The 72,089-nt window shown below is 39.7% G+C and overlaps 1 long non-coding RNA gene across 1 annotated transcript; it reads right to left on the bottom strand.

Annotated features, from left to right (window-relative positions):
* Nucleotides 1-26,548: 26,548 nt before the first annotated feature.
* On the bottom strand, nucleotides 26,549-60,619 carry LOC136397683 (uncharacterized). Its single transcript, XR_010749896.1, has 3 exons — nucleotides 60,537-60,619; nucleotides 56,152-56,233; nucleotides 26,549-27,721 (listed from the first exon to the last, which is right to left on the bottom strand). It is a non-coding gene; the product is annotated as an uncharacterized lncRNA (long non-coding RNA).
* Nucleotides 60,620-72,089: the final 11,470 nt, after the last annotated feature.

Here is a 72,089-nt window from a genome sequence, read left to right as displayed (position 1 = left end):
GCACATTTTAATCACCTTTCTCTTGGTGTTTTAGATCGTAATTCCTGAAATTACTTTAAACTCTGCTTCTACTTGCCCTAGATATGCTCTTTCACTGATTGCCATAATTTTACTCTTTGAAAGGTGTCCAGGATGCATATATTTCTGCTTCCTTTCCCATTGCCACTTCTTTGTTGAGGTTCACATCACCTGTCACTTGGATCACTTCCTATTCTTCTGCAGCCCTTCTAGGGCAGGAACCCAGCATCCCCACAGTGTGAAGCACATAGCAAGAGGTCAGAATGTTAACTGCCAAGGAGGCACATAAGAACATAAATAAGTGAAGTCCACAAGGGAATGATGGTGACAATGGCATATTAGAGAAGTCATGCCTCATCTAGAGGAAAGAGCTGCTATATAAGAAAGGACCTGCTCATTGCTTCCATGTGGGAATGTTGGGCCTTTTGATATTTTAGGAGAAACTGCTAATCTGTACATAAAATTTACTGTATCGAAATAATGCACTGATTGAAAATTTAAAATCCCTAGTGTTTGGGCTAAAGAAGCCTGCTGGTCAGATTTGGCATACAGGTAGAGAAGTTATGATGTTTTAGATGGTGCCTAAGAAGTGTTTATGAGAACAAATGTTTCCAGAACTCATTAATCCTCTAGGCCCTTTTCTCAGTCTTTTCCTGCCTCCTGTATTCTCCCCTTTTATTTAATCCCACCTTCAAAGTCCTGGTATTTTCCTCTTCTTTCATATCTTTCATGCCAATCACTCATACCATTGAGCACTTACTCTGTTCTAAGCACTGAGAGTGAACTAATACTAAGAAAACATTACCCCTGAACAAGTTGATAACAGACAAAACCAGTAGTTCATAGTAGTGGCAAATAGAAACAATAATAATCCAATATTTTGAAAAATCTTGTTTTCTTCTCTTTGGTACAATTACACTTGGAGAATAATTTTAAATTAAATCATACATAAATAATTAAACTAAAAGCATTCATTAGCATTTAACTAGATTGTGGGTTCATCCATGGCAAGGAACTTGCATTAAACATGATTTATATTCAGTGTTCCTATAGATTAGCAGATTGTCAGATATATAAATGACAACACACAGTTATCTACAAGCTTGTTAGGACTGGCATTTGGTTAGTTATTATATTTAGTTAAGAGAAAATCATATTAATGAAAAATTCATATAACAATCTTTCAAAGTAGAGCTCAGGCCTTTGCTTTGCCCATAGGTCCCTGATTCGAGCGCCCACGTGCCTCTCTTAAGTGGTTGTCCTCATAAACGCTACAATTTTCAGTTTCTTCAAAGAGAACCAAGATATAAAAGACATTTGAAAGAAATTTAAACCTATAGGCTCCTATAATTTTATTCTAGTCTTTTACAGTGGTCTTGCCCACTATTAATTTGGCAATACTCTTTTTTAAAAATTTTATTCATTTTAGAGACGAGAGAGAGAGAGAGAGAGAGAGAGAAGGGGGGAGGAGCAGGAAGCATCAACTCCCATATGTGCCTTGACCAGACAAGTGCAGGGCTTCAAACTGGCGACCTCAGCATTTCAAGTCGATGCTTTATCCACTGCGCCACCACAGGTCAGGCGACAATAGTCTTTTACCAAATTATCTTTAAATAGTTGTTACATAGCAATCACTTGTATATACATATAAATAACAAATCTCTTTATACAAATTCTTGTTTTATTAGTTTACATAATATTTAATTGTTTTGTATTTACTTTCAGAAATACAACTAGAACAGGAGTATGGGAACAAATATGACTGCCTTGTGATCAGCTGCCCACTGGCCTGGTGGGAGCCGAGTGCTTGGCATGCTCAAGACTGGGTCACTAGCACTGGACATCTCTGTGTCATGGGCAAACTTCATCTTCTACAAAATAAATGGAAGCAATCACTCCTATCAGGTCAGTAAGTAAAGGTAAGTCTACTCTACTATTGATTGGATTTAGGCAGAATTTATTAGGTTCTTTATAATAATAATTTCTCCCTCATTCACATTTTCAAGGGCATATCTAAGGTATATTTACTTATATGATCATACTCTTGTGGCATCCCTCTGAGTAAGCCATTTTCCCCTTTTGACAGACGAGGAATGTAATTTTCAGACAGGTTGAAGTGACTTCCTTAAGACCAGAGAGCTCGAAAATAACAAGAGCAGAGACTAGAACCCTGTTCCAGTCTGACCCAAATCTGGGGCTCTTCCTTCTGCCCTAGGTGCTACCTCTACAAATCAGGCTAAATGAATTTCAAAGACCCTTTCCACTCTAATGTGCTCTGGTTCTGTGATATATTAGCAATATCCTGTATACCTCATCCATTCTACTGCTAAGAGCTAGCCATCCCTTTCTAGCTCTGTGGCAACTGGCTTGACACGGAGGGGAGCAGGAGATTAAGTAGAGGGGCCAATTAGTTTCAGATTGGTTGGGCAAATGTTTCAAAACATCTTTGAGTTTGTCCTTCTCTCTTCTGATGAATGGCCCTTGCCTCTTTTTGACAGATTGATCTTGAGTGCTGGGTATTTTTCTCTCACCACGTTAGCTGCCAGTTTCCAGGCTATCCCCCCAGGGCCGAGATGAGGTGAGAGGTAAGTTGTTTGTAAGTATGACTTGACTGAGCTATGCAACCAGCCTGAACGTTCAGAAAGCCCTTCTGTGCTTGGAGCCTGCTTTCATGTCTTGAAAATCCTGATTTATTTTAGGACAGGGAAAATCCGAGCCAGCTTGCAGAGTGGAAATTAAAATCTTAAAACTATGTATGAAAATCGAATATTCCAAATGGCCTGGTTTAAACATCACCCCGCATCGTTGATCAAATGTAAAAGTTCTTGAAAAGAAGCAGGGGGATTTATGACTAGGTGTAGGACTGGGGAAAGGCTTGGTGAATATTTATGGGTAACTTCAAGGAATTCCACTGACTGTACTTTAGTCTGCTTTTGTACCCTCAAGTTTCTGCTTTGGAGATTTCAAGTCTGCAAATGCATATGAATTGAAAAACATTTTGGTTTGGCTGCATTCTGTTAAATTCTGAATTTTGGGGGGTGAGAGAGAGACTTTATTTGGACGCATTTATCATACTAAATGTAAGTATATATGCATATGTTTTTATTCCTTTATATTATGTCTGTGACTTCTTGATGACTTGTTTTTTTAAACTATCTCTGTGCCTCCAGACATAATATAATCTCTGGAAAACAGGAGGCACCCCATAACTGCTCTACTCATTCATATTGTTGAGTCAACTTTTGTTGAGCATGTCCTCATGCTATATCTTGTGCTAGCTGTTGAGGAAGGTACAGGGACCAATGGAGAGAGTGAAAATTTTAAAAATAAATTTTATCTTAAAACTTAATATAATTTAAAATGCAAAGCATAAAACCATCTTGCTTTAAAAATTAATTTCTTTTTTTTTCTTCACCTTTTAATAACTAGCTCTATAGGCCCTCAAATGTTGTTCATGACATATACATATCTCATGTGTATTAGGAAAAGGCAGGGAAGTCCATCTGAGTTTTACTTTCCTTTTGGCTGGTGAAGAATGAGATGTTCATTTACAACACTGACTGTCGAATGAGTTGGTGCCAGTGGTGTAAACACCATCAACTAATTCTGAGACATGGTTTTAGGGATTTCTTTCTTTTCTTTCTTTCTTTCTTTCTTTCTTTCTTTCTTTCTTTCTTTCTTTCTTTCTTTCTTTCTTTCTTTCTTTCTTTCTTTCTTTCTTTCTTTCTTTCTTTCTTTCTTTCTTTCTTTCTTACTTTCTTCCTTCCTTCCTTCCTTCCTTCCTTCCTTCCTTCCTTCCTTCCTTCCTTCCTTCCTTCCTTCCTTTCTTTCTCTTTTTCTTTTCCTTTTTTATTCAGTGAGAGGAAGGGAGACAGAGAGAGAGAGACTCCTGTCGCCTGACTGGGATCCACCCAGCAACCCCACTAGGGGGCAATAGTCTGCCCATCTGGGATGTTGCTCCATTGTTTAGCAACCAAGCTCTTCTTAGCACCTGAGGTGGAGGCCATAGAGCCATCCTCAGCACCTGGGGCCAACTTGCTTCAATTGAGCTATGGCTGCAGGAGGAAGAGGGAGAGGGAGGGGTGGAGAAGCATATGGGTTCTTCTTCTGTGTGTCCTGATCAGGAATCTAACCTGGGACATCCACACTCCTGGCTGATGCTCTCCCACTGAGCCAACTGGCCAGGGCCTAGGGATTTCTATGTAAATTATTTTCTTTATTCTTTCCAAATGTGTTGTAGGATTGGCATTATTATTTATAATTTTTAAAATGCTGTTCTTCCTTCTAGAAGTTCTTTCTTCCATTTCAATCTGTTAAAGACTCCTAATCTTTCAGGAGCCAACTCTTATGATAATCTTTCTGTGATTCCTTTTTTCTAATTCCAACCAGATATTTAGGCTCCTTCCTTTCTGCTTCTTTAAGACTTGGGGTATTCTTCAAGCATGACACTTAAGCAATTCCACTGCAAAAGTTCTTTGTGCCTGTTAGACTGTGAACTCCTCTAAACACCTTCTCCGTCATAAAAATAGAACTTTTACTTATCTAGTTGCTTAACTTAGAACTCTAGGAGCTTTTCTGGCCACCTTCTCTACCATTTCATTCCACATCCAGTGAGTCACAGACTTTCACGTTTTACCCCTAAATAGCTTGGGGCCTCGGAACTCCTTTTACTTGAATTGCTCTCATTTTAGTTCTCGTCAGCCCCGCATCTCTTCAGGCTTTGGTGATAGCCTCCCAACTAGTCTCGTTGCTTCCACTCTCATGGGTTATGTTCTCCTGCTTTAGACTGCCCAGTCAATGTCCACTGCAGCTCAAATACAAGCCACAGACCTAATGGCACATTTTGTGCCCTTGCTCACTGTTCTCCAAACAGCTTGGCCTCTTCTTTGTCAAGTGCTTTTCTACCTCATGCTGTTCCCTCTGCCTAGAAGGCTCTTCCTGTTACTCTTTGATCAGCTAGCTTCTGCTAAATCTTTAGATCTTAGCACAAATGTTACTTATTAGCACAAATGTTACTTTCACAGAGTGGGCTTTACCAAGCCCCTGGGATCTGCTTCAGAAACTTTTATTTATATATTTATTTGTAGCATTGATCTAAACTTGTATGCATGTATGTATATGTGCATGTATTTATGCATGTATGTATTTGCCTGCTGTCTGTCTCCTCCACTGGAATGCAAGACTTCTTGGGGAATAGATATGCCGTTTTGTTTTTGCACTGTTATATAACCAGTACTAAGTTAGTGCCTGAGAGTAAGTACAGTGGACATTTAATACATATTTATAAAAATTTAGATAAATTTCTGAATGATAAAACCTATATTCTTCAAATGTGACTATCACCCCACTACTATGGAATGGGCCGCTTATTTTTGTTTAGTGTGTTTCTCCCTCATAAAGATAACTTGAAATGTTTTTAATTTCCATTGGTTGTAAACTCCCTTTGATTCCCACCTTGCCCTTGCCTGACAGCATTCGGAAGGTGCTAATTGCCCCCCTTATGAGAAACACCCATGTAAATATGTCCCACCTTTTGTCATGCATCTGTAAGGGGTCAACCCTGCCCTCACCTACCTCCCTTCCCCCCAAATAAGAATGGGTCTCTTCACTTGGGTGAGGGCTGTTCAACAAGCCACATTAGCTCCATTTCATAATGAGGGAACTGAGGCAAGCAAGAAGTGAAGTGACCTGGGTGAGCTAGAGCAGGCTACCGGGCTCCGGGTCGATGAAGACGGATGAAGAGTCAGGAAAAGTGAGGAGGACTTGAACCACATGCCCGTCCAGGCTGAAGGCAAGGCTTTCTACAGGCAGCTGCTCTTCATCTGTCCTGGTTCCACGTGCCCTGGTCCTCCGAGAAGGAAGCCCAAGCAGTCAGCTGGCTGCCAGAAAAGAAATTCTCACGCAGAATATTTCCCTAACAACATTTTTACTTGAAGGGAACCTAGCCTAGTGAACACACACACACACACACACACACACACACACACACACACACACACACCACAGTATTTTCTTTTTACATGTCTCTGCCTGTATATATATTTTTTCTTTCTTTCTTTTGTATTTCTGACCACTCTGACCTTATAGTTTTTATTTTGTGAGAAGTTTAAAGTCATTTTTTTTGTAACTCACTCACCTTCCTGTTCTGGGGTAGAATGAGTTTTCACATTTCCCAGCCAGTCTCAATGTAGCAGCAACATGAGAGGTGCGGCTGGGTCGTTAGGTGCTGGAGGAGGGGGCAGAGGGGGCGCGGTGGGCGGAACCGAGGGGACGTGGCAGGGAAATGGAACTTGGGAGAGAAAGTTCCCCAGGATGCCCTAGGCTGGAGCCCAGCCATGCTCTCCTGGGAAAACTAGGCACTATCTGGTTTCCTGCCCGACTTCTTCATAGGCTTGAAATCTTGCGATGTCGCTCTCGTCTTGGACCTCTCTTGCTCCCTGTGGCGGTCCCCGGGTGCACACTGAATACCGTCTTCCAGGTGTAGGACCGAGCCATCACTGAGCTCATTCCTGCTTACTTCCCTGGGAGCTGCTTCGCTGGTTAGGCTTATGGCAGAAACAGCATCACATTTGGAAAGGTGTGTCCGCCCGTTTTCAGCATTGTTTTCACACTGTCTTAAGTAATGCAGGAGAGAATTCCCTCTAAAGACAAACAAAACATCCTTAGTTTGTCCTAAAGAATCTGGGATAATTTATGACAACCTGTTTTCTGTTTAAGTCACTGTTACAAGCATTAGTTCATGCAGTCGACCTGTGCTTTGAGTTCCAGACTTTTTTACTGAAGGTTATCTCTGACAATATCATTCAGACTAGTTCTGCGGTTTCCCCTTGGGGCCTCTGCTGAACGCTATACCCTTCCCCTTGAATGGTCTTCCCTAGCGTTTTCTTTTCATTACACATTCCTCTAGGCTCAGTTCTAATTCTACCCCCTCTACCACGAAGCCTGCTCTGAGGACATGAGGAGTAAGAGCAGAGGCAGATGTAAGGCAGGCACACCCGGCATGTGTCCTAGGCCCCGACTTCTGAAGGGCCCTGCAAAACCCCAACTTTACACTTTTTTTCTAATGCCAAGGGCTCAATATTTTCTTCTGTGCCAGGGGCCTCAACCGACCTTAGTCCGCCTCTGGTTAAGAGCCCACACTCTCTAGCACTGGGATTTCTGGATTTGAATCAGCAGTGAGATTCAGCTGGTTTGCATTGGTTGGGCAGAACCGATAGCTAATTTTTTGTTGAGTTCCGTGAACCGGTTTTTAAAATGGCACTTGTAATCAGGTTTCTCTCTAAGGTGGGCACCTGGGCAGCCGCCCAATGTAGAAATCACAAATTTACATTCCTTACTCTTTTTTAATGTTCATCTGCACAATAGCATATTCTAAGTGCCAGTAGTAATATTCATTCTGTCCACAGGTGAAAAAAATTGCAAGTGGGACGCCAATTAAGAAGTAATATGGAAATATGTTAAATAATAGTTTTATTGCTTTTTTGTCAGGTATTACTTACTATTTTTCATTAAGATTTTAAAACTCTGCCTGACCAGGCAGTGGCACAGTGAATAGAGCGTCGGACTGGGATGCGGAGGACTTAGGTTCGAGACCCGAGGTCGCCAGCTTGAGTGCGGGCTCATCTGGTTTGAGCAAAAGCTCACCAGCTTGTACCCAAGGTCGCTGGCTCGGGCAAGGGGTTACCCGGTCTGCTGAAGGCCTGCAATCAAGGCACATATGAGAAAGCAATCAATGAACAGCTAAGGTGTCGCAATGAAAAACTGATGATTGATGCTTCTCATCGCTCTCTGTTCCTGTCTGTCTGTCCTTATCTATTCCTCTCTCTGACTCTCTCTGTCTCTGTAAAATAAATAAAAATAAATAAATAAAAGCATGTGGTCAATTTAAAAAAATAATTTAAAAACTCTTTTTTATAACATAATCTAGTTTTGTGTATTTCTAAATGCATGAAAAAATGAACTACCTTTTGGCATATCTTTTATACTTAAAACAGCCATTAGGGCAGAGAACCAGTTGTTAAGTTATTTGAATTCCACTATGAAATTGAATCCCAACTTATTCACTTGGTAGCCATGCAACATAGAACTATTTGCTTAATCTGTGCCTCAGTTGTCATATCTGTAATATGGGAATTATATTAGTATCTATTTCATAAGACTGTTGAGAAAATTTACTTATTTAAAACATATGAACTTGTTAGAATAGTTTAGTGCTCCATATCTTTCTCTCTACACAGCCAAGCCGGTTTAGGCTGCTATAATAGATAGAATAAAGAAATATTTTTCAAGGTTACTGTGTCTGGGCAGACTTCCAGGGCTCACGAGGAAGGTGCTCACAGTCTGGGATACTGTGTTCACAGCACTGTATATCTTCTGTCCTTGCTCTCAAGATGTAGAGATTGTGAGGGTAGAAACTTTCATTCCTTTTTGAAAACTCACATAAGAATGTCTCAGTATGGACTGATTAAATTTTTCTAGAGATGGGCCCTCCAGGATCCATATTTTACCATCTTATTACCCCTGATTACATAGAAGAGTGTTTAATGCCACTACTTGTGAATAGAGTCATATGTTCTTTAAATACAGCATTTAATAACATATAAGACTCACAGTTTAGGTAAGAGGATCAATGTGCCAATGACACAACCATCCGCACCATCATTATGTATACTCTCCCCATCACCACCACCACCATTACCACCACCATCTCCATTATCACAGCTGTCACCATTGTGCACATCTGCACCACCACTACCATTACTGCCACCACCAGCTCCACCACCACCATAATCATAAACATATATATATATACTGATTTAAATATATGTATATATTTATATATGTATCTTAAGTATATGTGTGTGTATGTGTGTGAATATATAACAATGATAAAATAATATTGACAAAACAAGTTAACAGACATTGCTGATTTTCAAGATTACCCAATAACTTTATGAAGTAAGAGTTATTTTTATCTGAATTTGATGGATGAGAAAAGTGAGTTTCAAATGCGATCAATTTCTTAATCTGTGCATTTTTCTGTTTGAGAAATATAATGATTTATGGGGCATATCCTCTTCATCCCTTCAGATCATGCTTCTCTGTTCTCTAATTTGCTCGATGCCCTCACGCGGCTGCCCTCACAGACGGTCGCCTAGGTTCCCTCGTCTTCCAGTACTTCTCTGAGTTCCGCCAGGTGAAGACCCTTGCAGGAGACTGGAAGAAGGGAGGAAAGAAGGATTGAAATGTTTGTTCCCATTCCATATGGCTCTGTAGTGCTTGTTCTTTCTATGGCAAAACTTTCTTCTACAGCCACAGTTCTCTCCGGGTTCTAGAAACTTGCTTCTTCCTGTTTTCTTCTAACATTGGACTAGTAACAGCTCCCGGCTATGGCTAGACAGCAAGTATTTCATCATCTCTTGTGCTTCTCTTAACACTGCTCACGTCTCAGAGGATAGTACTGTAAATAAGTACTTTTCAATTATCTCCTTGAGTATGCTGTTTCCTGCCTTGACTCTGAACAATGCAATTCCTAAAAACAGGAAGGAAGGAAGAAAAAAATGGAAGGAAAAGTGGGAGGGAGGGAGGAAGGAAAAAAGGAAGGAGGAAAGGAGGAAGGAAGGAAGGAAGGAAGGAAGGAAGGAAGGAAGGAAGGAAGGAAGGAAGGAAGGGAGGAAGGAAAAAGAAAAGGGAAAAAAGAAGAGGGAGAGAGGGAAATAAACTCAGGTTTCTACTAGCAAAATAAAACACTACTATATATCATTTTAGTGTGTTTACCTTCAGTTTATCTTCGTTTTCTATGCAATTTTTCTGTAGTTGTCACTGTGGCATACATGTATTTATGCTTTTTACTTTTTTTCACTTTAATGTTTCAATAACATTTTAACATTGCTTGGTCTTTGTAACCATTATTTTTAGTGACTAGATAATAATTCTGTTGGGAGTTCTTTTTTTGTTGTTACAAATGATGCTCTTTTTTTTTCATATTTTAGTTGTATTTATGATAGACTCCCTAAGGTATGATTCTTGGGTCAAAGAAATGAATATTTTTTCATTCTCTTATTTCCAAATTTCAAATCAAGGGATTTTATTTTAGAAGTTAATAGTCTCATTAAGAAGAGATTTAAAATATTTATGGTTATTTTTATAATTGTTTTGTCCCATAAGATTTTTGCTTTCTATGCATTTTTTTCTTGCTATTTTTTTCATCTTTTGTTTCCTAGATTCAGTGTTGAGCTTGTTTTTATGATTTGCAAGGTAAACATTTCTGGTTTTTACTCCAACAGTAGCTTTCTTAAAGTCTAAAGGCATATGTAACTAATAATCAAAAGTAAATCATATCAAAGTTTAATATTTTACTCACTGAGAGTTTTTATAGCAGTAATTTGGATTTTTTAAAAAAAATATCGCAAGGCAATATTTTGTATCTTGATAACTGAGAGTTTTGGCATCTCCTTACATTTTGCTCTAAGGCAAGTGTCTCACTGGCCTCACCCTAATCCTGGCCTGAGGCGCATCTCTTACTCATTTAGCCTGGGTTTGCACCTGGAAGACATATGCTATCTCCTGTTTGCTTGTTGATGTGATTTATTATGCTACATCTTACATATGGAGCATTTTAAAAGAGGGCTCTCTAGCTGATTGGCATGAATCACTTCCCTGTCCTTAGAAACAGACTTCCTCATGCCGTCCCTGCCTGCTCTCTGGGTAAATGAAGCATTTCTGAGGTGCAGGCTTTTGTAAATGTGCCTTTGAATACTCTGGTTGACTATCCATTTCATTATGATTGCCTTCCCTTACATGAATACAATCTAAATATTATGATGAGATATAAAAGCAAAACAAAAATACTGAAAGATTAAAAAAAAAAAAAGGAAAGCCAAAAATCCATTCTTCTTTCTCTAGGCTTAAGCATTAAGCAAAAGTATAAAACAATTACAGTTTCACCTAATTGACTGCAGCTGTGTAAACAGACCAGCACACTCAGAGTCTGGTGTCCCCCATCCCACCCCATGAACATTTTGATATCTGGGTTTGTTTCACTTTTGCACAAGGCAAGGTGTATGTAGGAGGAAAGAAACCAGGCCTACTGATTAAGAGGGGACGGGATATATTGTTTCTTCAGTCAGACTGGAGCTTGAGCCCATGCAATTGGAATAATTTGAGGGTCCAAACTCCAAGACTTTCCTATCAAGAGAAAAAAAGCCATCAGTTGTCAGAACAGAATAGTGAATTTCAGTACAATGGTCTGCTTTCAAGGTTTCATCTTTTATGTAGGGAGATGGGAATTTGGTCAATGTAGGGAACTTTACATTTGTTGTATGATTAAGAAGTACAAATTGGCAGTTACAAAACAATCATGGAATGTAAAGTACAGCATAAAGTATAGAGTCAGTATTATTGTAATGACTATGTATGATGCCAGGTGGGTACTAGGCTTATCAGGGAGATCACTTTGTAAATTATGTAGTTGTCTAACCACTATTCTGTACATCTGAAACTAATATAATATTAACTGTTAGTCTTAGTTGAAAAAGAAACATAAAAAAAAACCCAACTTGTTGTGATCTTGTTTTTTCCTTAGAAGCACGTGTGATTATCCTTATTTTATAAATGAGGAGATGGGGTTTGGAATGGCTGATGGCTGAAGGGTAAACAACTTCTCTAACTTGTGGCATGGTGTTCGGGATTTGGACTTTCAAAGCTTAATTCAGAGGTTCATGTTCTTTCTATGATGTTACGCTCCATACCCAGTGTAAGGCCAGTAGCTACCGCCTTGGCTATGCAGGTTCACATTGGATTCAGGCAGATGGCATAGAAATTGTGGAGCCAGAAAATAGTGGGCCATCCCCTTTATTAGAGTCTTCTAACGGTGGATGAGCAAACAGGCAGGGAAGGCCACTTCCCTTTTTCTCAGGGCTCCCAAGCCCCTCAGCACTCCAGACTCACCATACTCATTCTCCAGACTCCCTGAACTCACAGGCCCCCACCAGCCTCAATACTCCCCAGACAACAGGCTGGGTGGAAATACCCCTTCTCCTGTAAACAGTAGGAAACAATCGCCCCTCACCATGGAGGTAAGCAATCTGCAATTTGCAATCTGCTGTCCTTAGGCAAGCACCCACAGCCTAACACAGACTACACACACACGGTGCTGCCCTGCGCCAAAACAAAATACAGTGTGTCCGTAAAGTCATGGCGCACTTTTGACTGGTCACAGGAAAGCAACAAAAGATGATAGAAATGTGAAATCTGCACCAAGTAAAAGGAAAACCCTCCCAGTTTCTGTAGGATGATGTGGCAGCATGCGCGCATGTACAGATGATGACGTAACACCGTGTATACAAAGGAGCAGCCCACGGCCATGCCAGTCGAGATGTGGACAGTACAGAGGAAAGTTCAGTGTGTTCTGTGGCTCGCTAAATTCGAATCCGTGACCAAAGTGCAACTTGAATATCGGCGCGTTTATAACGAAGTGCCACCACATAGGAATAACATTAGGTGGGATAAGCAGTTGAAGGAAACCAGCAGTTTGGTGGAGAAACCCCGTTCTGGTAGGCCATCAGTCAGTGATGAGTCTGTAGAGGCTATACGGGATAGCTAACCTAAGGAGCCCTAAAAAATCTGTGCGGGAGCCACATCGAACTGCACTGAATATGTATGAAACTGGGAGAGTTTTCCTTTTATTTGGTGCAGATTTCACATTTCTATTGTCTTTTGTTGCTTTCCTGTGACCGGTCAAAAGTGCACTATGACTTTATGGACACACTTTTTGAACCTAAACACCCTTTTCAAACTTGTTTGCCCAACACCTTGTATTATCTGCAGGGCTCCTTGGAATCCAGTTTCTGCCTTCCTGCTTAGGGCCATCTCTTACCTACTTTCTAACCCTGCAACCTCCTCTTCACTCTCTTGCTTTTAACAGTCCCATTTTCTCATCTTGTTGTCTGTCTCTCTCAGCAATGGCCTCCCTTACTGTCTCAGATTCTCTCTCAGCGCCATGTAGGTTTAAAGCTAAAAGGAGTTGCCAGAAAGAAGCTTCACAAAGGGAGGACTGACTAATTCTTGGTGGGTTTTGTAAGATTCCTAGCACTCTGAAAGAGCACTTGAAACATAAGCAGGTGCTAAATAATTATGTCTTAAATAGATTTTAAAGAATACCCACAAGGACCCAAATTTTAAAAATTTTATTTAATGAATTACTATGTTGATATCATAAATTAAATTTTTACTATAATTTCTGTTAGTGTTTTCTAAGTTCCTGGCATGATATATTACACTCCATATTTCCCAGTGGCATTTTAGTTAACAAAATAATGGGTCTTCAACTACCACAGTGTTTATTAAAAAAATTTAATCAAAAATATTAAAAATAGAACTTCCATATGTTCCAGCAATTTCACCTCTGGGTATTTATTTGAACAAAATGAAAACACTCACTTGAAAAAGTATCTGCACCACCATGTTCATTATAGCATTATTCATTATAGCCAAGATATAAAAACTACCTAAGTATCTCTAGATAGGTGAATGGATAAAGAAGATGTGACATATGTATGTATATGTAAAATATATAAAATTATAAATATATATTACATTATGTATTTAATGAGTAATTAATATAATAATTTATTAACTATATATAATAGAATATTATTCAGACATTAAAAAGAAGGGTATTCTGCCTGACCATGCAGTGGCGCAGTGGATAGAGTGTCGGACTGGGATGCGAAAGGACCCAAGTTCGAGACCCCAAGGTTGCCAGCTTGAGTGCGGGCTCATCTGGCTTGAGCAAAAAGCTCGCCAGTTGGGACTCAAGGTCGCTGGCTTGAGCAAGGGATTACTTAGTCTGCTGAAGGTCCGCGGTCAAGGCACATATGAGAAAGCAATCAATGAACAACTAAGGTGTCACAACGAAAAACTAATGATTGATGCTTCTCATCTCTCTCTGTTCCTGTCTCACTATCCCTTTCTCTGACTCTTTCTCTGTCCCTGTAAATATAAATAAATAAATTAAAAAATATATTGACGTTAAAAAGAAAAGAAGGGTATTCTGCCATTGGCTACAACATGGAAAGAACTTGAAGGCATTATGCTAAATAAAATAAGTCAGAGGAAGAAAAGTATCATATTATCTCAGTTATATGTGGAGTCTAAAAAAAGTCCCTCAAATAGGCAAACAAACACACAGGAAATACTGAGCTCATAGACATGGAGAACAGATTGGTAGTTACCAGAAGTGGGTAAAATGGGTGAAGGTGGTCAAAATGTACAAACTTCCAGTTATAAAATAAATAAGTTATGGAGATACAATGTACAGCATAGTGATTATAGTTAATAATGCTGTATTGTATATTTGAAAGTTGCTAAAAGAGTAAATCTTAAAATTATTACAAGGAAAAATTGTAACTGTGGTGGTAGACATTAACCTTATTTATTGTGGTGATTTTTTCACAATATATCCATACACTGAATTATTATATTTTACATCTGAAACTAATATGTTATATGTTGGTTATATCTTAGTTAATAGAGAAAGACCCTCCCTGCTGGGGTTCTGGGCAAGGGGAGCAGCCCCAGAGGGGACTGTGATAAGGGTACTGTTACCCTGCAGACAACAGAGCTTACTCCACAGGAACCATGGCACATCCCTCTTTGGCTTCTATTGAAAGCAGCTCTGGGACAGCGCAGTAAGCAAATGTGTGTGTGGGGGAAATGATACAGAGAAAAACTCGTGCTCAATGTGAGAAAGAGCTTCCTGAAGATGGAATGGGCCAACACAAAAAGCTGTGAGCTCCCTGTCTTCAAAATTATTTAAGGAGAGTCCACATATACAAATCTGTTAGGAAGCCTAGAGAAAGAGTTTCTACTGAAAACTTGAGATTTCTAGTTTGTGGGTTCAAAGAATTCCCACTGCCCCTGCAATAAACAAACAGGTCAACAACAAAAATAGATAAGGTACATAAAGACAACTTTGAAAAAAAATTGGTCCAGAATAAGTCAGGAAGGTTAAAACATGGAAATCTGCCTTATCTATATTGGGCATTTAATATGTGTGAGGTCATCGCATGATGCCTGAATCCAAAGCTCTGAACTTGGAATCTGAAGTTCTATTTTCTTCATGAAATACTGATCAGCTACTTGACCTTGGACAAGTCCCTTGCTCTCTCTGGGCCTAAGTTTTCTCTTTTTTGGGGTTTTTTTGGGGTTTTTTTTTTTGTTGTTGTTGTTTTTTTGTATTTTTCCGAAGCTAGAAACGGGGAGAGACAGACAGACTCCCGCAAGCGCCCCACCGGGATCCACCCAGCACGCCCACCAGGGGGCGATGCTCTGCCCCTCCGGGGCGTTGCTCTGCTGCGACCAGAGCCATTCTAGCGCCTGGGGCAGAGGCCAAGGAGCCATTCCCAGCGCCCAGGCCATCTTTGCTCCAATGGAGCCTCAGCTGCAGGAGGGGAAGAGAGAGACAGAGAGGAAGGAGAGGGGGAGGGGTGGAGAAGCAGATGGGCGCTTCTCCTGTGTGCCCTGGCCGGGAATCGAACCCAGGACTTCTGCACGCCAGGCCGACGCTCTACCACTGAGCCAACCGGCCAGGGCCGTTTTCTCTTATTTTTAAATGAGGTGATTGAGATACCTGGCAGATATCCAAGGTCCCTTTGAACTCTAAAGTCATTGATTTTGTGGTGAGGTGTGCTTATATTTAGGGAGAGTTTATGCTCTCAGAGAGGGCCTATGTCAGCTTTGGAAAGGAATAATGTAAAACAACCTCCCACAAACTGATTTCCTTCACACATGTCCTAGAGCCAGGTCAGTGATGGTAGTAGCTGTTACCATGACCTCATGTCCAAGAGACCTTTTGAAAAGTGCCTTGCATCCTCGGTCCTAAGGACATGTTTGTGTGGAAACGTGACTTATAGGCTTTGAACCAAACCCAGAGGAATGTTTCAGGTTTGCTCTTGGCAAAGCCCTTTCCTCCGCGCTCTCTAATGGAAGATTGGAAGGCCAAGAGAGGCCTCACATGGCTCTTTTGGGCCGTTGCCTCCCTCTTTAAACAATGGCTGGATGAGTTCTGTAGGAAGTAAAGGAAACATATGGATTGAATTTCCCCCAAGTGCACCGTGGCCTAGGAATGGATTGGAGGCTGGTGTGGGAGTGGGTAGGAAGGAAAGCTTTGGCACAGCACATTGTAGAATTTAGTAAAACCTGTGTCCCCTGAGAAATGGTGGGCTAGGGGCAGGGGTCAATAACTATCCAGGTGCACTCTGAATCAACTACAGGGGACAAGGCTTTACAGGGACCCTTGGCAATAAGGAGTAAGTGGAGTGATGTAATGGGAAGAGAGCGAAAGATGTGGTCATCAAGTCCGGCAGAGGCATCCAGAATTGTTGGAGAGCCGTCAAGGGTCTGAAATTCGAGGGATCCTTCCGGAGGAAGGCAGGTCTGGCTCTGTGCTGTGCCTTGTACAGTGGGACTGAAAGTTTGGAATTTAATTAAGTTAAATCAGAACAGCATTAAACAATCTGTTTGAATCCTACATCTCTTGCCAAATTGCTCAGGACTCATTAAATGGACTTATTGGCAGATACATTTGCAGATGGTAGTTGGGTGGGGAAGAAAGAAAAAATTTGTATTGTTTGAAAGTTAGAAGTGCATCTTTGTGCTTTTGTATATGTTGTGCTTCTGTTTACAATGCCCTCTTCATCCTTCTCTGTCTTTGCAACCAACTCTGCCCACCAATTGGAAGCCCCAGCTCGCTGCCACGACGCCCACACTATCATGATCATGATGCCCCAGGGCTGACAAGCCCTGTACATCTCTCCCCCACATGCACATGAAGTCTTGGGATTCTTTGCAGCTTTACATCAGGTGCACCCCTTATCTCAGACAACTGTAAGCATGCTGTGGATGCCTCTTATTCTTAGCCTGGGTGTTTATTTCTGCTTTCCTGGTCCAGAGTGAAATCCTAAAATACCGAGTGCTTGGCTGATGGCCTGAGTCCATCCTGATTCAGGATGTCTGACTTCTATAATTTTCTTTAGAATGAGTTTTTACTTTTTTAGTTTACATGTAGCACTAAGAACAGTAAATATCCAAATACCTATATGACATGCCTAGCCTCATATCTTTGTATCTTATTCTCTCTGGTATTAGACTAGACTGGACTGAATCTTGCCCATCTCCTTCAGACTTGATTTTGAGTTGTCAGCTCTAGTGAGGGAGGGAGTGACTCTATTGGCTACAGTCTGCTTCCTGAGCTCTTAACATTCGTTTTGGTCTGGTTTTATCCCTTCTCAGTGATGGGAACTCCTACCATACTAGGTCATCAATGAGCTCATCATTTAAGACTTACCTTAATGTTACTTGTCTTGGGAAAGCTGTCCTTCTTCATTCAGAAATGATTAGTGGGTACCTTTTACATGCTTTATACACCCACTTTGCATTTATTATATTGTATTTTAATTACTTGTAAACTACTTTATGGACAGCAATGATGCATACTTTCTAATTAAATGATTATAATGACACAGTCTTATTATCATTCCTTGTTATCTCCCAGAGGACAGTCAAGGTGAAGGAACTTTATAAAAGTTTTCAGAGTGTATGAAATATTTAGTTCAATGCTCTACTATTACAGATGAGTTCAGTGACTTAACCAGACCCTTAGTAAAATCTTTTAGGGCAAAGATGATGTCTGATTTATCTTTGGACTTCTGATACTCAGCAGTGTCTGGCACATATTAGACAATCAATATATGTATATGTATTTCATTGAGTTGGAAGAGAATTCAGATGATGACAAATCTTGCTGGGTACAAGGTGAGGGCTGTGAACAGGTATCCTGGCTTTTAAACTCTTGGCCTGTAGTCAGATTAAATTATAACCAAGATGCTCAAAGTATTACTAAGAAAAAATAAGGTGACATGACAACATGTCTTAAATTTTAGTCTTGGCAGATAGGTCTTATCTATTTTTCCTTTTTACCGGATTACCGGATATCCCCTTTTATTGTCCTGTCCAAATCGTGCAACACTTAAAATATGTGGTTGGCTTAACACTGAGCAAACTATTTCCTTTCTTTTTGATAAATATTCCAGATTTTGAAAACACCTCCAAGTACCAGTTTACAATAAGATTTATTCAAGAGAGGACATCTATAAAAAGTAAAGGTTTTTAATGTCCCCTGATTGACTAGTTCTGAAAAATACTGGGTACACACAGATGCTAAGAAATATCTCCAGTAAACAGAATTAAATACAAACAGTTAGAGGTGCTAGAACTGCACACCAGAGGGCATGTGAAAATTATGGCTGCATGTTTTCTCCTGCTGATAAAAGGTCTAGTTAAGAGACTGGCCATCTTTTTTTCTGTAAAGGGCCAGTAAATATTTTAGGTTTTGCAGGCCATATGAACTGTGCTGCAACTACTCAATTCTGTTGTGTTGTGAAAGCAGGCATAGACTATATGTAAATGAATAAGCATGGCTCTGTTCCAATAAAACTTTATTTATGGACACTGACACTTGAGTTCACACAATTTTAATCAATTGCAAAACAGCTTTCTGCACTTTAAAAATGCAAAAATATCCATGAGGCTTATTGATCAATGTCACCCTGTTAAATTTAATTTTCTAAGTAGAATTTTAAATATTGCAAAAGTATTCTTATCCTGCAGATTATGTAAACACAAGCAGGCCCAGTTTGGTTGGAAGGCATATGGTTTGTCTACCCCGGGTCCAGTTAATAATAATAATGATGATAATAATAAAATAACTTCCATTTACTGAGTCTCTATTATGTGGCAAGCACTATATGCATTTTACCATCCATTTTTTAAATCCATTTTTTAAACTTTAATTTTTAGAACCATCCATTTTTCAAATGAGGAACACAGGTTAATTTGATCAATGTCACAAAGTTCGTAAGTAGAAGAGCTAAGAATGAAACCCAACTCTGTTAGTCTTAGAAACTGTGCTCCTCACCACCATGCAGTGTTGCCTCTTAATTTAAAATGTGCAGCTTTAGATAGCTCTTTTACTGACAAAGTGGTGGTTCAAATCTGCAGGCTTTGGCGGAGAGAGCACCCCAGTGGGAATTATGATAATTGAGTCTCAGTCCCATCCGTGTGAATAAATCCTCATATATCCTTGGTGAAACTCTTACAATTTCGTGAGTTTTAGTTTTCTTCATCTGTAAGACAAAGGGGTTGGAGAAAGATGGTGATTTTCAAGAGCATTGGTGATTCTGTCCCCAAGGGACATTAGATACTATCTGAATGCATTTTTGCCTCCATTTTGTCCCCCATGACTGTGTGTCAGGGTTGGGGGTGCTACTGACATCTAGGGGGTGGAGGCCAGGCATGCTGCTAGCCATCCTGCCATGTACAAGACTGGCCCCACAACAAACAATTTTCTGTTCCAAGATGTCAGTAGTGCCAACATTGAGAAACCCTGCACTGTGGGACTAGTATAGCTCCTTCCTTTTCTGAGAATCAGACTTTTCTTCATTTCACTGGAATATATTTAATTAAAATCCAAGTCACTTCTTTCTGGATCAAAGATTCTTCTTTCATAAAACAATAGAATTAAACCATGCAATCTCTGAGATTCTTTCCAGCTTTAAAATGCTCAAGTCTATGACTATCAAGGGAACATTAAAATAAGTGCTATGCTAGTAAATCCAAGCTCATAGAAATCACTTTTTATTTTTGTCATAATAGCCAGTGCTGCCCAACTTCCTCATCCGCACAGGGCAAAGCCTGCAAACTTGCAATGCAGGTGCTGCACCCAGCCTGCAGATGTGTTTCCTTTGGCCTATAGAGGATATTAGAACTTTGCAAATTAGTGGCCAACATAGAAAAGACTGGGTATTTCCAGTAAACATCCACATTTTGGCTTCTCTTGACAAATCAAAGACCAAGAAATACTGGGCTTGATTTTTGCATAATATTAGTGAGCTGAAGCTGAATAGAATCTGTCCCTTTGCATAGAATTGAATTCTTCAGTTCGCTAGAGTTACCACTTCAAAGGTTTAGATTATACCTGGCCCCTTTTTTTTTGTTTACATTACCCCCTTCTCTACCTGTCTGGTCCTTATAGGTAGTTGAATTGACTCCTCCTACCCTAGCATTCTCAATCTATTCATGGCATGTCTAGAAATGTACAAAGCTAGCCACTTGGAATTGTGGATTCTTAAGATAAATGAAATAAATGTTAAGTCCTGCAGTTGGGTCTAAGTAAACAAGTCTATGCGAACAAGATGGTGTGAGAAGTCTTTGTAGCAGCTTATGAGAAAGGTCTTAAGAGTTGTTATGGATAGTATGAGGCAATGATATTTTGTGCTTGCCAACTAACTAATGCGATCCCTGCCTGCATTATCAGGAATGCAGCATTCTAACAGGGGATGAGGTAGTCCTGCTCTTCCTTCTGCTGCTCAGATGTATCCAAATCATCGTGTTCATTCCTTTGCACTGTACATTAAGTGTGGTTTTAGCAGGGAACTGAGCAAAGGATTGGTGAGATGACTTAAAATACCTTTCTGTGATTGAGATTTGCAAAAGTTCAGGCCATTGATTCTGGAGAAGAGAGGACTCAGGAGCACAGGATGGATATTTACAAATATGGCACAGTCATCCTGAGGAAGAGGGCCAGGTGAGCATCATGACTTTCAACACATGCCTCAACCCTCTCTGAGCTTGTCTTCTCACTTTTATGATATGTAGGTTTTATTTGTAACCTTCCTCCCCACGCTCAAAAAAGGTTTTCTACAAAGGAAAATTAATCTTGAAACAAACAATGTAACTATGAAAAATAAATCAACTCCAATTTTGTTTGATGATCCAAATCAAATAAATTAAATTAATGCTCTGATTAGATGAGTGCAGTGTCCAGAATACCAACTCTTTAGCTCTTTGCTTCAGCTTGCAAGGTCACCACATCTACAGAAACTCTGGGACCCCATGGCATGCAGTGTGATCTAGATTTCTACTAATTCTAAAACCTTCATTTCCTGTAGCTTATGTTTTCTGGCTGTGAAACATCAGGGAAGGCTTTTGAGATTAGCTTGAAGCTGACATGAGCCATTAAAGGCAGCAAGAAGGAAGAGATGGACCAGGTGGATGGAATAGCAAGGACCATGAATAGCTGCAGAGTTTGCTTGAAACACACTTTGTCTGAAGTGAGTTGGGACTTCATGACAATAAGAAATGCAGATGAGGCCTGACCTGTGGTGGCGCAGTGGATAAAGCATCGACCTGGAATGCTGAGGTCGCTGGTTCAAAACCCTGGGCTTGCCTGGTCAAGGCACATATGGGAGTTAAAGCTTCCTGCTCCTCCCTTCTCTCTCTCTCTCTCTCTCTCTCTTTCTCCTCTCTCTAAAATGAATAAATAAAATCTTAAAAAAAAAAAAAGAAATGCAGATGACAGTTTGGCCTTGCTTCTTTAGAAACTTTTGAAGGTTGTATCATGTAGACATTGTAGTTTTGTCATTAACATCCAGCACCTAGTCGCTGCACCTTCATTTTGTAGTAGTCATGCAGTTTGAGGCCGTCCCAAGGCTGGAGGTGGACTCTGGTTGATTTAAGTGATTGTGGTGCTCCCTTCATCTTGATGGTGATTGGTTCAGGAACCCAGGCCTTAACCAATCAAAGAGCATAAGGTTCTTATTATGAAGGTAATTGAGGAATGAGCACCCAACTTGGGCATTAAGAACTGCAAGAGAATGTTTGCTGAGGGACCCTTTAGGAAATATTTTTCACTTGTAAGAGAGAACCAAATGAGGACACAGTTTATTTCTTCCTCTGGATATTTGGTTGTGGCCCTATGCGGATGGGAGACCTAGAGTTACTGCAATTACTTCACGACTAACCTGAATGTAAAGCCAGCTCAAGGAGGAAGCCTGGGTCAGGAGAACTATGGCACTGTGAACTTGAAGTCACAGAAACTAGCTGCCTGACTATGTTTTTAGGTGGATAAGCCAATAACTTTTATTTTTTTCTTAATATTTTAACCAGTTCCACTTGGATTGTCTGCTTCTTAAGCTTACTGAATCCCGGCTGATACTTACCTCATCCAAGCCAAAATAATTTCTTTCCAGAGGTGGGAGAAGCATGTTGAAGAATATGTCAGACATGTCTTCTGTTCAACTTCAGAGTCTCTTGGCTTCACCATCTCCTAAATCTCAGATTCCCTGCTCCATCCCTGCTTGGCAACTGTTTGTGCTGATCCAGTTAAACTACCCGAGGATGACCAATAGCATGCTGGAAAGCACTTGTGTCTCTCAGCACTTCTGGACCCAGGTGAAGACCAAGCTGAAGGCATGAGACCTGGCTTTCTGGGCAGCTACTGCAGCTGCTGCTTAGTAATGCAGCCTGAGGGTGCGGAGGAATTAAATCCCTGGAAGGGACACTTAGAGCGATGGAACTCAGGAAATGTAAGGGATCTGGCAAATAAATTTTCTTTCCCACCCTCCATTCAATAGACTGAACCAAGGAGCACACTTCCCTCTGATGAGCCCGCATGGAGACACCTCATGCAGCCGCCTCATCAGGATGCCCTGCCGGAATGCATCCCCTGGCATGTTTCCCACCTACTCTTCCTCGCTTCCCTTGTTGCCACTTTCATAACTATAGTACTGTACTTCTTAAGGTACTAGGACTTCATCCTTGTCACAGCTCTGTTTCTAGGAAAACCAGCTGATATATTAAGGAAAAAGCCAAAGAAGAATTGGTATGGTTTTAATATTTAGAAAAATCTGATTTTTTATGAAGATCAACAATCCAGGAGAAGTACACATCATATACTATCGTGGTTAAGAGTTTAGACATGTATGTGTTTAAGCCTAACTCTGCCCTTTACTAATTGTGTGATCTGGTTCAAAGTTATTTAACTTCTCTGAGCCTCACTTTTCTCTTCTGTAAATAATGAGGATCATACCTACCTAATAGGGCTATTATGAAAATTAAAGAACACAACACATGCATAAATACTTATCACAAGGTTTCCAATCTCAGCACTAGAGACATTGGGGACTAGATAATCTTTGTTGTGGGAGGTTGTCCTCTGCACATGTTTACCAGCATCCCTGGCCTCTAACCACTCGATGCAAGTAATGCCCACCCACTTGTGACAATGAAAAATGTGAAAATTGAAAACAAATGAAAAGTGAACTCCAAGAACCACCAGAGGACCCACCCAGTCAAAACAGAATTGTGAGAAATTATAAATCACTGTCATTTTAAGCCACTAGATCTTGGATAACTTGTTATGCAGCAATAGAAGAATGAAGTACGATGCTGCCATAATAAAACCTCAACTATGTGGCATTGGCTTTGAAACTAGGTGGTGGGTAGAGGCTGGAAAGAGAAGAGAGAAGAGAGGCTAGAGGAGAAGAAAGAAAATGGTTATTAAAAACAAAGAGAAAAGGGGCAATCTGCCACTACGGTGGCAGAACTTTAGTGACTTGGAAGATAGAAATGTACCTAATGAATTTGCTGGATCTGGCTAAGGAGATATTAAGGTAGAAGAATAAAAATACCAAATAGTGTTTTTGATTGCATCTCATAAAGTATGGGAAGAAAGATGAGCTGGTGAGAGAATTGTAACATTGGCAAGCAAAATTTGGAGAAAATGTAAAAGAACAAGGACTTGCTGAGTTGGAAAATAAAGCTATTTTATATTTTCTGTCCTTGCAGCTGAAAAAATATTACTAAGATCAAAACCAGCTTCAAGGCAAAGAGCAAATCAGGGGTATAGCTGTAATGCCTTTTGTTAAGATCTCATAAAATTTAAGGTACTCAGTTAGTTCTCTTAGCTAAAAAGAAGGGGTTGGGGGCTCCTAACAACCTCAATGGCATTGTCCCAAAGAAACCTAACTTTTCCAAAGTAAAAAAGGTCTATCTTTAAAAAAATTTACAGATTTGACTTTTGGGGATGTAGAGTTGAATGCTGGGAAGATGAATGGGAAACTTACAAAGATTTTAAGAGAATTATATTACCAATCGCATTAGTAACTTGAACTTTGATACTTTAACTGAGAGAGATGTAGACAGTTAAAATGAAAAGAGGCTTGTGGGAAACAGGAAGTACAAGGACATGAAGTAAGCTATTCAGATACAAGCACAAACCATTTATTTTGTAAAAAGAAGTGCCTTTTAGAAAGCTGAACAAAAGTTCAGAATATAGAGCACATAGCTGAAGAGAACGATGAGGACAATTCCCAGGGAGAAGAAGCTGTCCCTAATCAAGGAAGGGACACCTCCAGGGTAAGGATCTTGACATGTGACATCTAGATTTCAAAATTATTATTGATTAGTGACTTCTATGCATCTGCCATTATTCCATTATAAATGAGTTTGTTTATTGTAGATCATTTTTTTTTCTCTATCTCAAGTTGTGTGTTTACTGTGTCTGAAGAAAAAAATACTGTTATTTTAGTTCACAGCTATTTAGAGTGCCTGCTGTTCAAGACTTGCTGCACCTGACAACCACACTTAAGGATAAGTCATTCACATCCAGACTGAGGCAGATCATGAAATTCTGGACTTTAAGCTTGACACCATGATTGGTGTGATAGCAAGCCTTCAAAATGGCCTCTGATGATCTCGTGTGGTCCCCTCCCATACTGAATGGAGCTGGCCAGTGTAATGAATAAGATATTACAGAAATAGCTATGTTTTTCAAGGCAAAGTTTACAAATAACACTTCAGTTTTTTCCTTACTTCCTCTTATGTCATTCATTCTGGGGAAAGCCAACTTTCATATTGTGAGAACTCTTACACATTACATGGGTATGTGAATAAGCCACCCTGTAAGAGGATCTTCCAGTCTCATTCAAGCCTTCAGTTAAATACAACTCTGTCTGACATTCTGACTGAAACCACGTGAGAGATCAGGGACAGAAGTATCCGACTAACCTCCCAAATTTTTGACTAACAGATTTGTGTGAAATAAATCTTTATTGTTGTTGTTTTACATAGATAAGTTTTGGATTAATCTGTTATAAAGCAATAGATAACTAAAACAATTAGGATAAAATACTTGGAGGTGACTACATTTTACATGTAGAAGGCATAAGAATAATTTATGGCAATAAGAAAGACTCTAATAAATTGTCTAATGACTACAAATTTCTCCCAATCCATGCCCCTTTTGCAATGTGGCTTTGCTGCTCTACTCATCTAGAGGTGGAATATATATATATATATATATATATGATATATATATATATCATATATATATATATCTCACAAAAATTAGGGGATATTTCAAAATGAATATGAAGTAATAAAATATCCCCTAATTTTTGTGAGCAGTATATACATACATACATATTTATTTATTTATTCTTGAATGTGGGTATCTAGTGACTTGCTCTCACTAATAGAGTATGGCAGAAGTGAAGTTATGTGACTTCTGAAACTAAGCCTTATAAGACCTTACTGCTTCTGCCTTTGCCCCTTTCAAATGTTGCCCTGAGATATCATCTAGAGAAAGTCATTCTATTCTCCTAGAGAGTGAGAGGCCACATGGAGTAGAACTGAGTCACCCAATTCATAGCAAACACAAGCTTCCAGCCTTGTAAGAGAGAGAACCTTGGGCCTTCCAGCCCAGCCAGATCTCTAGCTGGCTGCAGCTGCTCCATCAGGGCAACACAAGTACATCTGAGGAATCCTCAAGCCAACCTAAAAAATTAGTTGGCATTGTTTTGGGGTTGTAAGTTAAGCAGCAAAAGATAAATGCAGCAAACTTTATTCCAGGAATTTATTATAAAGTATAGTGTGTGTGTGTATGTATGTGTGTGTGTGTATGTGTGTGTATGTGACAGAGATAGAGAGAGGGACAGATAGGGACAGAAAGGAAAGAGATGAGAAGCATCAGTTCTTTATTGTGGCACCTTAGTTGTTCATTGATTACTTTCATGTGCCTTGACTGAGGGGCTACAGAAGACTGAGTGACCCCTTGCTCAAGCCAGCAACCTTGGGCTCAAGCTGGTGAGCCTTGCTCGAACCAGATAAGTTCGCATTCAAGCTGGCAACCTTGAGGTTTCGAACTTGGGTCCTCTGTGTCCCAGTCTGATGCTCTATCCACTGTACCACTGCCTGGTCAGGCTAGAGTATACTTTGAATTCCTTGTTGCTCAACAATATCAAAAACTTAATTTCAAGATATAATTGTTGGTGACTTCCTAGAATGCTGTGTGGAGGAAGATTCTAAATTCATGTAGATGCTCACTTGAAAGAGAACCATTGTTAATTAGCAGTGTCTTTCATAGACATGGATAGAACAGAAAAATGGCATTGATGCTCTGTGTGAACACAATTTAGAAATGAGAGTTACTGATCTTTGTGGAATCTGCTGCATGCTTTGTGCACTTGCTTTGTAGTGTTCCTTTAGACACAAAGTAAAAATTGAAAATCTCTAATGTTTAGCTATGCATCGTGTAGGACAATTTACTTAAAGTTGAATTTTTAAAAAACTAGGCTAACCCAACAAATGTTTTATTTGCTTTTATTTATTTACATGTACAACTACATATTTGGATTAAAGGACATCATGACAGACACATGTATATTATTTGATTTGATTCTCCCAACAGCCTTATGACATAGAGAGTGTGGGTATTGTTCCTTAATATTAATTTTATAGATGAGGGCCAATTATACAATGTCCTTCAACTAAGGATGTACATTTAACATAAAGGGATTTACTCCCATTATTCAGTCTTTGAATCTTTTTTTCCCCAAACTGTAAAAGCAAGTTTATTTAGAAAGTCAGAGAAGTCAGAGAAGTGAGCTAGCTGGGCATAGGTTCAAGAAACAAGTTACAGAGGCAAAAGAAGGACCTTGAAGCTTAGAAAAGAGAAAGGTAAAGATAACATGCCAGGTAGAAGAAGAGGGGCAGGAGGAAGTCATGGTCATGCCCCTGGGAGGGAGAGCCACACTGGGCCCTCCACCTCGAAGGTATTTAACTGGACACTTCAGGGGAGGATCTCAATAGAATATTCATGTTTCCCAGGTGTGTCCTTTCAGGCTCATGGTCTCTGCTGTTTGGTTGGCTCCAGGGCAAGGGTCCATTAGTTAATGCAGCTGGTCCTAAGATCAGCCATGGCATTGCTTGTCTGGTTTTGCTGCTTTTCTGGGCTTGGCACTGAAACACAACTGAGGCCTAGATGTTATTGCTAGGGGTTAATGTTTAAGAAAACTGTTTCTGCAAGGGCCCCCATGGGCCACTTGAGGGTCTCATGAGGCCACTCTGCAGCCTCCAAGGGAGTCTACTGCATGACTAGTAATGTGTCAGGGGACTAAAGGTCAGGGGAGGGTTTAAAATGCATGACCAGTGATATGAAAGTTCAGGGGTCCAAACCACATGACCAGTGATATGCTAGAGGTGGAAAGATTACCCTGGGGGCGAGTTTCTTATTTTCCCATTGCTAGGCACCCTGGAGACCCTCTGTACCTGGCCCACTGTCCTTGCTCTGCTCATGTCTGTCTAACTGCCAACCACACCCTCCCCGCCCAAAGATCTTGGCTCTGAATTCTGTCAAGGAAAAAGGGAACAGGATCTCTTCTGTAGCTGCTTGTTGCGAAAAAAGGGGTGCCATTTTCCTTCAGAACCAAGAGATTGTTGCTCTCTGTCAGAGATATGATGAGGCCTGGGCAAAGAAGGAGGTTGCAATGGTGTCCAGAGTTGGCAAGTATGTCCAGCTTGTAACCTGGTGGAGACAAACCATGTTACAAATATCAATCTTATGGCCCTGTCTGGGTAGCTCAGTTGGTTAGAATGTTGTCCTGGCATGCTGAGGTTGTGGGATTGATCTCTGGTTAGGGCACATACAAGAATCAACCAATTGTGGCATGGATGAGTTGAACAACAAATTGACATTCCAGTCAAAGTCTTGGTTAAGAAAACCACAATTGAAAAACTGGTTTTATGTGTTCTATTATAAAGCAACCAGATGCTTATTGGATTCATGCAAATAAATATATTATCATGAAAATAATAATACTCAGTCATTAAGAGTCTCCAGATTCTGGAGGGATCATACAAGAAAAATATATGATATTTACTCAATTATTTTAAAAAGTAAGTTTCCTTGTTACCAGAAGAGGATGGGTTCTGAAGCAGGTCTGCCTCAGACTAGCCTATAGTGTCTGGGTCCTTTTCATCTAATTGAATTTATGGGGGTGAAGCTGGTTAACAAAATCACACAGGTTTCAGGTTCCCGATTTTATAACACATCCTCTGTACACTGTTTTGTGTGTCCACCACCCCAAGTCAAATCTTTGTCTATCACAATTTATCCCCCATACCCTCCTCCACCGCCCCATATACGCCCCCTCTTCCTTCCTGCAGGAAGCATTTCACAACATGAGTCCACGTGATATTGAGAGTGTGTTTATTAAAGCTGGGGACAGTGACACAAGGAAGGGCTTCAGGTAGAAGTAGTAGTAGCAACAGAAGACAGACGAGGCAAGACTACGTTCTCTCTCTAGAAACGTTATGGGAAAGAAGTGAACCAGGGCAGAGTTACTATGGGCTCACTGGAGAGACAGAGAGAAGGGGGCCATGGGGACAGGATCAGGGGTTTAGCCCAGATCCAATGAGCTGCTATTGCTCATTTCTCCCTGGTTGCAAGTCTCACGGGGACCCTTAGAGTTTAAGAGATGCATGCCCATGGGAAAAGGAGAGGGGAAAGGGACAGCGTGAGCATGCTCCCGGTTGGGAGAGCATGTGCCCAGTCTTTCCCCTTCCTCTTTTTCCCTTCCTGCTGTAGTATGGGAGTTGTCTGGATGATTGCTAAGGTCCTTCCAGATCTAACATTCAGTGACTTGAATGAACCCAGTGTATACCATGCTATAATTCATCTGGTGGGAAACTGAATGCCAAGAGAGTGTTAGCTTTAGCAAGTGGTTACTGAGTTGCTTGGTTGTCTAGGCAGTTTGACTGGCGGTGGGAGATCCTGTTTCAACATCTGTCTGGGGTGGCAAACAAATAGAGCTTTAAACCCTGTTGACATGTGTGTCCTGGGTGACTCAAGATTCTGACAGGAAGATAATCATGAGAGTCCTGTTACTTTATGACTGGAGCAATGCTTCACTGGATGTGGAATTCCTGGGAGAGGAGCAATGTGGTTGGTTAAATTGTGGGCACCGCCTTTGTAACGCAAATCAGGAGGGCTGTAGGCTCAAGGCAGTGGCTTAGGGGAAATAGGTGGTTTCAGGAGACTCTGAGTCAGGTCTAGGGAAACTGGGAGATGCAGATGGGGCAGATCACATCGTATGTTCTGTGCAGTGAGATGCAATAAGGTATGCAGGCCATGTCTGTGTTCTTCCCTTTGCCACATCCCCAAGTACACATTAGAGATATAACTTATTTTACCACACTGCAGGTATTCTCTGAACACAAATCCTTCGATACACTATTTCACAGTCTAGGTAGAAAGGCAGATGGGAACTATGATGGTGGCTCTGCCATTTAGTGGCTGGGCTCAAGGCAAATCACTTATTCTCTGAGCCTCAGTGACCTCATCTGTACAATGGTGTTGATAATATTGTTTATTTTGCAGGGTTTTAGTGAACAATAAAACATTTACCAAAATGTCTAGCATATAACTCACAGATACTAAATATTTGCTGTTTGAAAATGAAATTACTTGCAAATATCTAACAGCTGTGAAACATAGAACTAGGACTACACTCCAATGGGTAAACTTACACATATTGAGTTCCAATTACGTGTGAAGTGCTTTGCTAAGCTTTTTCATAAACATTTATTACATGAAACCCTCATAAAATCCTCAGGCCACACGTTTTTGAATCAAGTTTCAGAGAAGGTAAACAACATGAGTAAGGCCATGATGGTATATCACTTTAAAACTTGATTTACATAGAATATTTGAATGACCACATAAAAAAGAACTTTTTATGCAAGACTCAGCATATGCACAATTGGTCAATTCTACCTTATTAAAATTAGATACTTTTACTTACCAAAATAGTCATAAACAGAGCTAAAATTAATCCCCCAGACCAAGAGAAGATATTTGAAATATATATGAGAAAGAATTAGTGTCCAAATATATATATATATTTATAAACAGTAATTTTACAGAAGAGACAACATGAAGTTCCTTGAAGTTCTGAAAAGATGCTCAAGCTCATTGACAACTAAGGAATGCATATTAAAGCCAAAATGAACCACCAGACTGACAACATTAGGAAGTTTGACAATGTAAGTGTTGCCCATAATATGGAGAAAGGTAACTATTATATCTGTGAGAGAGACTGCTAATTAGTATAATAACCTTGGAAAGCTGTTTGGCATTACTTAGAATGGGAGTATGTCTGTGCCAATGATTCAGTGTAGTCCACAGATATACTCCTGTCCATGGTACATAAAAACATGGTTAAAATGTTCACAAAAGCATTATTCAGCACAGCAATTACAATGACAACAGTAAATTCAAACGACCACCTATGATAGATAGATAAACAAATTATTACATACCCAGCAATATATTTTACAATGAAAATAAACTACAGCAACACTATCAACATGGATAAATCTTAAAAAAAATGTTGAGTTAAAAGAGCAAGTCTCAGAGGAATACATTCTGTGTGATTCATTTACATAAACAGCAAAACCAAGCAAATAAACAGAATGTTGTGCAGAGATGAAACAACAACAAAAACAAAGAGATTAACATAAAGTTTAGTCTTGAAGATTCTTTTAGTGGGGAGACAGGGTTGATATCAGGGAGGGCCACATAGCAGGCTTTCAAAGTCCATGCACTCTTTTGTATGTGTGATATGCTTCAAAAGAAAACAACATTAAACAAAACAGAAATATTATGCCCTCCCATCCAGCCGATCCCATTGTTGAGTGACAAAAATAAGAAACAGAATGAGATTTTTGATACCATATGATTTATACAAATTAAAGACATGCATACATAAAAATCAACACTACATAGCTTACAAGTATACACAAATATTTAAGAACACATTGCAAACTGATTCACACGGGGACCCATGGTGTGAATTGGAGGGTGAGAATTGGATTCAGGATAACAATGGAGTGGGACAAGAAAAGTACCATGCATGCATTAATTTTGTAAAGTTATGTAGGTTATTCATTCACTTCCAACCTTATTCCAAAAAGGATCTGAGGAGGAAGAAAGACTTTTGTGCTTTTCAGATCCATAATCCACTTTTTTGAGCCACTTTATTATCTAGCTTCCAAGGAAGTCAAGAAGAGTGTTCTGTATTATAAAGGAGTTTAAATGATTTTGGCAAGGAGTGATTTATTTTCTGAAGGCTAAGCTGAGTCTTAGGAAATGGCAGACCTTGGAATTAGAGAAAGAAGCTGAGGAAAGTACGTGTGCTGGGCATGACTTGAGCATTTCCACACCTCATTCCAGTCCTGTAACGTTCTCTTGTTTGTCCTCACCCTGGCAAGACCACAGGGAAGGAGAAGGCAGGTGCCCCATTTCCCAGGCTCATGTTACACAATCGATCATGCAGAATGGAGTCCCTTGCCAAACCAGATGGGATGCTGGCCTTGGGGCTGTCCTGTGTGAGCCAGAACTGATGGCTCAGTCCAGATCCTGCACTTAATCCCAAGAGCTTCTTAGGGGACCTCCTCTGGGGCTTCAAGCAAAGTGTAAGTAGAGTAGGATGGTCCAGATTTCAGGACCCCAACTAGCCAAAATGACTGCTACACAGGCAAGTTGAGATAAGAGATGACTGAAGCAATGAAGATTTCAGAAGAGAGGCAAAGTGAACACAAGCGAAAGCATGGGAAGATGAATTCACTTTAACCAGAGAAAGATTTGGTATCTTTGAGACAGAAATAACAGATGTAAGGCCTGGTGTGTATACAAGAAAATAAGTCTATAGATAGGGAAGGGAGAGAGCTCAGGCATGAAACCTTTAATAATTTTTTTTTTGAAAAGTCATAATTAGGTACAAGGATTTGTGGTAAATACTTTCAAGTATTGAACTTACACATAAGTATAAGGCAGCCTACACATATCTTATGATTACTTAATAGATGTTCAAGAGCAGGAAAGGAAACGTCAGTGCAGCTGGGCATAGTAAGCAACACTGTCGGACACACCATTGGTGTTCCGCTGGCCCCTGGGTCCCACTCCAGCTGCCGCCATCGTTGAGGTGGGCAGCTCAGACTCACCTCCCGCTGGCAGAGTTTCTGCCTCTCAGTATCTTACCTCAGGGCCTTCTAGACTTTGGAAGTTTTCCAGCTAGCTGGCAATCATAGCCTGGGGGCAATGCCACACCCTTGCCCCCTAGTTTACATGGACCTGATTTCAATAGCCAGTAGCTGCAATCCTTTGCCCATAGGTTTTTCCAACAGGGAGACCCCACTCTTTCTGTATGCTGGGCATGCTGGCAGTCTCAAGGCATTAAATTCTCACCCCTAACCTAGGGGGCAGGCGTCACCTCAAAAACACCTGATGTAAAGGGTGGAAATAGACTCTCCAGTGCCCTCTCCTCTTTGCAGAAACAAGTCTGAGGTCTGTGTCCACACCAACTCCCATAATTCTCCAGCAGCACTAAGCTCCAGTTCTCTGACCCTCGTGGTAACTTACTTGCTAACGCACCTTTGTTAACTTCCTTCACTCCCAGTATGAATTTCCCACTCTTCTTGAGGGGCTTCCTGGCATCACCTCTCACGTGACTTTCAGTTGAATCTTTGTTTCAGCATCTGCTTCTAGGAGAACTTAAATAAACTAAGACAATGCCAAGGGAATAGCCCTCATCAGGGATGGGGACTAGGGGCAGGGTGAGGAGGGCAGGGAGGCAGGGCGAAGCCGGCGGATAAGCATCCCAGTCTGCCATACAACAGACGCACAATTCCGGCAGCCATGTTGTAGTTGTACAGCCATGTTCTCAGGAGGTCCTGACCATGGTGACCTTGACAATGGCCCTTGTGTTGGTTTTTCCTTCCCCGTTTCACTCATCATGCTCCTCACTTTTACTTTCCGGCATCCATCTTAAATAAAGTATCAGCATCCAGGTCTCTGTCTTGGGTTCTTGTTTTCTGGGGAAGTTTAAGGCAGAATGCCTTCTGGAGGAGAAGGCATGAAATGAACTGGAACATTGACTACAGGTAGGAGTTAAGGGAACTTTTGGAGAGAACACCAGGCAGGTGAAGGAAAGGGCCAAAGGCAGGAAGCTAGAACTGGCTAGAACATTTTCTGTTGGCTCTCATGGAAGGTTCTTGGGGGTAAGCTGTGTTGGAGAACACTAGACAGGGAGTCTTATTTTCTTTCTTGGGTTCTTAAGAAGAAACTGCCTCAGCTGAAGAAGCTAGCACTGAGAACACATATGAAGCCACTACAGGTGCTGGTACTTTGTGTCTGAAAGTCTTCCAGAACTTTCCATTGTGTGTCCTCAAAGCTGCAGACCCCTTTTCACTGAAGCATCATACTTTTTCCTCTATTCTCCTCCGGGCGTACTCACTCGGCCATCTGGTGTGGTCTGGCTCTCCCTCTGAGAGAACGCGTCTCTTTGCTAGTTGGGAGGCCTGCCCCATTACTGGCCGCCAGGCTGTGCTTTCCGTGCTGCTAGCTTCCTCCTTCAGAGGAAGGGGGCTAAGTAGGCAGCAAGGATGACATCATTTTTCTGTCTGCTGAGGGTCAGACAGTATGGGTTGGCTAGGAGGACATGCAAGGTAGCCAACAGTGCCCGCTGGGAGGCTGGACAGGTGGCCCCAGAGGTCCAAGGCGTCTGTGCAGGATGCTGGAGTTGGTGTGGTCATTGTTTAACACAGAGCAGGATCCCGAACAAGTCACATTCTTCAGTAAGGGAGTGTCTGTATAATGTTCCTTATTTCCCCTCACCGCTGTTGGCATGCATAGGAAGGCAACTGATGTTCCTAATAATGACGGCACTTGGGCTTCCGCCTCAGAGCCTGTTGCGGGAATTCCAGGCTCCACCATCCTGCTTTTCCTCATCACCTGATCCTGCTCAGACAGTCTGCCTGCTCAGTGAAGCATGAGCTCCGGGAAGGTTTGCTTCGCCTCAGCTCATGTGGGGAATCACTGGGGGTTTTCCCTGCACATTTGTTCATTGTTAGAGGCTTCCTCCCGCCAGCCTTCCTAGATAGCTGGATCTTGTCCATGTACTGGGAGGTACTCCAGGATGACTTGGGGCGAAGGGTGTGTGTGGGGGGGTTTAGCTGCAGCCCACAGGAGGAAATGTCTGGTGATGTGGTGGTGAGGACCTGGCTAAAAGTATCTGTGAGGAGCTGTCAGGAAGGGAGGAAAGGGCATTGGACCCCAGAGGTCAGCAGATGGGTTCCAACTCTGGAGCTGACACGCTCTGTGCCCCTTCATCCCTCTCTGGGCCTCAACTTCCCACTGGGAAAATGCAGATGCTCTCAAAGGGCTCTTCTATGAAAGCACAGTCACGTCTTATTAGGGGACTCATTCCAGAATGTCACTCCAGCTCACATTGATTTTGTAAACTCTATCCTCATTAAATACATTCTTCATTCGGGTCTCAAATGTCTCTGGCCTGGGCGAAGGCAACCGCTTTTTGATTAATCTCTCTGCCTTCATCTGCCTCCAATTTTTCTCTTCGCTTCTGCCAAAATGACATTTCTAAGATAGAAATCTGATTATAGCTTCACAGTAATCATAAGGGGAAAAAATCTAAATGGGCGACACATCTGAGGCCTTTTAAAAATCTGAGCTCGTTGTCATCTTTCAGCCTCAGCCCCATGACTGCCCTCCGTCGCTGTGTATTTCAGCTTGTCTAAGTGCCTTACATTTTGCTGAATGTATCATTTGCCTCTCTTGCCTCATTTGAAATAGAAGCCCCAAAATAATACTGTTTTAGAGCTAGGAAGGCCTGTGTCCAGACCTAGCCCTGCCATTTACTACTTTTGTGAATTTGGACATGTGCTATTTCTCTGAACTCTAGTTTTGTTGTTTTCCAAATGTGACAGAAGAATTATTGACGAAAGATATGAAGTTTCTAGCCTCGTGTTGGTTTATCATAGGCAATCAATACATTATTATGATGATTATCTTTCTTTGGGTGATCTATTTGCCCTTTAAACCCAGATCCAGTGTTACCACCTTTGTGAGGGTTCTCCAAGTCCCTGAGAGAGAAGATTGTCCTTCCTTGGAGCTGTCTTCCAAGTTCTTACAGTACTCACCATCTTGTATTTTTATTGTCTATTGACATATTTGTCTCACTCACCAGACTACAGGCTCCTTGAGGGGAAGAATTATGTTTTATTTATCTCTTCATCTCTTTTATCCAGCGCAAAGCCTGTCCTGGGGTAGGTGCTCTCAGCGAATGTTAAATGAATGAACAAAATGACTGTTTTTGTTCCTGGGTAGAAAGAACTTTCATTAACAACCCAGAGGAAGGAAACCATCAGAATGTGTAGGCTTGTTTAGTCTGCTCTGCTCCATTAACTAGGCACACCCACCTTCTCTTGATCCCCAGCTAGTCCGTTCTTTGGCAAATGTTGGAAGGTCATGTGGCATCCGGTCTCCTTATCTAGGCGGGTGTGATGTGGTTCAGAAGCCTCCCACACCCTCTATCCAAATAGACTAGGTAGCTCTAGCCATTGGGAGTGCTTGAAAAAACAAATTCAGCATTTGTCTTTGGGAGGTCGTCAGAGGTAAATAAAATAATCAAAACTCCACAAAAGTGCCTTGGTGAAACTTTCCTGCTTATAACATTGAGTGGCTAGGATAGCAGGTTACAAAGGGATGGACAGCAAGTCCTAAGATTCTTGGAAGTAAGTTCTCCCTTCAAGCTACAATTGATGTGTACACATGTAAAGCTAGGTGGCCTGGGTTGAGAAGGAGCAAGAATTTTAGAGCTGGAGAGATCAGAATTTATATGCCAATCAGTTGTATGAAGCTTAACCTTTCTGAGTTTAATTACGTATTTCCTCATTGAAGAATTTTGATTTATACTGATGAAATGGTAAAATGAGCGGGATAAGAAAAGGCCTTTGTCATCTCTGGAACACTCAGTGCTTTATATAATTCACAACAACTCTGAGAGGGTAGACAGAGTCATTATTATTTATGTCAGATATTTTCCCTCATCCCTCTGATTTACTCCCACCCTTTCCTACCCCACTCTGTGTGCCAGGAGACTGATCTCTAAGGGCTTAACGGGCTCCCATGTCTTCCGGCTTCTCAGAAATGATAGAGTTCAAATCCTAGCTCCAGCCTGAGCTAGGCACTTGACCATAGGCTCATGGCTTTATTTCCGTGAGCCTCTTCCTGATCCTGTAAAGAAAAAGGGGGTAGGGTGTTAACCACTTACTATATTCATCTCAAGGGGCTGTGGTTAAAAGATCATTACTAATTGCTAGGAAATAGTTGCTTAAATCCAAATTGTTTTATTTCTTACTTTTCATTGTCAGAAGGTGTTATACTTATTAATAGTTTAACCATTCATAGATCCATTGAGCCAATCTTACAGGCATTATTTTATTTCCCCAATATTAATTATGCATCTACCATGTCAGAGGTTAATGAACTTTTCCTGTAAAGGGCCAGAGTGTAAATATTTTAGGATCTTGAGCCATACAGTCCAGGTTACAACAATTAAACTTTGACATGGCAGTATGAAAGCAGTCATAGATATATGTAAATGATTAGAAGTGGCATTGTTGCAATAAAACTTTATTTGCAAAAACAGTTGGCGAGTCAGATTTGGTCCTTGGGCTCTATGGCAAAGATGATGTTAGGTTCTGGAGACATAAAGATGATCTCAAGAAGCTCACACACAGTCTTTGGAAAGGAAATGAACAGATATGATAAAATTGGGTTGGTGCTCTGCTAGAAGTTTCTATAGTTTAGTGAGGATACAGAAAGAACAGGCAATTCTTTAGGTGTGGAGAAAGGGAGGTGGTGGTGGGCTGGTAAAAGTTTCATGTAGAGGCATTGAAAAACTAGGATATGAGGTGGCTTTCTGGGAAGGTGGCATCCTTGGGCCATGGAGAAACATATTAATGTGCAGACATAAGGCACATAGGCTTTAGCTTAATTGATGATTCACCTATGGTTTTGTGGCATCTTTTTTCTCCTGAAAATAAATATCAATATTTCCTTCATAGGGTTATGTAAGGCTCAAATGAGAGAATGAATGTAAACAATTTAGCATAATACCTGGCACATGGTACATGCATGCTTAAAAGGGGGAGGATTAAGTTGATAGAGTTTTGTTTTAGCAGGATTGCTCTGACATGTTGACTATCTTAGGAGGGTCTAATACTGGAGGCAGGAACCAGCTAGGAAATGATGGCAGCAACCTGTGGGACTCATGAAAGCCTGAACTTGGCAGTGGTAGAAGACGGGGAGACAAGAGATGTGGACAGAGCTTGAGGGCTGACTTGATGTTACAGTGAAGGACAGAGGGGTTCAAAATTACCTCCAGAATTTCAGGCATCTGGTGATACCATTTATCAAGTAAAGGAAAACAGGAGGAAAGTCAGATTTGGGGTGAAGGTATTAGATTCCTATTTGAATACATTGATTGAGTGGGAATGTCCAGTAGTTGGTTGACTGTACACTTTATGTTGGAGTTCTATATATAACTGGAAGTAGGCAGCAGAAGAAGAATTATCGGCATGAAGCCTCTGAAGTAAGGAGGTATTAAAAGTTAAAAACAAACAAACAAAAAATCCCATGTCAGATTAACCTTGGGAAACCTAGCAATTCAATGAGAGGCACATCTAAATCTCAAGCTCTCTATCTCTTTCTCCCTCTCTCTCTCTCTATATATATACACACACACACACACACACACACACACACACATATAGATATGTATAACTCTTCTCCCCTTCATTTATATATATATATATATATATATATATATATATATATATATATATATATATATTTTATAATTTTTTTTCCAAGAAAGGCATGTCAGAGTATGTCAGGGGACTCAGTAAGAAGTCATATCTCAGAAGCTGATAAAAGAGAGGGTTAGAAAAAAGAAGCCAGAGTATCAGTGAGAAGCTGCAATGTGATCAATGGAGCTGATGACTGAGAATCACTGGAAACTAGGCAATTGGCAGTTAGGAAGTGCTTGGGAACTTCATCTAAGATAGATTCAATAGAGCAGTGGAGGGCCCTAGAGGTTGTGGATTGAAGACTGAATGGGACTGGGAGGGGCAGGCAGTGATTATGGATGATTCATCGGTAGAATCTGATTTTGAGGAGAAAGGGAAATGAGCACAGGTGCTAGAGGAATAGGGTAGATTTCTTTTCACCATTTGGAGTTGAACCACCTAGGAAAGAGGAGATCTCTAGAGGAGTTCAGTGAAGACCAGCTGAGAGAAGACATGGAGGACTCTGTCTTGAATGGAAGGACATATATTGTTCTGGCACAGCATCCCAGGAGGTGAGGTTGGTTTTAGATGATTGTGTTTAAATCTGTGGTTTGGAAGGAACGTTTTCAAGTGCTTATCTGAAAACCTCAATGTTCTCTTTGAAAAGTCAACCAGTTAATCTGCTAAGAGAAGAGGAGTAGCAATTAGGAAGCTGGCTTGGCCGGCAGAAAATGTGAAATATTTGCTCTGTCAGTAAGGACCAATGAACTTGGAGTGGCACTGATCCATCCAATTGTGTCCCTTCTGCCAGTGCCTGGCAACTAGAGAAGGAGAAGAGAAGGCAAATGGTTACATTGATACAAGCCTGTAGGAGTGTGGTGGAAGAACAAGAAATTGGGAGGATGACGGCACTTACAACAAAGGGATTACAATGATGGACCATGTAGCTCCAGGGAAGGAAGTGGTGGGAGGAGGAGGCTGATAGTGAGAAAAAAAAAAAAAAGGTCAAAGGGTCATGGTGAGGTAAAAAAAAATATGTGTAGTAAGGATCAAGAAGGGTAAACTGAACTGATATGAAGTTGGAATCACAGATTTGTATATTAGAGTTTAATATATCATTGGAATGCTCAAGCAAATCTGGGCACTGGTGGAAGTGACATAGGTTGATGGATTGGTGCCACTCCAAGTTAATTGGAACATTTCTTTTTAATGATAAACTCCAGGATGTAGCCATAAAATACAATAGTAAATTAGGGCTATAGAAGTTGGTTAAGAAAATTTGAAATGATAATAACAACACATAGTTCACATCTGTGTGATAATTTACAGATTGCAAAGCATTTTCACAATCATTATCTCACTTGATCTCATCCTATGAGATAAATAGGCAGGGATTATTCTCAATTCTTATCTTACCCATGAAATAATTGTGGCTTGAAGATACTACTAAGTATATTACCAGACTAGTTAAGTGATGGAAATTCCAACTGGCATAAAACCACTAGCATCTAGATCAATGGTGAATAAAAAATTCCAATTATTTTAACCAATTCAGACACTTCAGTGTTATGTATACAGTAAATCACTGTTTTAGATGAGATTGATTTGACAAAAAAAAAAACAAAAAACCAACCCAAAATAAAACAAAAATACACAGCAACATCTCTTTTGGAAAAAATTAGTGGACTTAGAGTCATGGAGATTTTTTTCCTAAACAAAACATTCTTTACCTGCTCAGTCACACCTGGTAATCTCACAAGGATTAGGTGATCATGTTCCCTGATTCCATTCATCTACAGCAATGCTCCCGGAAGACCTGCTTCTCATTCCTACTGTGGGCCAGAGCCTCCCGGAGCTCCCTGCAGCTCTCGGCCCGGGTGAAGATGGATGGAGATCAGAGGCAGCAGCTGTGGGTGGAGGGGAGGCCAGGAAGCAGGCGCTGAGCCGGGTAATTCATCCAAATGGCAAAACAGAGGTGGGATCTGGGGGAGCTGGAAGCCACCCAAACAGGGTAAGGGGGAGAGGTGCCCTTCCATTTCAGCTAGGATTTCTGCTTTGCCTCCTTTCCTTCATGCTGGCCTAGCCCTGTCCCAAACTGGGTGTCAGATTCCATCTCAACCCCTGACTGTGTGCTGGTTCCTCAACCAGATCCCACATCTTGGCCTATAAAACTTATTAACTACCCCACAACCCCCACCCCACCCTATCCTACCTTTGCAAGTTCTGTTCATCAGGAAACACTGTTTCAGCCAAACCACTGTGGTGTTTGCAAGGACCAGACTGGATTCTACTTTATTTCTGCCACTATTTTGCTCTGTGACCTTGAATATGTTACTTTCTCTCTCTAGACTTCATTCTTCTCATCTTTGTTACTCGTTGGTTGAACTACCCACAATAGCAAAACGTCTCTTTATGTAACAGTACCAACTTAAGGACCACTGGTAGTGGCTTCTTGAGTCTCCGTGTGGAGAAGGATTCTGACATATGCTGAGGTTCAAGAGAACTAGCAATCCCCCTTTGCTCTTAAGATAATGACTCCAAACTACAGTGTGCATCTTTTGTGTAGAGAGCTTGTTAAGATGAGTGCTGGGACCCACAGCCTAAATTTCTGATTCAGTGGGTCTAAGATGTGATCCAAGAATTTGCATTTCTAGCAAGCTCCAGGTGAAGAGGATACCGTTTTTTTCCAGGGACCACACTTTAGAAACATTGTTATAGCATTTAATCCCTGATGGTTTGGTTTAGTTTTCTTGTAACAACACAAGCTTCATCATTAGCTAGTTGACACAAAATGCATAGATACAGGGTCCCAAACATCTTTAAGGGAGGTTAGAGATTCATTAAACAGTACACATATACATTTGGTCTTTTAAAAAAGTGCAGTCAAGCTATAAGCATGAAATAATTTTTCTAGTTCACAGTTAACTGGTATGATGAGACGGAGCATGGGCTTTGGAATCACATACATCCAAATTTAAATCCTGGCTCTACAGTTCATTGATGTGTTTGACCTTGGACCAGTTACCAAACACCGCAGATTTATTTTATGTAGTGAATGAACGACTCTTTGTTTTGTTCACCCTTCTACTTCTAGCACCTAACAGTCAAACATACTCTTTGAATAAATAGGCAATGATTTGTAATAGACAAATCTGTAGAAATTATTTTCTATTTTTACCTTCTCAGTGTGGAGAGATTAAGCAGAACGCTAAGTGAGCTTTAAGTGTGCAAGAGGACTGAAGCCCGTGTTAAGATTCAGCTGGATAAGAATATGCAGTGTCTCTATTTTTCTACAATGGCTCTAACCATGCTCATGAACCTCACCCTTCTGCTTAGCTGTGAGGAGTGGAAAAGAGGAACTTAGTGCAAGTTATTTTGGTTTCAGCTCTTTTGAGTGGTTTGGTTTCTTTCTCCTAAATGTTTAATCTTCCAGAACTCCCTCTGCCTTGCTCCTCTCTCAGATGGCTATGTGATTCCATCGCAGCCAAGAAAGGACTCTGTGCAGGTCCCTTTGTTTAGCAGTTGGTCTGACCTGGCCTCTGGAATGGTGGTCACTATGGAGCAGCCTGTTCTGGCTGGTGCTTTGGAGCGTCATTTACATACCAATGTAGAGTCCCTTGTCCTGGCCATTTTCCTCTGGTTGTTAAGGCCAAGCTGTCTGGGTTCTTGTCCTTTACCTGGGACCTTACAGTTCAGCGCTTTCAGGACCCCTGTGTCTCTTCACTTGAGTAAGGGGGTCTTCTGGACTCTGGCCTGTAGTGTGGTCAGGGTCCTTGTTAATCTCTGAAGTGCAGCTATGCTCAATAAATTCAAACTGGCTTATGGGAAAGAGCTCAGGAGAAAGTTCCAGAAGAACTGTGTTCAAGCCCTTCCATTGCCTCCTACTAGCTGTGGGACTTTGGAGTAAGTGCTTAGCAGCCTGCTCTCCCGTTTCTCCATTGCTACCAAGGATTTATACAGCAGTATGGAAAAAAGAACTGATTTGTTGACCAAAAGAAATATTACTTGTAAAAATTATTGGTAAAAACAGACTTTTCTCCCATTGTCTGGCAGGTATTTTTTGAGAAGTTATTGTGTGTGCTAAGTATGAGGATAAAGGATACCAACTACATCTCACCTTGCTTGTAGGCCTGGGGGGTAGAGTGGGTACAGGGACTGATCTGCACACTGCAGAGAGAAGCACAGGGAATTGTGGGAAGTCACACACAGACCTGAGAGCCCATGTTACCTGGTTTTGTTGCTCCAGCTCCCAGAGGCTCTGTGGCCTCATATGGACTGGGAATAATGCAAGCAACTTACTAATGGTATTCTCTGTGTGTGCTGTGGTGCATGCAGATGGACTGAAAATTTAAGTAATGGTATTTTGTCAATAATAAGAAAGAAATCATGCAGAAATTGTTATTAGAATACTAATTATAATAAATATAGTTATTCTTTCTTTCATGGAACCACAGTCACTTTAGATTTGGAAAAGGAAATAATGATCTTTCATAAAAACTGCAAAGGGAAATTCATTCAGCTTTAAAAAATGAATACAGGTACATAAAATAAATTTTTTGTTCTAATTTTGAAAGACAAAATCCCTAAATTTAAGGACTAGAAAGGGACCACTGGTGTGTGTGGAGGGTTCGGGGTGGGAGGGGGGGCTTTTAAAACAGGGAACTTAATTTGAGAAGGAATATAGAATTATCAGCTTGGCAATATAACAGATGCCTCATTTCATGCAGAGCGGCACCGCTTCCCCACAAAGGAAACCTGACCATACTTCGAAAATACTATACTTTTAATTGCCACACAACTCTATTCTGTTTTATGTGAGCCACAAAATTAATGTGTAACAGTAGCAGATTTGGTTGAGCAAATATGGTCTTTAACCTTGAATACACATGAGGCATGTCAGGAACCAGGAACAAGAGTGAAGGACCTGCTGAACACATCTGAACCTTCAGGACAGAGGGGTTTCCAGGGTGGGGTAAGTGGCTACTTGGGACATAAGATCCTAGACAGTCTGAGCTGGGAGGGGCTTTACAGATGGGCAAGTGCATGGAATTCATTCTTACACAGATGGGAGAAGACAGGAGAGGTGCTTGTAAGGAGCGCCCGCCATGGCACCCACTGTGCTGTGTTATTCTATTTAATCCTGGATACAGTTCTGTGAGATCGCTCTTGCTACACCTATTTTACCCGTGAAAAACTACAACTGGAAAGAGAAAGCCATGTGCTCAGGGCCACATTCTTGACTTTATAGAGTCAAGATTCAAAGAGAACCAGAAAGTGCCGTGGGTTTGGTGAATCATAACAGTGTCCTAAAAGCACTTCAAAAGTTTCTAAGAGTAGAAGAGTAGCAAAGCTAGCATATTTGACACCTGAAGCGGATCACTGAATACTCCCTCACCCCCAAAATGTCAAAATTATTTATTAGTTATACATATGAAACAAAAAACAAAAAACGTTGAGGAAAAAACCATGTAGAGAATGAAAACTAAAAATTAAGTTTGGTATACATTATCTTGCTAGTCAAATATAATAATGAATATCATAATGTAAAACAAAACTATTATACCTTTCAGTTTGCAGCCTGTTTCACTGTTTGAAATTATAAATGCAAATAAAAACTTCAGTTGGTCACCTGGAATGATAGAACTGGATTAACTCAGAGTTTGTGGCTTTGTTTTTACAATTACTGTGCTATCACTGCTTGTTTTTAACCTAGAGTATAAATTCATGGGTTGGAGACATGAATGGCACCAACATTCAGTAAGAGTGAGTGATACCATGGGGAAACCACACTTGAAACAAACATTGTGTAGCTAAATCTGGATGTGTAGGGAGTCAACTACTTTATGTATGTTAGCTTGATTTAATCCTCAACTCGAGATAGGTGATATTATTATTACTCCTATGTTATTGATGAGGAAGCCAAGGGACAGAGCACTCAAATGACTTATCCAAGGTCACAGGGCCAGTGACTGGGTAGGATTGAACTATTGGGGTGGACTCCAGGGTCAACCTTCTCAACCACTCTGCCTTAGTCCTCCCACATCCATTTACCTCTGTCCGCGCACCCTGCACTTCTCCATTAGCTCTTACTGAAGCCATGAGGTGGGTATTTTGTTTCAATGATGAAAGCTCTCTTGGGAAACTTTCTAGTTTGTTGTTTGTTTTGTGTGCTTTCCTATTTTGCTTTTATTTAGCACCCACAATATGGAGGCTGAGGAAGATTGCTAATAGAGATGGGGCCCAATGACAACTTTCCATAAGAGTCTGCCTCTAATTAAGTAACCAATTAAGTGGCACTAATTTAAGACAGATTGTACCAGGCACTATGCTAAAGCCCTTAGGAGAAAGAGGGAATCAAAATATGTATATATATATATATATATTAGGGCTTCCATGTTATATATATATATAGTTTTGAAGTAAATGGCTTTCACAGCATTTATGCTTTCTTTTTATATTCTTCAAAACTTCTACATTTCCTGCCTGACCAGGCAGTGGCACAGTGGATAGAGCATTGGACTGGGATGCGGAAAACCCAGGTTCGAGACCCCCCAGGTCACCAGCTTGAGCGTGGGCTCATCTGGTTTGAGCAAAGCTCACCAGCTTGGACCCAAGGTCATTGGCTTGAGCAAGGGGTTACTCAGTCTGCTGAAGGCCTGTGGTCAAGGCACATATGAGAAAGCAATCAATGAACAACTAAGGTGTCGCAACGAAAAACTGATGATTGACGCTTCTCATCTCTCTCCGTTCCTGTCTGTCTGTCCCTGTCTATCCCTCTCTCTGACTCTCTCTCTGTCTCTGTAAAAAAGAAAAAAATTTTTTGATTGATAAAAAAACCCTTCTACATTTCCTAAAGTTAGTCTGTAATAGTATTATAATCAGAAAATACATACATAATATTTAAAATCTACACATTATATTTTGTATGTAATATTTGATCATAGTTATATAAAATAAATATATGCTACAGAAACAGACTGGAAAGAAGTACCGTGAACTTAATAGAGGTTATCCCAGGATATTAAGACTATGTGACATTTTCTCTATTTTTAAAATTTAATCACTTTCATAATGGAAATGTTGTTTAAAGGGAAATAAATATATATGGAATATTATTCAGGCCCTTGTGAAATGTGCAAAGATTCCTAGCACAGCGTCAATGGTTAAGAGTAAATTGTGGTCTTATAGAAGTCCAGGCTGGAAAAACATTTCACTAGAAGTCAAAATACTTTGGAAAAATCAAGTTTCCACTTAAAAAAAAATTATAGTGGGATAAATTGTCACTTGTCTTGCAAAGATAATTTTAGAGTGGAAAGTGATTCCAAAGCCAGGAACTTGTACACTAGGTTATACCAAGTGTTTAATTACTTCTCCACCCTGCAAAATCTGCTTCATATATACAGACCTTAAGGAACTGAACAATAAAATAGTATTTGCTGAAATTATTTGGATTATGAAAATAAAATTAATTGTTATACTTTAAAGTAAAGAAATATCAGTTGCATTTTTGGAGGGGGTGTCACATAATAGACCCTTAATAAAATTTGAAATCCAGAAATTACTGTCCTGGAAATTTTATATTGCGAAGATTATAAATGTGTCATCTGACAAGTAAAAGTCAAGTTCTTGACAGTTATATAAATATTATTATATAAATATTTTTTCTTCTTATTTTTTGGCCATCTGAATCCTCTTTTCACCTCAAGACTTGATTCATATCCTGCCTCTTCAAGGAAGCCTCATGAGCACTCCTATAACCTTCACTTCCTCCTGTGACACCCTTCAGCATTTCTTTTCCCTAGTACTGGAAATTTTATAGCTTTTATTCAGCCATTTGTTTTCTTAAGCAGTTCTTTAAAATAGTTATACTCCTTGTTATACATGTTCTAATCCCCTTGTAAAATGACCATAATTTTGGATTTCTTTCCCTCTCACTTTTGTCTTTCCTAAGTCTATCTTATTACTGACCTCCTTAAATAAAATATTTGTGTTACTGTTGAATTTCTCTATTTTCTTAAGCCTTTTATTTGTTCCCCAACACCATTTTCCTGGCCACTACCTTGTCTATTCTACATAGCAAATAACAATACATTCACTACTAGTGAACCTGGCTGCTAGTCTGAGAAGTCTTGGGACTCCTGACCCCTGTTTAGTCCTACTCCCACTGAGTCCACTTTGGCACTTGGGTAGAACTGAATCTATAAGCCTTGGCTAAGCAAGGATACTTGGATATGAGACTGTGCTCCATCTCTCTTTCATCTATCTATCTATCTATCTATCTATCTATCTCTATCAATCATATCAAAAGGATATCTGCACTCCCATGTTTATTATAGTATTATTTACAGTAGCCAAGATGTGGAAACAACCTAAGTGTCCACTGATGGATGGATGGATAAATAAAATATGGTATAATATACACTGAAATATTATTGAGCCATAAAAAGAAGGAAATCCTGCCATTTGTGAAAACATGGGTGGATGTTGAAAGCATTATACTAAGTGAAATAAGTCATACAGAGAAAAACAAATGATCTCAGATGTAGAATCTAAAACAACTGAATTCATGGAAACAGAACAAATTGGTGGATGTCAGAGGTGGGGAGTTGGGGAAAGGGGGAATGGTGGTCAAAAGATGCCACATTTCAGATATAAAGTAAATAAGTCCTAGGATTTAATGTCCAGCATGGCGAATGTAGGTAATAATACTATATTGTATATTTAAAAGTTGCTAGCTCAGAGACCTGAAGATGGCAGCGGAGTAGGCAGACGCACAGACTCCCAGCTCATACCACCGAACTGGATTATAAACTAATTTATGAACAATCAGCATGAAAAACCATGCTGATTTTCATGGGGGGGGGGGGGTGGTGAGGCTGGGCTCTCAATTCCAAGGATAAAGAGCAGTAAATATTGCTCAAAGCCACTTACCTGGTGACCAGGGAACAAGGAGTGTTGAAAGGGCCCGCTTGTCTTCCAAAAAGAAAGGAGAAAGAGAGAGACGGATGGTGAGGGGGAGAGGAATATAGGTGATGACATAAAAAGCTGACTCATTCAGTGCTGGAGGTGGCCATAACTGGGGGAGGGGCTGATCCTTCCACAAAGCAAAATACAAAAGTACTTCTAGGTCACAGAGATACAGACATCTCTCCAGCTCCAATCAGCGCAACAAGACACAGCTGAAAACAAGAAGTGGGGAGGAGGGGCAGTAACTCAGGTCTCTTTGGAGATCTGAGATACACCTCCCCATACTGAAGCTGAGAAAGCAACCCGCCCCCAGAGAGATTAACTGGCAGAAGAGGGTTTCAAAGCCTCAGGTCACACTCACTGCATTCCTGGATACAGTTTCAAATAAGCCCACTGCTGAGATCAGCAAACAAGACAATCACCTGTTAAAAAAACAAACAAATCAAGACTTCAAAGTGGCCCAAATTTTAAAGTGGATTACAAATAATAGCTGAAGCCAACCCAAGAAGACTTAGAAACAACACAAAAAAACTAGAGACAGACAACACCAAGCCTAGACTCAACCAGCTCTACAAAGAAAACACCCAGATACCCAGGCACAATGAGAAGACAAAAAAGTGCAATCCAAATGAAACCACAAGAGAGACCTTCAGGAGATGAACTGAGTGATATGGAAATAATCAAACTTCCCGATGCGGAGTTTAAAATAATGATTGTAAGGATGCTTAGGGATCTTAGAACAACAATGGATGGTCATCACAAACACCTAAATAAAGAAATAGCAAGTATAAAAAAGGATATAGAAATATTAAAAAAGAATCAGTCGGAGATGACAAATACAATATCAGAAATGAAGACCCATTGTGGATACAGCTGAGGATCGAATCAGCGAGTTGGAGGACAACTGGAATGAAGGCATGAAAGCAGAGAAGAAAAGAGAAAAGAGACTCAAAAAGTCAGAGGAAACTCTTAGAGAGCTCTGTGACAACATGAAGAGAAATAACATCCGCATCATAGGGGTTCCTGAAGAAGAAGAAAAAGAACAAGGGATAGAGACTTTGTTCAATCATATCATAGCTGAAAACTTCCCTAAATTAATGCAAGAGAAACTCTCACAAGTCCAAGAAGCACAGAGGACTCCATTAAAGAGAAACCCAAAGAAACCTACACCAAGACACATCATAATTAAAATACCAAAGCTAAGCAATAAAGAGAAAATATTAAAAGCTGCAAGAGAAAAAAAAGTTATCACCTACAAAGGAGCCCCCATAAGGATGACATCTGACTTCTCAACAGAAACACTTGAGGCCAGAAAGGAATGGCAAGAAATATTCAAAGTAATGCAGAACAAGAACCTACAACGAAGACTACTTTATCCAGCAAGGCTATCATTTAAAATTGAAGGAGAAATAAAAAGTTTCCCAGACAAAAAAAACTCAAGGAATTCATTACAACCAAACCAATGCTGCAGGAAATGTTAAGGGGCATGGTGTAAACAGACCAAAGTGGGAAAAGAATATAGCAAAAGAGAAATACAGCTTTAAAGAATAAAATGGCAATAAACAATTACGTGTCAATAATAACCCTAAATGTAAATAGATTAAATGATCCAATCAAAAGACATAGGGTAGCTGCATGGATAAGCAAACAGGACCCGTACATATGCTGTCTACAAGAGACATACCTTAAAACAAAAGATGCACATAGGTTGAAGGTAAAAGGATGGAAAAAAACATTTCATGCAAATGAAAATGAAAAAAAAGCTGGGGTAGCAATACTTATATCAGACAAAATGGACTTTAAAACAAAGAACATAGTAAGAGATAAAGAAGGCCACTACATAATGATAAAGGGAGCAATCCAACTGGAAGATATAACTATTATAAATATCTACGCTCCTAATATAGGAGCACCTAAATATACAAAGCAGACTTTGATGGATATAAAGAGCAAGATCAACAGCAACACTATAATAGTAGGGGATTTTAATACCCCATTAACATCACTAGATAGATCCTCAAGAAAGAAACTTAACAAAGAAACAGCAGACTTAAAGGAACACTAGATCAACTCGATTTAATAGATATCTACAGAACCTTTCACTCTAAAGCAGCAGAATATACATTCTTTTCAAGTGCTCATGGTACATTCTCTAGGATAGACCACATACATGTTAGGGCACAAAAGTGGTCTCAACAAATTTAAGAAGTTTGAAATCATATCAAACACTTTCTCTGATTACAATGGCATGAAACTAGTAATCAACCACAACAGAAAAGCTCAAAAATTCTCAAACACATGGAAACTAAATAGCAGGTTGTTAAATAACGAATGGATTAAGAATGAGATCAAAGAAGAAATAAAAAATTCCTAGAAACGAATGATAACGAGCATTTAACAACTCAAAATTTATGGGACACAGCAAAAGCAGTACTGAGAGGGAAGTTCATAGCACTACAGGCACACTTTAAGAAGCTAGAAAAAGCTCAAATAAACAACTTAACCCTGCTTCTAAAAGAACTAGAAAAAGAACAGCAAGTAAAGCATAAATGTAGTAGAAGGAAGGAAATAATAAAGATCAGAGCAGAGGCCCTGGCCAGTTGGCTCAGCGGTAGAGCGTCGGCCTGTCGTGCGGGGGACCCGGGTTCGATTCCCGGCCAATGCACATAGGAGAAGCGCCCATTTGCTTCTCCACCCCCCACCCCCTCCTTCCTCTCTGTCTCTCTCTTCCCCTCCCGCAGCCAAGGCTCCATTGGAGCAAAGATGGCCCGGGCGCTGGGGACGGCTCCTTGGCCTCTGCCCCAGGCGCTAGAGTGGCTCTGGTTGTGGCAAAGCGATGCCCCGGAGGGGCAGAGCATCGCCCTCTGGAGGGCAGAGCGTCGCCCCTAGTGGGCATGCTGGGTGGATCCTGGTTGGGCGCATAGGGAGTCTGTCTGATTGTCTCTCCCCATTTCCAGCTTCAGAAAAATACAAAAAAAAAAAAAAAAAGATCAGAGCAGAAATAAATGACATAGAGACTAAAGAAACAATACAGAGGATCAATGAAACTAGGAGCTGGTTTTTTGAAAAGGTAAACAAAATTGATAAAAGGTAAACCTTTAACTAGATTCACCAAGAAAAAGAGAGAGAGGACTCAAATAAATAAAATTAGAAATGAGAGGGGAGAAATAACAACTGACACAACAGAAATACAAAGGATTGTAAGAAAATACTATGAAGAACTGTATGCCAAAAAACTAGACAACCTAGATGAAATGGATAAATTCCTTGAAACATACAATCTTCCAAAAATCAGTCTGGAAGAATCAGAAAACCAAATGAGATAAAAACAGTTATCAAAAAACTCCCAACAAAGAAAAGTCCTGGGCCAGATTGCTTCACAAGTGAATTCTACCAACTATTCAAAGAAGAACTAACTCCTATCCTTCTCAAGCTATTTCAAAAAATTCAAGAGGAAGGAAGACTTCCAAGCTCCTTTTATGAGGGGAGCATAATTCTGATTCCAAAACCAGGCAAAGACAACACAAAGAAAGAAAATTATAGGCCAATATCCCTGATGAATATAGAAGCTAAAATCCTCAACAAAATATTAGCAAACCGGATCCAACAATATATAGAAAATATCATACACCACGATCAAGTGGGATTTATTCTTGGGAGGCAAGGCTGGTACAATATTCACAAATCAATCAATGTTATTCATCATATAAATGAAAGGAAGGAGAAAAACCACATGACAATTTCAATAGATGCAGAAAAAGCATTTGATAAAATCCAGCACCCATTCATGATCAAAACTCTCAGCAAAGTGGGAATACAGGCAACATACCTCAACATGATAAAAGCCATCTATGAGAAACCCACAGCCAACATCATACTCAATGGGCAAAAATTAAAAGCAATATCCTTAAGATCAGGAATAAGGCAGGGGTGCCCCCTTTCACCGCTCTTATTCAACATAGTCCGGAAGTCCTAGCCACAGCAATCAGACAAGAAGAAGAAATACAAGGCATTCAATTTGGAAAAGAAGAAATAAAGCTATCATTATTTGCAGATGATATGATATTGTATATAGAAAATCCTAAAGTCTCAGTCAAAAAACTACTGGACCTGATAAATGAATTCAGCAAGGTGGCAGGATATAAAATTAATACTCAGAAATCAGAGGCATTTTTATACACCAACAATGAACAATCAGAAAGAGAAATTAAGGAAACAATCCCATTCACTATTGCAACCAAAAAACTAAAGTACCTAGGAGTACATTTAACCAAGGAGACTAAAGACTTGTACTCGGAAAATTATAAAACATTGATAAAAGAAATTAAGGAAGATACAAACAAGTGGAAGCATATACCATGCTCATGGTTAGGAAGAATAAACATCATTAAAATGTCTATATTACCCAAAGTAATTTATAAATTCAATGCAATATCAATTAAAATACCAGTGACATACTTTAAAGATATAGATCACATATTCCAAAATTTTATATGGAACCAAAAGACAACACGAATAGCCTGAGCAATCTTAAAAAAGAAGAATAAAGCGGGAGGTATCACACTTCCAGATATCAAGTTATACTACAAGGCCATTGTACTCAAAACAGCCTGGTACTGGCATAAGAACTGGCACATAGATCAATGGAACAGAACAGAGAACCCAGAAATAAACCCACAGCTCTATGGACAACTGATATTTGACAAAGGAGGTAAGGAAATACAATGGAGTAAAGACAGCCTCTTCAACAAATGGTGTTGGGAAAATTGGACAACAACCTGCTAAAAAATGAAACTAGACCACCAACTTACACCATTCACAAAAATAAACTCAAAATGGATAAAAGACTTAAATGTAAGGTGTGAAACCATAAGCATCTGAGAAGAAAACATAGGCAGTAAGCTCTCTGACATCTCGCGCAGCGATATATTTGCTGATTTATCTCCATGGGCAAGTGAAATAAAAGACAGGATAAACAAATGGGACTATATCAAATTAAAAGCTTTTGCACAGCCAAAGACAATAAGAACAGCATAAAAAGACAAACTACACAATGGGAGAACATATTTGACAGTATGTCTGATAAGGGGTTAATAACCAAAATTTATAAAGAACTTGTAAATCTCAACACCAGAAAGACAAACAATCCAATCAAAAAATGGGCAAAAGAAATGAATAGATACTTCTCCAAAGAGGATATACAGATGGCCAATAGGCATATGAAAAAATGCTCAACATCATTAATCATTAGAGAAATGCAAATTAAAACCACAATGAGATATCACCTCACACCAGGCAGAATGGCGCTCATCAACAAAACAACACAGAATAAGTGCTGGCGAGGATGTGGAGAAAAGGGAACCCTCCTGCATTGCTGGTGGGAATGCAGACTGGTGCAGCCTCTGTGGAAAACAGTATGGAGATTCCTCAAAAAATTGAAAATCGAACTGCCTTTTGACCCAGCCATTCCACTTTTAGGAATATACCCCAAGGACACCATAGAATGGTTCCAGAAGGAGAAATGCACCCCAATGTTTATGGCAGCATTGTTCACAATAGCAAAGATCTGGAAACAGCCCAAGTGTCTGTCAGAGGATGAGTGGATTAAAAAGCTTTGGTACATATATACTATGGAATACTACTCAGCCATAAGAAATGATGACATCAGATCATTTACAATAACATGGATGGACCTTGATAACATTATACAGAGTGAAATAAGTAAATTAGAAAAAAACTAAGAACTATATGAACCAATGCATAGATGGGACATAAAAATGAGACTTAGAGACATGGACAAGAATGTGATGGTAAAAGGGCGTGGGGTGGAGGGGTGGGGAAGCGGTGAGGAAGGAGAGGGAGGGAGTGGGGGGAGGGAAGGGGCACAAAGAAAACCAGATAGAAGGTGACAGAGGACGATTTGACTTTGAGTGAGGGGTATGCAGCATAATCAAAGGTCAAAATAATCTGGAGATGTTTTCTCGGAACATATATACCCTGATTTATCAATGTCACTGCATTAAAATTAATAAAAATAAGATTTTTAAAAAAAGTTGCTAAAAGATTAGATCTTTTAAAAAATTTTATTTAGACAATTAATTTTAATGGGGTGACATTGATCAATTAGAGTACATAGATTCAGAGAGAACATCTCCAGATCATTTTGACATTTGATTTTGTTGTATACCCATCACCCAAAGTCAAATTGTCCTCCGTCACCTTTTATTTGTTTTTTTTTTATGCCCCTCCCCTCCCCTAACCCCTTCCTCTCCTCCCTCCCCCTCCTCCTGGTAACCACTGCACTCTTGTCCATGTCCATGAGTAGATCTTAAAATTTTTCATCATAAGAAAAAGAATTGTAACTATGTGAGGTGATGAATGTTAACTGAACTTATTTTAGTAATCATTTTATAATATATATAGATATCAAATCATTATGTTATACACCTTAAACTAATAGAATATCATATGTTCGTTATGCCTTAATAAAACTGGAAAAAAAAACATTTTGAGCTTGGCTTTCTTCATCTGTATGTGAAAATAGAATCCTCCACAAGTGGGTGTTATAAGAGTTAAGTAAAATTATGTGCATTCAGTACAGTGCCCACCATGCAGTGTATACCTAATAGGTACAATTTCTTTTTCTTCTTTGAGATCACATATTGGCCTGTTTTCCAAAGTTTGGAACTCAGATTCTACAATTGTTTAATGGGCATGTTTGACATAAGACTTCTGTGGTAAATAATTTTGGGAAACACTGGGGTTAAGTTAGATTTGATAGATTTTGCCTTAGAATCTTGAATACACTGTGCTTCTCTAGCAGAATATACCAGCCAAATTTCCCCTAATATATTTGACAGCAGATGTCTGCCTTGCATGCAGTGTTTATAAAATCTTGGATTAAAGGATCATGTGCACAATTTAACTCCTCTTTATGCAGACCTCAAAGTAAAGCTTCCATGTTATTGATTGATATCTCAAGATAAATTGTTTTTTTAACTATATATATATATATATATATATTTTGCCAATTACGTACCCATATAAATCAGGATTTCTCAGTTCTATGCAATCAAAACAAAATAAGAAATTAAATTGAATGTTAAGGATGAAATAAAATTGAGAATCATAAAACATAATTTCAGATTTTGTGTATTTAACAAAACATTCTTATTCTTCTCAGTTAACTTTATAAAAATTTAACGCTATAAGCTTGAACAAAAGTATATAAAATTATTAAATTTAAAAACTGGAATTAAAATTTTACCTTCAGTATGAAGTAGTAAACTGTTCCAAATAGCAGGACTCTAAAATGTATGTATATACATAAAACCCAAACTGAAGGCTTTGGAGACTGAACAAAGGCATTTTAAAGAGAAATCGACAGTTGAAGTGAGGGAACCAAGTAGAGTGAGTTCCTTGTGTTTTGTGATTTTGGTTTGAAAGCGCCCACAATCAGGATACAGGTGGCAAGAAGTGACTAGAAATTTTGATTGAAAACCCTGCCAATTGTTTTGGCCAAATGAACCAGGTGAAGGAACACTGGAGTCACTAGAGCCACCAGAGAGTTCGAAAAAAAAAAATAATAATTAAAAGAAGAAATCAAAGGAAAGGGAAGTCCTAAGTCAATGTTTAAACTCAGAGTTTCTAGATAACCTCAAAACCATGCGTGGGTGAGGCAACTGAAAACATCTTATAACAAAGTCGTAAATACCGGACCTGAACTATGAACTTCCACCTATCACAGGTAAAGCCGTGTGTAGTTTCACTATAAACAAGTTAAGCACCCACTAAAACAAAACAAAATAAAATAAATAAAAACACCAACTCTTTGGAGCAATATAACAAAATACAGAATCTACAAAATAAAACATTTACAATGATCAAAATACAAATCAACAAATATTACTCACCATATTAAGAGTCAGAAAAATATAAACCTATCTTGTAGGGAAAAAAAATGTCAACAGATGCCCAACCCTGAGATAACCTGATACTGAGATAAGGATTTTATTTATTTATTTATTTATTTATTTATTTATTTATTTATTTATTTTTTCTTTTCCCTGTATTTTTCTGAAGCCGGAAACGGGGAGAGACAGTCAAACAGACTCCTGCCTGCGCCCGACCGGGATCCACCCAGCACGCCCACCAGGGGGCGACGCTCTGCCCACAAGGGGGCGATGCTCTGCCCATCGGGGCGTCGCTCTGTTGCGACCAGAGCCACTCTAGCACCTGGGGCAGAGGCCGAGGAGCCATCCCCAGCGCCCGGGCCATCTTTGCTCCAGTGGAGCCTCGGCTGCGGGAGGGGAAGAGAGAGACAGAGAGGAAGGAGAGGGGGAGGGGTGGAGAAGCAGATGGGCGCTTCTCCTGTGTGCCCTGGTTGGGAATTGAACCTGGGAATTCTGCACGCCAGGCCGACGCTCTACCACTGAGCCAACTGGCCAGGGCGTGAGATAAGGATTTTAAAGAAGGCATACTAACTAAATGAGATAATGTTAACATGCCTTAAAGATTTTAAAAATAGGAATTTTAGCAAAGAAATATAAAATGTAAGAAAATAACCAAATGGAAATTTTAAAAAATATATACTATCAAATTAAAAATTCACTGAAATAACTTACTGGCAGAATGAAAATGATAGAGGAAGTAGAGAGTGACTCTGAAGATAGATTACTGAAATTATGCATTTTGAAGAAAAATTAAAAATTGTTTTTAAGTTAATAGCACCTGCAAGACCAGTACAAAATTTCAAAAGGTCTGACTTATGGGTATTTGGAGTTCCAAAAGGAAAGGAAAGAGATAATAGGACAGAAAAATATTTAAAGATGTAATGGCTAAAGTTTTCTCATAGTGTGTAATGAAAAATAAACCAATTCAAGAAGCACTGAATTCCAAATAGTATACATAAATTTGATGATAATGACAATTAAGTACATTATACTGAAATTGCTAAAAACCAAAGATAAAGAAAAAATCTTGAAAATAACCAGAGGAGAAATAAATTTTTATAAATGTTTCTCCTTAGGCCTTTCTCCTTGGCTTATAGATGGCCATCTTCTCTCAGTGTCTTCACATGTTTGGCCCTCTGTGTCCTAATCTTCTCTTCATATAAGGAGTTTAAGAATCCAACATATGGGCCCTGGCTGGTGGCTCAGTGGATAGAGCGTCAGTTCAGTATGGACTGCCCAGGTCCAATTCTCAGTCAGGGCACACAGGAGAAACAACCATCTGCTTCTCCCCTCTCTCCCCTTCCTCTTCCTCTTCCCCTCCCACAGCCAGTGGCCTGATTGATCCAAGCATGTTGGCCTCAGGCAATAAAAATAGGTTGGTACTCACCATTGGCCCTTGACAGGGTTCCTGGGTGGATCCCAGTTGGGGTACATGTGGGAGTTTGGCTCACTATCTCCCCTCTTTTCATCTAAAAAAAAATCAACATATAAATTTTGGATAGGACACAATCTCATAATACTCTTCTCTCTGATACGTAAAATTCATGTCCTTCTTGCACACAAAATTAATTCTCTGAAACTGTGGTGACTGGCTTATCTGCACATAAAGCTGACTGCCATCAGAGAACTAGAAAACTTCAAATCTCTGGGGATAATTGTCTTGTCAAAACAAAACAAAACAAACAACAATAACAAAAAAACTGACTTTATTAAAAGAGATTCTGAGGTTTAAAAAAATCTATCTGAGGTTTAAAAAAATCTCTGAGACCACTAAGTTCTATGTGTAGACAATGGACTGCTAAAACAGCTTAGTCCCCCTAACCTCAGAACATTTTGCCCAGTACCTATTTCAGACATGGCCAAAAAGAAAAATGGAAAAGTACTAATCTCCTGAGGTCAGAGCCAAACACAATGAAGAATAAAGTACAAGGGAACTATTCTCTAAGTGTAGGGTCCGAGCATAATTTAGGCACACTCTCCACTACTGAAGTAGGGACCTTAGAGGCTTTTGCCCAGTGGGATTTCAGATTTACTATGGAACACTGCTATGTGTCTTCCATAGTTTTCCTTTTCAAATGGGACTGTTTGTTGTGGTTTTTCTATTCTGTTATATATCGGGTGTGTGGAGGACAGATAATTTGTCTTTTTAGTACAGAGGTATCCAGATCAAGAGAAGCCACATCTGGACCTAATTAAGAGACGATCTTACATAGTGTTCTGATGAAGAGATTGATGCTTATTACTCAGTGTTATGAACTGTGTCCCTTTAAAATTCACATTAAAATCCTAACACCTGTACTTTAGAATGTGACTGTGTTTGGAGATAGGGTCTTTAAAGAGGTAATTAAGGTAAAATGAGATAATATAGGTGGGCCCTTATCTAGTATGACCACTGGCCTCATAAGAAGAAATTAAGACATAGTCAAGCAAGAGAAAAGACCACGGGAAACACAGGGAGAAGGTAATCATCTACAAGCCAAAGAGAGGCCTTGAGAGAAATCAACCCTGCTGACATCTTGCTCTTGGACTTCTAGCTTCCAGAACTGTGTAAAAATAAATTTCTGTTGTTTCACCAACAAATATAAGTCTTAGTATTTGTTGTGGTAACTAGCAAATTAACCCATCTGGATATACAGCACTTTGTATTTTCTGCAGTGGATAGATAGACTTTTGGGGTGACTCCTTCAGGAGGAGTGTGTGTGTATGCTGTGGGCACAAAAGGGAGTAAAGAAAAAATTTTCAGTAGAAGGACTGGTCTTATAGTCATTAGGGCTGTTTATTGATATTTCTGGCTCTTCTCTGTATTGGTCATCTGTTTCTAGGTTATGCTGCTATAACAAACACTAACTTCAAACTATCAGTGGTGTACAACAACACAAATTTATTTCTCAGGCCTGTTACATGTGAGCTGTAGGTAGAACATGGCTCCACTTCATGTACTTTCCTCATTCTAGAATTCAGGCTCCAGAAACAGCTCTTATTTGGGATATATTCTTGTGACAAAGGGAAAACCACAACACGAAACCATTTAGTAGCTCTCAATTTTCTGCTCAAATGTGACACATATCACTTTCGCTGATATCTAATTGGCCAAGCCTGATATTAAGGAGGTAAGGAATTTTACCTGACCCATAATCAGATGACAATGGCAGGGAATACATGTATAATCTCCTTACCAGAGGGCAGCATGGAATTGGTAGCAACCATACAATCCAAGCACACAGCTTAATCGCACAACTTAACTCTCTTTGTTGTTAAGTGCTTAGGCAGATTCAGTGTTCATAAACGTTATGTGCGATGCTTCCAGGAAGAAACCTTTAAAGAACATTCCATGATATATTACTTTCCTCTCTCCCTGCTATGGGGGAAAATCTGGGAATGCTCAGTATACCTGTGTTTCCGATGGAAAGGGTGAAGCAGAGCTCTTGAAGGCCAACTCATGATAGACATGTGAAGTTACTAAGATTTTAGAGTTGTTTGTTACCATAACTCATTCATTCTGAAAAAGGTAAAAGAGATCTGAAAATCATGGCCTTAAAAAAAAAAACAACTACCTGTGTCATGTGCACAATAGGTGCTTAGCAGTTTATCTCTCATGTTCCTTTTCTAAGTACAACTGCTCTCCTTTCTGACAATGATCCTGATTATTGTGATAATCACATCCTTCTCTGAACCACTATTTATGGTAGAAGATACCTGATAAGGTCTTTTGCATATCACACCTTTTGAAGGAACTTCCCCTTTTCTCTCCATTTCTGTGATTCTAGTAGAAGTTGCCATGTAATATGACAACATTGATGAAACAGGGAGGGGCATGCAAGATGGAGTCAGTGAATTTCTTCCAGGGAATTTCTTTGGGAACAAGAGAGATAAATAGGCTTCTCTGCGTGTGCACCTGGACAGTAACATGTCCAACTTGGGCCAGGGGGCTGGCCAGTATTCACCATAGTATTATTATTGCTAGTAATAGTCTGCAAAGCAATATACCGCAGTCTTAGGGAGAACCAAATAGATGAACAGCGGAGATAAAAGAAGCGAGTCAGAAGTATTTGAGTTCCTGAATCCAATTTTACCTTGGTAATACCTGGAGTAGCCAAAGGTATATATATCAGGCATCCTCAAATTATGGACCACAGGCCAGATTTGGCCTGCTGCCTGTTTTTGTGAATAAAGTTTTATTGGAACAGACACAAATCCATTTGTTTACATATGGCTATTTTTGTGCTACAGTATCAGAGCTGAAAAGTGGTTGCAAGAGAGGCATTATAGCCTGGGAAACCTAAAATATTTATTATCTGGCCTTTTTCAGAAAAAGTTTGCTGACCCTTGGTATATATATTATCTCATCCTTTAAATAAATGTACATTTTCAAAATTAATATAGGAAATATATAAGTAAACATCTCATACATAAATATAAAAATATATATTGATAAATAAACATAGTTTTCATGTGTAATAGTGCAGGATCAAAAAGATTGGAGAGTCAATGATATACCTTTAAAAGAAAAGATTGTAGAGCACTGTTATAGGCAATAATGGGTCCTCAGAAGTATTTGATCAAAGCAATGGCATAATCAGATTAGCGGGACAACCCTAGTGTCTGCTTGAATGCTTATTTGTGCAGCAGCAGGAGAGAAAGTTAATAAACTTGATAGGAACCTTTTGCAATGCAGATAAAATAAACTGGGTAGAGAGATGGTAGTTGGGATGGAGAGGAGGGGAGTCACACAAGTGACTCAGATGTGGCCTTTCAGCAGTCATTCACCTACAGATGACAAACTCCAGGTTTGGGGGAACAGATTGTTTGGCTACAAGAAACCATCAATAATGATTTCCGTGGTCATCCCATCTTGGCCCAGACCCCATTTCAACCAAGTTATTAATACACACATTATTCTTCTTAAAGAAATAGAGAAATGCATTCCAGATTGCCAAAGGAAAAATTTCCCTATGATTTATACTGAAATGTTCCTGGAACTTTTTTTTCCCCCCAATCATCCATCTTCAAGAAATACTAAAGACAAATATTTCATGAATCCAGAGGTGCTTCTGACCAGCATCTGGAGATGATCTTGAGAATACAAATCTGTTATCATTTTTCACCACAGGCCTCAACTGTCAGAACATGTAACAACAACATAACCAGCCAGGGGGCTGGAAGCATGTAGTTAACCACTGTCGCAGGAGGCAGCAGAAATGGAGGTGTATCTGCCCATACTTCCCCCGTGCTTACTCTTCGTGGCTAGGCTGCATCCCTTTTCCCTACAAATGTTGGAATGCTAAAGTCACTCTCCAAGGGTGTGATGTCTTTTTAAATTGTCACATGGAAAGACGACTTGACGCAATAGAAAGTGTATAAGCTAAGAAGTCAATCAGATCTGAGTGTGATTCTTGGTTTTCCCACTTAATGTCTGTGTGACTTAATGTCTGTGTGTCTTAGCTTTGCTCAACACAATTTCCACATCAGTAAAATGAACTTGTCTATAATGTGATAACATAGGTACAGTTATCAGCATAGTGCTTGGCATAGCCTAAAGGTTGCTGTGAGTATCATTTTAAAAACATTCTCTTGTTACCGCTACACATTCACCAGATGGTTAAATAAAATAGAAAATACCGATTATTGGTGAGAATATAAAGCAGAGTTCTCATACATTGCTAGTTAGAGTCTAAAATTAATACAACCTACTTTGGCAGTACCTATTAAGCTGAACACAACCCAGCACTCAGCAATTCCACTCCTAGGTATGTACCCAAAATAAATACTTACATATGTTCGCCGAAAACATGAACCATAATGTTCAAAAGAGCATTCTTCATAATAGCATTCAACTGGAAATTATTCAGACACTCATCAATAATATAGTCCAGAACTCAGCAAAAAAATTTTGTAACAGGCCAGATAATAAACATTTTAGACACTGTGGGCCAGGAAACAAAATCAAGTTAAAATTGCATCACTTCTATTTTCAGAACCCCAACAACAGTACCCAGCAACAGAATGCTACATCACATCTCTGTTGCAACTACTTAACTGCCATTGGAATGTGAGAGCAGCCGTAGATAACAGGAAAAGGAACAAGCAGGGTGTGCTCCAATAAAACGTCATATGTGGACACATATTTAAATTTCATATAATTTTTGTTTGCCATGAAATATTATTCTTTTGATTTTTTAAAGCATTTAAAAATGTACAAATCATTCTTAGCTTGCATGCTGTACAGAAATAGGAGGTGGGCCAAGTTTGGAGTTGGTTTGCCAACCTCTGGTACAGTGGATAAATAAATTATGAAAAAGTACAAGATTACATTTATGCAAACTACAAAAGCAGGCCAAACGAATCTAGGCTTCTATAAGTCAACACAGCAGTGACTGAATGAGGGGTCGAGACAGAAAGGCAGAACAAAGGGGATTCTGGGTGAATGGTAATGTCTGCCTTTTCATTTAGTTTGTTTCATTTATAAAATTCAACAGGCTATATCTTAAAGTATGTGCATTTCTCTGTAAATATTATACTTTAAGAAACATGGAAACTAACAAACAACTCTTCTTAGAGCAGCCTTCTCTACCTCACATCTAACATGTAACAGGTATGCCTTCCCCATTATAGTTACCTTAGTTACAATTCCAGAGAATCTGCAACACCAGTTGGTCCCTTGGTTTATGGAACAATAGGCTGAGGTGCACACTGAAACCCTGTACTTAGGAATGGAGAACTGAGTTTAACGCCTCTGTTGATTAATTGCTATGGGCAAAACACTTAGTCTTTGTGAATTTTCATTTTTGTCTGGAAAATGGGAAAATAAGTCTTCATTTAAACATTTAATATAAAGTTTACTCTTAAGGAGGGAGAGGGTTAGGGGGAGGGGAAGGGGCACAAAGAAAACTAGATAGAGGGTGACGGAGGACAATCTGACTCTGGGCGAGGGGTATGCAATATAATTTAATGACAAGATAACCTAGACATGTTTTCTTTGAATATATGTACCCTGAATTATTAATGTCATCCCATTAACATTAATAAAAATTTATTTAAAAACAAAAACAAAAACAAACAAAAAAAAAGTTTACTCTTAGTTAAGAGGAATTGCTCTGTTAAACACTATACAAATTATCACCACCTATGTCATTTTTTACTTAACCACCCACCACCCACAATGATAAAGTTTGAATCCACCTATCTTTTTTTTTCCTCAGCCTTCCTTTTCTCTACTTTAAGAGACTATACAGCATAATGGTTAGAGACATAGACTCACAGTTCAAATCTTGACCCTGCCACTTGTCCTGTAGCTTCTTTGCGCCTCAGTGTCCTTACTGGTAAACTATCTACTTCATGTGGCTCCTCTAGAGGGTCTGGTCACCAGACTCCCAGACGGTCCCAGTAAGCCCTGTCTCACGGTATTCACGCCATTGTGTAGGGCTGTCCCATATTGTATGGACAATAGGATGTGGCACAAGTGAAGACATTTCACTTCTGAGGTCAGGTTATGATAGGCTGTAGTTTTTGCCTCAGGTGATGTTTCTGTCTTGGATCACTCACTTCCGGGTAGCCAGCCTTATGGTGAGGCATGCGTGGTGAGAAACTGAGGCCTGTCAAAAACAAAAAACAAAAGCAAAAACAAAAATACAAGAATGATTTTGGATGTGGATTCTCCAGCTTTAGATAAGTTTTGTAAATGACTGCAACCCTGTCAGCTTGTCTGCAACCTCATAAAAAACCCTGAGCCAAATCAACTTCGTAAGCTGTTTCCAGATGCCTCATCCCCAGAAACTGTTTCATAATCAGTAACCTTAAAACAATGAGCAGGGCCTGATGCGTACTAAGTATGCAACAAAATAGGGGCTCTCTCTCCCGTCTGCTCCCTGAAAGCTGGCACTTCTGCATCTGAAAGGCCATCGCCCTTGTTGCCACACTGTGTTAAGGAACAGACAGTGTCAATGGGTCACGCACGGGCAGTTTTGCCTCCTTTCCCTGGCCCCATAAAGACAAAATACAATCAGGTGTCTTCTGTCTGAAGAGCACTGGCAGTGTGGTTGGGAGTTCTACAGAAGTACTCTCCCTCTTGTAAGCTTTCCTCAAGGGACCTCATGGGCTCTGCCCCTCCAAGCCTCCCTGCTGCCCTCTGGTCTTTGTTGCATAGTCTATTCTTCAGGTTTCTTTCTTGTTTTCTCATTTTCCTTGGTCATGTTGATGATTCAGATTCTCCTTCTTTGGGATGTGGACATTTATTCCTTAAAAAATTTCTTGAGCCTGACCAGGTGGTACAGTGGATAGAGCATCAAACTGGGACATAGAGGACCCAAGTTCAAAACCCCAAGGTTGCTGGCTTGAGTGCGGGCTCGCCAGCTTGAGCACAGGGTCACTGGCTTGAGCTGGGATCATAGACATGACCCCATGGTTGCTGGTTTGAGCCCAAAAGTCACTGGCTTGAGGCCCAAGGTCACTGGCTTGAGCAAGGAGACACTTGCTCTGCTGTATCCCCCCCCCCCCACTCAGTCAAGGCACATATGAGAAAGCAATCAATGAACAACTAAGGTGCCTGAATGAAGACTTGATGCTTCTCATTTCTCTCCCTTCCTGTCTATCTGTTCCCTATCTGTCCCTGTCTCTGTCACACACACACACACACACACACACACACACACACACACACACACACATTATTGAAGTTATTGGGGTGATATTGGTTAATAAAATATCGATTTCAAGTGTGTAATTCTGTAACACATCATCTGTACATTGCACTGTGTGATCAACATCCCAAGCAGGTCTCCTCCCATCACCCTCTATCAGTCCTCTATCCTCCTTCACATCTTCCCTTTTTGTTCCCTTTTGCCCTGGGCTGCATAGTATCAGGTCAGAAGTCAACAGGCTTTTCCACAAGTAGAGGTTGAGATGGAGTCAGAAGCATAAGCATTTTATTGAGGGTAATGACTAAGACAGCTAATAGGCAGAGAAAGCAGGATTGGTCAGGGACAGTCTCAGATTGTGAAGTAGATCTGATGTCTGGGAGAGGAGGGAGATGTGAGGCTGAGTCAGGACAGCCTCAGATCAAAATCCAGGTAGGTCTGACCACGTCACTGATCCAACAGCAAGCTGTAGATCAAAGAGGAGTCCAAACTCAGGCTGAAATGAGCATGTCCCAGTACTTTTGCTATGCCCAGTCATTAGTGAGGGCTCCCTGGAAATCATGGGGCCTTGCCTAGAAAGCTGAGATGGATCCTAAAGGTGCTAATAGCTGAACGCTATCAGCTCTCAGCTTCTTACAGCTGAACGCCACATTCTTTCTTGAAGGGAGGTTCCAGTGATGTAGTTTCATGGTTGCTAGAGCCAACTTTATTTTTATTAATGGGCCTGGCCTCCTGAGTCCAAATACCTGAGCTTCCAGCTTGCTTAGAAACAGGGATCTGATCACCCCTGAATGGAGCATCACTATGAGAAAAGAAGGGACTCATAAAAGTGTGATAAAATTAATTATCTCCAGGGCAGTCTTAGGAGACCCAGGGGCATTTGGTAGTCATCAGTCATCATGTTTTTACTAAGCATATGCTACACGTTCCGTTCTGTGCAAGATTCTTGCTGTAGGAAACCTCCAACTGTTGAATCATAAAATTGGAAGGGACTTGAATACCCAGTTGAATTTCCGTCCTATGAACAGAAACCTTTTGTAGAACATCCTACATAGGTTTAGTAGCATCTTACCTCCAGTGTTGGCAAGCATTTCATTTCAGCCATCTCTTTGGTTATTGGACAGCTTTAATTGACAGAATCTTCCCTGTTGAGTTGAATTCAAAATGCTCTTCCCACCTTTAAGCTTTGAAGTCACTTTAATTGGACTTCTAGCTTCTCATTTATTAATCTTTTACATATTTGAAGATAGTTGTCATTGTTCTAGACATACCGTCGGGGAGGAGGAGTTATTGAAGGCTTTGATTCCCTGACAGTAAAAAAAAAAAAAAAAAAAAAAAAAAAGATTCTGATTATTCTTGATCACTAGGGTCTCTTTATGACTTAAAAGACTATTAAAGCCATGAAAAATTCATGTAAAAATTCTCAAATTAAAGAGAAATCCACACAAAGTAAAAGACAATGCACTCTCTGTGAAGTGTTTTTTGTATATTTCCTCTGAAGCTCACTGGGACTCCGGAGTCGTGGGACCATCTGCTGAGCCATTGCCCATTTGTATTGAAATAAAACAGGCTCTGGCTAATTAGAAGCATGTTCCTCAAGATGAAACGGTACAAGATCTCCAACATTTCCCCATCATTAGCAATTCCTGATGTTGAGTGGACATGTTAATACAGCCCCCACTCTTCATCAGGAAAAAAATAAAGCAGGCATGATGGTTCACATACAAGAAATAATTCTTTATCCTGATACTCACCCAGCACACAGGAATTCACTAAGTACTCACTGTGCACTGGTCTCCATGGTAGAATAATGTATGTCAAAGAACCTTATATAATTCAATACTCACGAGAGCATCATGAGGCAGATTTTATTTTATTTTTTTGAGGCAGATTTTATTAGCGGCACATTCAAAATAAGGAAATCTGAGTCTCAAAGTAGTCAAGTGACTTGTTCAAGGTTATCTAACTAGTAAATGGATGAACTAGGACCTGCTGACTTGAAGCCCAGGACTCTGCTCACTCCTCAAGTTATGGGGAAATTTCTTAACAAAAGACCCATGCTTGTGTATGTAGAGTACACAACTATTTTAGCTTTGGTCACTCTAGTAGCAAACCTTGAAACAAGGATTTAGGTGAACGTGGTTTATTTTAAGAGGATAGGAGAACACCAAAAGAAGATGGTAAAGTGAGTCAGAGAAGTGAAGGTAGCCAATAAATTGTGTATTATCAAACCAGCTACCACTGTGGGTAACTGAAGCTCAGTCCTGCTGGGAAAATTCTGATAGCCTGTGCAGGACACAGGGCAGAGATAACTCACCCCTGGGGAAGGGGCTGGGTTACTTATAAACTAACTGTCAGTCATTGGTTGAGGTCTTCTAGCCGATATTAACTCCCTTGTACTAACTACCTGCCATGCAGGTGGGCAAAACATGTTTCAGAAGCTTGAAAAGGACCTCAGGTAGAGAAATTCAGGAGCTGGCAATTGAGGGTCGGGTTGGTGTGCACTGAAGTAAAGGGCAGAAGGGTGTGGGCAGAACCCGGACAGTCCCTGGTATAGAAACGAAATGCCAAATACTATGTAATCTATCAACAAACATATCTTGACCACTTACTGGGTGGGATAGCCAAAGGTGAACCACACAGACACAGACCTTCTTTCATGTGGTTTATTATCCAAGGATTAGAGCAGGGAGAACTTTCAAATAAATAGAAAATAATTATAATGTGCTAAGTGTTGGGTAGGAGAAGCAATAGACCCACTTAGTTAACCCTTACTAACAAAAAACAAACAAGTCTCATTCAATCTTACCCTTTGTCCCCTTTACCTCTGATGCTATTTTATCCCTTTTTGTCAGAGTCAAATTCCTTACAATAATGTGTTGAGAGTTCTCCAGTAGACTATAAGATCATCCGGAGTTAGAAATTTTTTCATTATCTTTAATTGTTATATAATATTTGATACATAAAAAGGAGTATATGGACTTTGGTATCAGTCAAGAGGAATTAAGTTTCTTTCTCTCCCGCTGACTACAACTGAAAACTTCCAACAAAATGCAAATACAAACAATAATAATAATAACACAAGACTGAAAGTTAACAACAGCAGGCAGATTGGGAAGGAAGTCCATTCTTGAATAATGACCAATAATGAGGATGAGTTTCAGTTTTGTTTTTTGTTCTCTTGTCTCTTTCAGCTTTGACGTAAGGGTAGAAAGAGTCCCAGACTGCAGAGAGTGTAATATAACACAATTCTGAAAAATATTCCCATGCTTTATAACCATAGGACTGGCCCCCATCCTCACCCCAGCCTTTATGCAGGAGCTAATGAGTACGAGGAATTCCCTGCTTTTTGTTTTTTTCCTCCTGGTCCTTCTTTGAGGTTGGTCCCACTTCGGAAGCTGCATGGCAGAGGTGGCGGTCATGGTGTGGACATCTAAGTACTCTAGGGACAGCCTATCTTTCTGGACAAATCAACTAGGAAAAATACCCCTGTGGTCCAAAAAGTGTAGGGGAAATTTATCTTTTCCTCTCTCATTTCTCAAAGCACTTTGTTACCAGGGTGGGTCTATTTATCAATAGCACAAGGGGTAAAATTTTGAGAGGAACCCTGATTTTTTTTTTATCTAGATGACTCAGAAAAGGAGTCAGATGGTCCCCATGAGAACCAAAGAGTGTGAGGGGAACCGCAGAGGGAAGAATTCTGGAAAAAGAATCCCTTAGTCTGTGTATGAACTTACACACCTCTCTAAATCATTGCTGAAACATACAGTTCACCCATGAAATGTATGAAACACATCTAGTAAAACATAGTCAAGTCTTTGAAGACAGAACTAACATTGGAACCATCATCCACAGAAGGTGATATAAAACTTGTGGTCTAAACCTAACTGTATTGAATATGGGCTAAAATAACAACAACAAATCAACATTCATTAGAGGATTTTAATAAGACCTGGAGTCTAACAACAAAATATTCAAAATATAATTCCAAATTACTTTACATACAAAGGATCAGGAAACTCTGGCCCACTCTAAAGGAAAAGACAATCATTAGATATCAACTTTGAAGTAATCCAGATGTTGGAATTACCAGATTTGTACTTTAAAGTAACTATTAGAACTATTCTCCATGAGGTAAAAGTGGGTACTTTTGAAATACACAGAAAGATGAAAGCTTTTAGCAGACAAATAGAAATAATAAAGAACCAAATTTAAATATTAGAACTAAAATAAATGAATCACTGTATAGTCTCAAAAATAAAATAGAGGAAAGAGAAAAAAAATTAAAAGAGCCTCAGGAAAGTGTGAGACACAGAGAATACATGTAACAATACAGTTACAAAGCAAAATAATAAAGTGAACACCCAGGAATCTATAACCAAATTTGAGAGGTAGAACAGTATTACTATACTAGCTACGCCTCTCCCATTGTCATGCCTACTTCTCAGAAGTAACTTTGCTTCTGATTTCTGTGTTTATCATTCCTTTTTGCTAGTTTTATCACATATGTATTTATTCTCCAAATAATTTATTTTTAAACATTTTTGCTAGAATAATGAATTTAGTGATTTGGCAGGCGAGAATTCTACCACTGAACCACCAATGCCCAGACGAATTTAGTGATTTGAAACTTGCCTTACAAGATGTTTAAAATTATGTAGTAATCTATAGTCATAGTTAATTTTTTCATTGTTTTATAATATTTAAGTAACTATGCTACAATTTAACAGTTATTTTCTATAGGTTAATATTGTGTTATTTCCATTTTTAATTTATTCATTTATTTATTTTGCTATAGAAGCAATGTTGCTATAATTTTTCTTTTGCTTCTTTCTTTCCTGGCACCAATTTGTATAATTTCTCAAGGGATAAACCTATTGAAATGGAAGTTCTTCTGGATCATTGGGTATATTAATATTTCATTTTATCAAAATAACAATTAACTCATTGTTGTACCTATTTTTATTCTTTTTTTCCATATCTCACTGACATGTGAAACTTAGTGATATTTTTTGTTAGTGTGGTAAGTGAAAATCATATTACAATTTGCATTTCTCAGGCATCTAAAAAGCTGCACATAATTTTATGTTTATTCGCTATATCTGTGCGACTTCTTGTGAAATGCCAGTTCCATCTTGTCCACTTTTCCTTTATGTTATTTAACTTTTCTCATTAATTTATAGCAATGTGTTTCTAGTCTTTACATTAATCCTTTGTTATTTAAAAGTATTATAGATATGTTCTCCCAGTTGGTGGCCTGTTTTTTTTTTTCCACTTTATTTATGGTATCTTAATAAATAAAAGTCTTTAATTCCAATATAGTTGAATGTATCACTTTTTCTTTTTCATTAGCATTTTTTGGTGTCTTATTTAAGAAATTCATTTTTTTATTCCATTGCCATAAAAAAATATCCCACAGAATCTGTTAGACATTTCTAAGTATTACCTGACTTGTATGTTTTTAATCTATTGGGACTAATTTTTGTTTATGCTCTGCTATGTAGGAAAGATCCAAGTTTAGCTCTGTCTATTTTGATATCTAATTGTTCTAACACCATTTAATGACTAAATCCTCTATTTATTTATTTATTTATTTATTTATTTATTGTATTTTTCTGAAGTTGGAAACAGGAGGCAGTCAGACAGACTCCCGCATGCGCCCAACTGGGATCCACCCGGTACGCCCACCAGGGGGTGATGCTCTGCCCATCTGGGGCGTCGCTCTGTTGCAACCAGAGCCATTCTAGCACCTGAGGCAGAGGTCACAGAGCCATCCTCAGCACCCGAGCAAACTTTGCTCCAGTGGAGCCTTGGCTGCGGGAGGGGAAGAGAGAGACAGAGAGGAAGGAGAGGGGGAGGGGTGGAGAAGCAGATGGACGCTTCTCCTGTGTGACCTGGCCAGGAATCGAACCCAGGACTCCTGCATGCCAGGCCGACGCTCTACTACTGAGCCAACCGGCCAGGACCTAAATCCTTTTTTAAAAAATAGTCTATTATATCCTCTGTCAGGTAAATTTTTCATATATGTGAAGATTTATTTCAGCAATCTCTATTCGAATCCTATGATTGATTTGTCTGCTCCTGCACCAATACATATTTATAGTAATCTCTCTTTTCATGAATATGGTATATCACTTCATGAATTTGTCTTCCTTTAAATTATATTTTATAAATAGCCTTTTTTATTGTTTTGTAGGAGTTCTATATATATCCAGGAGGTTTAAGGGAGTAAAATTAAGCAGAAACATTTAAAAATTATTTTATTATTTCTAATAACTGCTATATAGGTTTTTTAAAGCTTTTTATAGATAGTTATTTAATTTTCAAATATATTATTTTTCCTCCAAGGCCTAATTATTTTTGTTTCTTTCCCTTTTCTGATGTCTTTAAAGAACCATGTTCTTCTGTTTCTTAGAGAACTGTGGTATTCTCTAGTACTTGAGACTAAGAGAAAAAAAAGAAAAACTGTGAAATTGACACATTTTTTTTTTATCCAGAAAAATGATAAGGTTACCTATACTTAAAATATTTTAAAGAAATAATGAAAAACCAAGTTGTTTTCTGTATTCAACAAATCATGTTCATTTAACATATTAATTGCTCTCATATCATCTCTAATCAAGGAATATTAGATATCATCATTCCTATTTTACAGATAAAGAAATTAAACTAGAGGATAGAACATATGCTGTTTGAAGTCACAGCTCTCTAAAGTATTAGAGCTGCAATTTGAACCCAGTCTGTCTGGCTCATTTCATTATTCCAGGCTTATTCAGACCTTGTGGCGAGTAGAGAAAGAGACAATGACTGTTCCTGAATTCCTAGTTTAAACTGTAGAGTGCACTGGGACATTATTAACAGGATGGAGAAGGTCATAAAAGGTTTGTAGAGGGGCCGAAGTCAATGAATTTGATTCTTGACATTTCGCTATCAAGTTGAGACCCAGTTCCCTTTCATGGTATAATTCACAGATGATTCAATTATCTTTGTTAATATACTGTGACAAATCATTTTATTGGGAATGTACTTAGCAGTTTGAGAGAAGACCACATCCTCCTCTTTATGCTATATTATAAACTGACTCTGTGGCCAGCTGTTCATATATGTTTTTTTGAGCAGCCAAGAACAGCCAGTCTTCAGTTACATAATAACTATCTTAGTCCAAGGTTTATAGGTAGGAAAATGCATTGTCAGAGCAAATTTAAATGAATCCAAACCATTATTTAGTATATCCTGGCATATCTTTTGCTTTTGTGTGTGGGGGGAGGTGGTGGAAAAAAACCCTATTAACAGCTCTATCAAGAAAAAATCCCCACTTTTTATAATCTCCCAAGAGCCATTTCATCCAGAAATCTGGGGCCTCCACAGGAGTGTAAATAGGTAACAGCAGCCATTTAAGACCCCCCAGGCAATCAAAACCATCTTTCCATGATGGTGAGGACACCAGCTGTATCAGTTTACATCCCAGCTAGAAACAGATGACACTTTCTTTTCTTTTTTTTTTTTTTTTTTTACAGAGTCAGAGAGAGGGATAGATAGGGACAGACAGACAGGAATGGAGAGAGATGAGAAGCATCAATTATCAGTTTCTTATTGCAACACCTTAGTTATTCATTGATTGCTTTCTCATATGTGCCTTGACTGGGGAGCTACAGCAAACCGAGTGACCTCTTGCTCAAGCCAAAGACCTTGGGTTCAAGCTGGTGAACTTTGCTCAAACCAGATGAGCCCACGCTCAAGCTGGTGACCCTGGGGTCTCGAACCTGAGTGCTCTGCATCCTAGTCCGATGCTCTATCCACTGCACCACCACCTGGTCAGGCCAGATGACACTTTCAAACTGGATGACTTGAAGATAGTTTTGAAAGAGGACTATTCACAATAGTATAATCATGCACTAGGGAAACAAGGGAAGGTGAAGTACTCTGGGGCTAGTAAAATAAGAAGAGATTACAGGCATATGCTAGAACACTTAAGGGGAAGAGGTAGTTACTAGAACCCTGAGAAGATCATCTTTAGAGAGGATGCTTGCCAGGACCTGTGGCCTTCAAATAATAGATACAGCCAACCTGAGCTGATCTTCCATGAAGAAAGTAAATACTCAGTTACTTTCCTTCTGTACTCTGATCTCTCATCTCCCACAGACAAGATCATGGGAGCCTGTTGATATGGTTTATAAAGGCCAGTGTCCAGGAGCACAGAGCAGGTTGGAGATTGTGAAGAGTGGTTATGAGGGTCCAACTGGAAGATTTTTGGCACTTTTCACCACCTTTGCCCCTCAGCAACCCTCCTGTCTTCGCCCAGGTGAAAGAGTGATATCTTCAACATGGATGACACAAAAGTCCCACCAGACATCAAAATATCACATGGGGATCTCAATTTGGTTATAGTCCCACCTGAACATAAAGGAACCCTAGCCATTACCCGATTCTTCTGCGTCCCAGTCCGATGTTCTACCCACTGCACCACCACCTGGTCAGGCTGATGTTCATTACCTGATTCTTAATGAAACATTGTGGTAGAATGAAGGGTGAATAAGAAAAACATGATTAAATATAATATGCAGCTACAACTTCAGTTCTCATATAACTAACCATGAGGCCCATGTACTGGGCCTCTAACAATTATGGCCACCTTTGTGAACTACTCATTTTTATTTCCATTATTTTCTGTGGCCTATCAGCTCGATGACAT

Source organism: Saccopteryx leptura, chromosome 3 (genome assembly GCF_036850995.1).
Source record: "Saccopteryx leptura isolate mSacLep1 chromosome 3, mSacLep1_pri_phased_curated, whole genome shotgun sequence".
Lineage (NCBI taxonomy): Eukaryota > Metazoa > Chordata > Mammalia > Chiroptera > Emballonuridae > Saccopteryx > Saccopteryx leptura.
The sequence above is the reverse complement of the archived record's forward strand: the minus strand, read 5'-3'. Positions and strand labels throughout refer to the sequence as shown.